Source organism: Gambusia affinis, linkage group LG22, assembly GCF_019740435.1.
Source record: "Gambusia affinis linkage group LG22, SWU_Gaff_1.0, whole genome shotgun sequence".
Lineage (NCBI taxonomy): Eukaryota > Metazoa > Chordata > Actinopteri > Cyprinodontiformes > Poeciliidae > Gambusia > Gambusia affinis.
This window is the reverse complement of record NC_057889.1, coordinates 11,891,436-11,963,030: the sequence shown is the minus strand read 5'-3', so window position 1 is coordinate 11,963,030 and position 71,595 is coordinate 11,891,436. Positions and strand designations below refer to the sequence as shown.

The following is a 71,595-nucleotide window of genomic DNA, read 5'->3' as shown; positions in this document are numbered from 1 at the left end:
CTTAAAGAAAGTCCAGGGAGTCCAGCAGCTCTCCCCCACACCAACTGATGCCTGAGCAGCGCACATCGCACCTAAAAGAGGTTATAGCAGCCAACACATTCTCTCTTTCACTGTGAAGATTGTCATTGCAAAACGTGAAAAACATCCAGAATGTCAGGGAATGTTTGCTAAATCAATAAAATAATGTCAGTAGCCTTTATTGGAGTTTTTCAAGCCATGAAAACCAGGATATTTAAAAAAAAATTAAAAATTGGAGATGCATAAAAAAATTCATTCATTTATTTGTTATGTCATATGCTCCCATGTGTAGGTCTATAAGTTCTGCAAATATATCCCTACCTGCTGTGATTTTCTATGTACAGGCACATTATATATATATATATATATTTAAATACATATTTAAATATATATATTAACTCCAATGACAGCATGATTAAGAGGAAGGATTTCTATTTCTACAAGTGATGTTGTAAGCTGATCTTCTGTGTTTCTCCATGTCTTTGTCCAAACTAGTCTCAAAAGCTGCCATTTAACAACAAAAACAAAGTAAAAAAAAAAAATTACAACTAGCTACGTGCATAAGAGTTTCTAGGAGCGTTTCTCTGGCACACGTTCCTCAGTCACCTGGCTCCACTCTGACTGGGCCACTCTGCTTTTACTTTACAACCACAGACTTGAGTACATGCACACACACACACACACACGCACACACCACACCTCCAAATAAGGAGCGGGAGCAGCCAATCCTTCTCCACTGGTAATAAAAGTTAAATGCAGCCCATGGCTCGAGACATGTCTCCAGGGGTACTTCTGCCATTGTCTCCGTCATCTCAGGTCTGTGTGAGGGGGAGGATAAAGTACTGACATGATAACTGGGTATTCTAACGTAGAGATTGCGTGACAGATGAGAACTGCAGCGTAAAGTGTCTCTAAAGGCCTTTTCATCTAATTTTTCATGAGTTGTTGTTTTTCTTGTTTTCCATTATTCCTAAACAAAGGAAATATAACTTCTCCAGAGTTGTGAATATTTTTTAACATTAAAATTATAAATAATCTTCTCTGTAAATGTTGGAGCTAAAAGTTAAAATAGCATATCTGGAAGCTTCATGAAAATACTAAAAGAGAATCTGCAACATATTTCCACATGCAGCACAAAAGGTGTATTATTAGTCTAAATCTACATACAGACCCTCATATGAACATTTGCTCCACACTGAATTAATTTCATTTGGTTTCTTAACAACAGCATATTACTGTAAAACATTATCATGCACCAGTATTTTCAGTATTTATTTGTCAAGCCGCCCTTATGTAAGCACATACTGCACTCAGAAGACAGACGTTGAGGTGATGTTTGTTGTAGTTCTGCAGTTGTGGGTGTGCTTGGGAAATTTCCATCTTAGCAGTAACAAAAGCTTATGGAGGTTTGATGACCAGTTATCCGAGATCTGTTTGCTCAGCTTTGTGTAAAGTTTGCTTTCTGTGTTTACAAGTTAGCATCGATCTATTTAAAGCCCAAAGCTGATCATGGTTTTCGTCTTTATTTTATCTCCAACAAGATGGGGAAGTCTGAAATTATACATACCCTCATGGGAGATCTCGATTTAAAACTATTGTTATTCAACCAAAAAGATCCAGTAAAGGATGTTTCTTTTCTATTCTAGTCTTCTAAGTTAGATCTCTTAAAAGGTTAAAAAAAAATATTGAGTATATTTTTGGGATTGGTGGAGTATTTACATGCCCAAAAATATTGCATGTCAAAAATTTTGTTTACCCTTGTCAATCACTTATGGAAAAAATATTAATGCTGCAGCAGTCAAACTCCTCTTTCATTGTGCATTTTAACTGTCTTTGAGGTTGGAAGGTTTCCTTTCATTACTGTAGTCTTACAGTCTTGACCTTGCCACTTAAAGAAACACACAAGCAAAAGAAATTTCAAAGCTAAATCTACTTGCAGTATGGATATTCTAATTAGAGTATCCATACTCTACTCAATACTCTATAATATTGCAATATCAATATCACTTGATATTGCAAGTGATATTATGCAATATCACTTGCAAACTAATGTTCCAAATTATCACGCAAGTGATATGGTCAATGCAAATGATGGTCAGCATAATTTTCAAGTCATGAACTATTGCAGTATAAATCAAATTTTACTGAACAAAGCTCCCAATGGGAACAGTATCACACCTTCGGGGACTCTGAAGGGGATGACCAGCTCTCTTTCCTCATGTTTTCGGCTCAAAAAATGACTCCACCACCTCCTTGCTGACATCACAGCCGTGTTGGGACGTGGTGACCATCCACCACCAATCCACTACTTTTCTCTTTCCCATATTGCTTGAAACTTGTGGCCTGCTTAATAATGTGGAACATCGTTCTTAAGTAGATTTTCTTTAATTGAGCTCACCAGACAAACTAATCAACCCAGCTCTCTGAAATTAATTATAGTGATTCAAAGAGCCCTGACACACAATACCATCTATAAATTTAATAACACAACAAAACAAAAAAAATCATCCTTATGACACTTAAATCCAATTTGCATAATAATTTGGAACACGGTGTACTGATACAATCATTTGTTTGGATAATTAAAGACAATTTTCACGTTGCATCATAAAATGGGAGACAGTTGAATTGAAAATATATTCAATCCAAAGCACTGCTTGAGAAACTTCAGAGGACAATACAAAGTTGTTGTACTAATTTAGAAGTTGTTCGGGTTTCTCTTGTTTTACAGGTTTTAGATGAACAATGTTGTAAGATTGTAAAAGTATTTGACTGATCTAATTGCATTTCTTCAAACACAAACCATCTGATGTTAATCAATAACATTCATCCATCCATTTTCTTCACCCTCTGCACGGTAGGTGGGGGCCCTTGGGAAGGTCCCGGTCCGTCACAAGACAAACAGAACAAACATGATTCCTTCAGGCAATTTAAAAGGGGCAACTAGTATTCAACCACTTACAGTAAAATACTTAAATAAGTTTAACATTGAGATAAACTCTGGTTTGCCATTGTTATCTTGAGTCAAGATGAAGCAGTGGTCATATAAATCAAAAATATTGAGAAAAGAAACTGTAATTAAAGACCAAAATGACAGATATGGTAAAAAAAAATTTAAAAAAACGAGTACAAAGAAAAAAACAGCTGAATAATTTTGAATCTGAACCTATTTTAACTACTGCCGTTAGTGTATCTGTTTCAAACATTAAGGCTTACCCACACTAACTTTAATGTTGACAGGAAGTGCTCTAAAAATAGAAAAAAAGGAAGGCCAAATTATCATCTTTTTAGCAGTTGATACTGTGTTTACAAATTAAAACCTTTCATGTCAAACCTATATTCACACAGCCTATAAACAGGAGTTTTGATGTCAGTCACTGAATTTCTACCATTAATCCCCACACTATCTATTATTTAAACTTTTTTTTTTCTTTGTTTGTTGCAACCTTTAGTGGAAACTTTTGTTGATGACAGTCTGCCAGCTGGATGAGAGTCAAACTCTGATGATGATGTTTATTGACTCTGCAGACACGCAGCGATACTTTCAGAAGGCAGTATCAGTTTACACAGTGACATAATGATTTAGTTACACGACACCGTTTGTGATAAATAACACAGTGTTCAACAAAACTGCTACAACACTGTTTAACATTCAGTTTACCCTTAATTGCAGGAAATAAAGTGACGTAACACAACAGGAACACTTATGGCTTGTGTGTGGGTTTGTTTTTGAATGAGAGACATATTGAAGTAGGAAAAACACTGCAGGAATATTCATGAAAATGAACTAAATGAAGAGGTATTGAAGGAGAAAAGGATGAATTGTTTCTCTTGTTGATAATACGCTCACCTAAAGACATATGATGGCTTATCTTTGTGAAGGCCATGAATGTTTGTCGTGACTGTGGCGCCGACTGACTGTGTTATGAAAAATAAATATGACCTTCTGATTCTCATTCTAAACAAAGTGCTTTGCTTTCTGGAACACTAATTGAAAAAAGACTGAAAACTGCATTGCGTAGTTTTTAACGAAAATGTTTCATTCCTCTGAATAAGCCTTTTGAAAATGCTGTCACCATGACATTAGATTGACCTAAAAAAAATCTTTTGTTCCACAGATTATGTCCACTATACAGCAATAATGTAATATTAATGGTTTCAATGCTGTAGTAATTATTCTTTTTTTATTAAGATACTTTTGCATTGAATTTTAGTCAACTTTCAACTGACTAAAGCTCAAACCAGCTATTTTGTGTTTGTTAGATTGAAGAAGTGGCTGAACCTCTTTTTCTGATGAATGTAGATTTCATGCTTTTATGTATGTTTTCTTTACTCAGTAATAAAAAAAAATTATATAGACTTATTACTGATTTTATTGGTCAATATTTCCAATATAATTACCTGATTTCATTCAAAGTGTTAATATTAGAAGTCTAAGAATGCATGCATTTCTGCAACACATATGTCTTATTCACCTCTGGACAGTTATAATGTCCAGAAGAGAGATTATAACTGCAGATTAAGCAAAAACATCTACTCCTTCAGACTGATTACTTTTAGAATAGAATAGAATAGAATAGAAATAACATTTATCGTCCCTCTGTGAGGCAATTCAGATGTACCAGCAGCACATAAGAATAACAACAAAAAAGTGACTAAGAAATTAAATTTTAGTAATGACTTTTTTAGTAATAAGATTTTTTTTTATTGTTAAATAATATTAAGAAGCTTTAGCTCTTCACCTAAGTGAAATGTATTACTCCAATACAATTATGATAAACTATGAGAAATGTGAGGGTTTTCTAAGCATGTCACTGATGCAAAACATGAAATGAGGGAAACGTTAATTCTCCCATTTCATATAGACTTTGAAATCTATCAAATGCTTTTTGAGGGTAATTTACATACTAACTATTAAAACCACTTTAAAAATACATGTCTTAACCCTACCCAAGCTGAAACTGATTTGTAAAGAACAACACTATGTGTTTGTTAAGCTTTCAGGCACTCCCAAGTGTCAGTATTTCCAGCTCTCTAATAACAACTTGAGCCCTCTCTACATCTTCCCTTAAACCCCAGACCATTTCCTTTGCAGTGTTTTCATTTCAGTTATTTATTCCAACCATGAGTTCCTGTAAAAGCTCTGAAACAGTTCAGGTCTCTGCTTTAACAGTGACCTCTTGAATCCATTATGCATGTAAAATGAATCGTAGGACATCCTGGATAAGAGAAGTGAACTCAAGTGTCTGTGGATGAGCCCACTTGTTCCATGGTGCCTGGTCGCTGAATGTGCAGCTAGTGCATTAAAAGTGAAGTTTATCATTAAACAGCCCAGCGATGTTTATCAAATGTTTGAGCTAAAATATGCGCGCTAATTTTAGTTTTGATTACTTTTCTAAGAGTTACAGTGTGCTGTTTACAAGAACAAGCCTGAATAGTGAGACGAGTACAGAGAGGTTAAAAGGTCCAGTGTGTTGTTGTCACCTCTGGCTTAACCCTCTGAGCATGTTCAGATGATCTATTAGCTTGTACTTCTATGTAGTTACAAAGCCGCTCTGCAGCTGGACGGCCGGCGGAGAGGAGCATTGTTTTTATGTTAACACAGGCCGTCCAGCTGAGGTAAAAATAGTTCCCTGCTCTGTTCTCTTACTTGCACAGGCAGCGAAGGTTGAGCCAAAAACAATATTTGAACATGGCAGCAGATGTCCCCCAAACAGGCAACTGCTCGACTCCAGGCTATAGGATGAAAACAATGTTTCTAATATGGATAGATAAGGACACTCAGTAGGAGGCTCTGATTTATAGATGATAATGAACCTTCTTTATTAACCAGGCCTGGTTCAGGCCTGAGTTCATCACAGGATCTCAAATGTTTGGCGCTTTTTTGTGATTTATTGACTCAAAATAAGGTCTCTTATTTATTTTTTCTGAATTTGCTGTTTCTTTGCATTGGTTATCTATACCAAAAAACAGAGTAATAAATTCTTGCCTTCATGGTACAGACAGTTTTATCATTGTTATATTTTCAAGGCGGACATTTTTGTTTTCTTGTCATTTTTACAGTATCAATTCCAGCGTCCAGCTGGAGATCATGGGGGAAATAAACCAAAGACAGACCTGTCAACCAACTCAGATAAGCGAACCACTATCGCAAACATGGAGAAAATCAAAAACGTCACACAAGGTTGATCCACATTGCAGCACAGAGATAGGTTTATCTTTTATAAACAATGGGAAATGTGTTCAGTAAATTAAATGCGTCTTCATGGTTACTCAACACTGCATGGTTACTCAACACTGAGTTATTTTTGCAACCTTTGTGGTTTGGTATACTAATATAGTCTCCTCTGGCTGCTGATCTGTTCAGCTGCTGTCACGAGGGATTTTTTTATTTGGGTGTTATGAGTCTCTGCCCAGGGTGCCAAAGGCTTGAGGACGCTCCAGCTAAGTTTTCTGCAGCTCATATGTCTTCAAATTTCTTTTTTTAATGTCTCGGGATTGGATTTTATGACATCTAGCTCAAAAGCTAAAATTCTCAGACTGGTCATAACCTGAAATGTTATAAATGTCACTGAATTGTTGTGACTATATATCAATACACAGATGCTGGTTTGATGGAAAGATAAGTTGGATTTCTTGCTGACAGTTGAAATGACATGTCATCAGCCTCATTCATTTCCCGAGAGGAAAAGCAAACATTCTGTGCCTTGTTCAAGTCACAACAGAGCTTACTGTGGTTTACACATAAAGTCTATCTTGTGGCTAAGGCACTGCAAACAAGGGTGCAATGGAAGAGAGGTTTCCAGTAGAAAGTAATGAAGTAAGCAAAAATCTAAACATTTTTTTTAACCCTTGTTTTAAAATCTAACCACAAAAACAAATCATGAAATACTTATTTTAATACATGTAAATGGGCTTCCAAAATCAGGACAGTGTAGAGGAGAATTGAAATCCAAATTGACAGATACACATACTGCCTCTACATAGTCAGCAATTACTTTCCTAATTATACATGCTTATTGGTTTCCATTTCTTTTTGCAAGATTATTTAAAAATCTCAGATTATTGTTTCTTAAATTGTGTCAGTTTTGCAAGAGTGTAAGCATAGGGCTTTGTTCCAGCTTGGCTCAGGGGTACAGATGTGGATACTTTTTGGACTCTCCTTTTAGGAGATATTTTTGGGCACGTCCCACTTAAATGAAACCCCACAGAGAGCATCATGCAGTTTATGTCCTGGGAAAGTCCTTGGGATCCCTGTGGAGGAACGTCAGAATGTTGCTGGGGAGGGAGATGTTTCAGTATTTCTTGTATCCAATCCTAAATTATTTGCTACTTTTGGAGATTTTCAAGCATGGTAAAACATGCAATATTCTCATTTAATAATTCAACAACATAAAAGTATATACAAAAGTATCAATATCACATTAGTAGGAATATTCTTTGATCCATGACCTGCTGCATCCATTGGGAAGGACACTGGAACCTTAGGGTTATGGTTTTGGACCACTAATCTAAAACCTTTTCATTGTGATTCTGACTGTGTGTTTTTTCAGTCGTTTTTTCTTAAAACAAGGTGAATCGCCATCTTAGTGACAAGTTTCTTTGTAGCCTCTAAAAATGTTCTTCAAATGCTGCCCTATATTTAGCTCCATCCTTCTTACCATCACCTCAAACCAGATTCTCTCCTGAAGAAATAAACATTCCCACCCCATGATCTTCCTGCCATCGTAATCCATCACAGTGGGTTACAAGATGATCTGCTGTGCCAGTTTTCCACCACAAATAACTCTTTGTGTGTGTACCAAAGAATTGCATATTGGTTTGTTCTGACCAGAGCACCTTCTGGCAATGTGGCTAACCACAAGCTGAACTTTTTGTTACTTCTGAAGGCAATTGGAGGCACAAGAAGTCATTTAGAGGAATCAATATTTTCATTTGCAAAATTAAAAACAGTCTCATTTTTCTTACACTACATAATTAAAAAAACACTTTATGTAGCCTCTCTGACATTAAATGTCAGCTGAAAAGAAAGAAATATCAACAATTTTGTTTGCAATGTAACAAAATGAGGTAAAGTTCAAGGTGTATGAATACTTCTGTAAGAATAAAATCTCACCAAAAGTCTTTAAAGTTATTTCTTTAGCAATTTAAATGCTACCAGATGCTTCTTTCTTAAGTTCATCTGTTACATCTTTAGGCAATGCATTTGGAGACACTCAAACACCCTTCAGGCGTGTTGATTTTCCATCTCAATCAGCAGTATCTATGGGACTGAAACCCGCACCCAGCTTTAGCGACTATCAGACAATGACCCTCACCTCGGGTTTCTCTCTTCCCTTTCTGTTTTTTCCTTCATCCCCTGACAAATGATGACCTAGACCTGGCACACAGATATGGCAGCAATTCAGTCTGACAAGCTGAGAGACAGGAGCGCTACATTTTTTCTGGCAGGCTTGCAATACCTCAAAACCATTGCCAAAACGCAGAGACTGGAGAGTTTTATTACAGCTTTGCAACATTATTTAGTAATTATTGGAGCGAGGAGCTCTAGGAATTCAGTAAAGTGACATATTTACATAAAATAGCTCTTCTTGCAAGTTAATAATGAGCCATTCACTCTGTAATGAAACTATGTATCTTTGAAAAGCAATCAGGCAAGTCAAAGTCTAGCTTGCAGCAGCAGAGATGCAGTTAAAGTGTCCAACTGTTTACTCTGTGATCCTATCTGGTCATTACCTTTACAGTCTTTCAGTGACATCACTGGAGATAACAGAGCCAGAACTTACAATCCTTTGCATGACGTTGACGTTATACAGCAGTGCCAAATGAGACTGACTTTGGTGTTGGCATTTGTGCATGAAACGTGACAACAGTCGCATTTGATTTCACAAAAGCAACAAGCTGAAAAGCACAGATATCCAGTTGCATTCTAAACTCCATTGAAGAGGAAAAAGTGCAAGAAGAGGGACGGAAATGAGGTTCCTGTTGTCACCTGGTGGAGTTATTGTTCTCAGTCTTTGCCTGAGGGCTTTTTATCATATTACAGAAACTAACACGTAGCTGAAGGACGGAGGGGGTGGTGTCGGTATGAGGGGAAAAGGTCACATGAATGAGTCGAACGGAGGTGAGGAAGGAAACTGTGGCAGGTTGGTCATGTGTTGGACTTCCTCAGATAAACTCGGTTTAGCATTTACCTCTGACATTTAAGCAGATGGTATTCGCAATGTGTCATAAAATAAGGAGGACGGAAAGATGCACAACCAGCATTGTGGGTTGCATTTGCTTTAGACTTCTGAGAAAAGGCACAATCCAAACCTATGTCCTAAAACAATGTAACAGATTAATAAACATCCATCCATTTTCTGTCCACCCTTGTCCCTTAGTCGGGTCAGGAGGGTTGCCGGTGCCTATCTCCAGCTACGTTCCGGGCGAGAGGCGGGGTTCACCCTGGACAGGTCGCCAGTCTGTCGCAGGATTAATAAACAATTAGGGATAAACAAGACACTTGTTAGCAGTCTCAGATTGTATGAAAGATCCTTCTTTGCAACATCCTCTCCAGCTGTTTGGTCCTCAGAACAGAAACTAGCCTTCTTCATCAGATTTATTTTATTAGTATTATCAAAGATACTAGAGAAACCACCTATTTGAGTTATTTCTTGATAAGGAATATGTGTTACTATTTGTATCCAGTGAACTGAGCTCATCGCTATTCCATTATAATTACTGGATTGTTAACCTTTCAGTCCTTTAACATGCTTTAACTTAAGAATTAGTTTTCTGTTTATTCAATGTAGCCACAGAAGAATATTGTAGCCCACTGATATTTTTATTTCTTTTATTTATTTGATCATGAGTAGAAATTAGTTCTTGGTTAATGCTGAGGATCCTGAGTAAGGTTAGCCATGTGATAAGTGACTCAGTGCATAAACTGTGTTTTCCTTTGCAAGATGCTTTGGAAATGGCTTGTTTTTATAGAAGTAAAATGTTTTTTTTTTTTAGCTCTTACTGGTTTAGGCTGTGAAAGGCTGGCATGATCTGAGGGAAAAACACACAAATACTCACTTGAATGCCTGCATGTTTTAGGTATTTTGCATCACTGTAGTCAGTGATGCAATGTCCGCTCTGAAGTCCTAGAAAGAAAATTATTTGCAACTAACTTTACTGAGAGGAGGGGAAAGAAAAAAACATTAAAACGCGACTTCCTCAAATAGCTCTTGACGCTAAAACAAAGTCCTGTACAGAAAAAAGTGTGACAATAGATGTCATAATCAGCCAAAATATTGGTTTTTAGTTGAACTGCAAAGAACAGAAGCTGATATTGGACCTACACATCAGTTTCTGCCAGTCAACTTGCAAACATCAACAAGATATGTTTTTATAAATACACATCTTGTGTTTTTCTTGGTCCTAGCTGTTTCTTGTATTTCATTATTACGGTATATGAAGTACTTGTGGCTTCTGGTTTCTCTTTTGTGGTTTCTTGTTGGTGCTCCTGTTACCAGGGCTAAGTGGAAAAAACAAATCTTCTATCAGCACATCTATATTTATTAAGAAAAAGAACTATTCACTTTGGTTTAAGGGTTTAATTGAAAGGCAAACATGAATTATGCATAATGTGTTTCTATTGCAATTTTCTAAAATGTTCAAAGCTAAACATGTCACCTTTGTTTTAGCTTTTGTCAGCAGGCTTTTTATAATAACTATGAATGTTTCAGTTCTCGAGCACCAAAGTATTTCAAACATGTCTGCCATCTAAAGGATATGATGCTATGTCTCATGACTCTTGTGTGAGTTGATGTTCCCTTCAGACACTTTCCCACCGTATTTCAGACACAGAAAACCTCGTGTCAGACACTGACTGCTGCAGATAATGTTGTGGTTTTAAGAGTATGTAAATGGAAATGCTCAGATATTAACCCACGGATACTGAGCATGTTGTTTCATTTTCACATACAGCAAGAAAACAGTCTAGACACTGACTTTGCTCGCATGTTTGCACTCCTGCTCTTAAATGTGCTCAGAGAATAAGGACAGGTCAAATGCTGACGCATTCACTATTATGAAAACCATATTGATAGGAAGATCACAAACTTCATTCTCTTGTATTTAGTTACATCCAAAATGTGAACAAAGTGGGAAAAACTCTGAAGGGGAAAAAACACACAGATTTTAAATGAACTGCTGAGCAACCAGACCAGTGTGTGTTTTTAACAAGTGTGCCATATATTTGTATCCATTCCTTTCACCCAATAGTAAACAGAGCCCACCTGTGTGTAATTTAATCTCAGTATGAATACAGATGTTCTTATATCAGAGACGCAGCCAAGAGGCCTAGGTGGAGGAAAGTGCTGACTTGACAACTATTATAGTCATGCTCTCCACAAATGTGGTCTTTATGGAGGAGTGCCAAGAAGAAGGCAATAGTGAAAAGAAAGCCATAAAAAAAAGACCCATTAAAAGTTTATCACAGCCATACTGGGGAAAGATTAGGTGATACACAAGAAAGCCTACGTGAGTCTTTGGAAATTAACTTTGCACGTCGCTTTGGTTATCACTGCTCCGCCATTCCCACACCAGACTGTCACGCTCAGTGACAGTCTGGTATGCAGAAGCACCTCGGTCAGTCATGCTGCTTCATGACTGAAGCAGCATGTCCGCAGCTTCAGTCTGTAGACATGCTGCTCTTCAGCAGTAACAGGAAAGTCTACAGAGCAGTTTGAAAGAGGAATGGAAGTAAATGCAAGGCAATTATGAAGGAAAAATTGATAGAGGTTGCAAAACCTTTGCAGCTCCAAATGCTGGTCTAACAAATACAATGCAAATCCTCAAAGCAATTGTCAGATTTCTTTAAATTTGACATGGAAACAAAAATAAGAAGAAATCTATAATGACTTATTGTAGGAAAACGCTTCATGACAGTCTGCTTTATTGCTTTGTTCAGTTCAGTTTAGACCTGATTTCACATCAGCTGTATATCACACCAAACACACCATGGAGGAGGTTGTTACACTAAAGCTGCACCGACTGCCACAAGCTGAAATGATGGAGGGCTTCTCCATTGTGCCTCAGGATTTATTTTGTGTGAAGAACATTAAACTTCTGGTTGCTCAGCAGTTCAGCATAAAATCGTCCTCCTTCACCACAGACGTGTACAAAAGGCCAAAAGGGCCTGCGAGTCGAGTGCACACAAACACCAGAGATGTTCTCCAGCTGCTGAAGCTGCTCTGTGTCTGAACAAATCAGTGGTTTGTTTGTTCAATAATAGTTATAGTTTTAGACATTGTGTCAGTGTGATAAATTAATTAGATTTTGTCTTGTCCAAACCACCTTTGGCCATTGGGTGCACAGAGGAACTGATCTCAATCAATAAAACTTTACTGAGACAATGCAAATGAGAGATTATGGAAATATGTAAACTGAGACTTAAAAGTCTAAAACTAGTTTTCAAATTAGTTAAAACTAGAGACTTAAAAGCTGCAAAGTAAAAATCATGGACCAGTATTCCTCATGCAGCCAAACATTAATAGCATCAAAAAACACATGCATGATGGTTATTATCTTTAGTCACCCAAAGATGGTTTTCTGACTAGAAAAATTTATATTTATCACAGGTACCATGTGTTACAGATCAAAATGTTCATCCCCTTCTAAGATGTATGCATTTTGAGGTTTGTTTTAGGTTGACACAAAGGGATGAAAGTTAAGTACGAAAGTTAAGTATCCAAATCCACGGTACTTTTCTCGCCCATCAGGGTCAGCTAGGACTCTCAGCAGGCCGGAACAATGAGAACTCTTGTTTTTAAGAGTGGGAAGTACTTTAAAGGAGAAATAATTTATCTATCATTGGAAACAATAATACAAAATGACTCTATGAAATCACTATTGTTTCTTTTTGCTCATTTTTTTTCCAGTAAGAACTGTATGGAAGTGCATTGAAACCACATAAATCTTTTTCATAGCCTCAGTTATTTATCTTTTGTTTAATTAAAAAATGACACTTGACAATAACTTAGAAGGAAATGTAAAGCAACATGCCATGCAACAAGTCACAAACTATATGACCTTCCTTATTTTTTTTTAATATCCATTTGTTTTGCCTTTTTAAGTTACATTTCAACACTTCTAGGCCACATCAGAAGCTCTTCAACATTTAGAAAACAGAAGTACTGTTGCCTTTATTTCATCATTAGCAACTGGTTTGTCAATCCATGTAGATTGTAATAGAAAATCTTCAGAATATGGAGTGCGAACTGCTTAGTTGTGCGGCTTTTACCTTAAAACTTACAAAGGAGATAGTAGACAAATACTGTACCGTTATGTTCTAAAAAGAAAAATCTCTTTTTTCCTTCTTTTTTGTGGACTTTGTTTCTTACATTACTTTCCTACTACTAACTTTAAAGTTGATTTGAAGAAAAATAAGGATTCTTCTGGATAAAGAGCTATAAGCAGAGGCAGAGACTAAGTTGCCATCAAAAGATGGTCATAATATATGAGAATTTTCCTTGAGCGGTGACCTCCCTGAACAAGTTTTAAGATAAGCCCAGACAGTCACGCAATGAAGGGGACTTTCCAGACAGCTCTTATCTAACTCTGTTACTGTCCTGACACATAAACCCTCACAACATTGTCTTTGACTCTGAAAGTAAACAGAGCAAAGTCCAGTGGGATTCCCTTTCCCTTCTTAGACTCAGTCCCCTATGCGGTGAGCTCACGTTCAGGCTGTATTGACACAAGCCACTTTGTTTGTGTTGGTTTGAATATGCGGGTGACTTTTCCTTTTAAATGCTGTAAATGTCCTCAAAAAAGCAGCAACAAGCCATTTCCAGAAACACAGGGGAAAAATGCTGAGGTTAAATGATGTTCTGATTGTCTTCAAAACAGTGAGGCTTGCACATCAAACGTCATTTGCTCTGTGTGCGTTTAAGACATCAAGTTCTAAGAGAAACCAGCAACTTAGTAAAGCAAATCTCAACTTTAAAGTGCTCGACTTTATTGAAATATTTACAGTAATTACAAAAGGACTGCGGAGACATTAAGCATGGATAGGGCAAAGTTATGTTTGGGTAACATGGTTTTCTCTGGATTTCCTGCAAGTATAAACAGGTTTCCAATTGGACTGTCACCAAATCTGATAATGATCCATTTTATGTCTAAACTTCTCAACTGATGAGATCTAGTCAGCCCATGATTTCGGTGTCAGCTAAAATAAAGAAACATAAACCACTGTTTGACATTAGCTAGCACCAGCTGTGTTTCTCTATTCACAGCAAACTCCCAGCCGGGATTTCTTTCCTCCTTTTCACTGCATTAAGTGAAACCTGAGACGAGGGAACACCGAACAACAAATCCCTTCAGTGCTGTCTGTGTGTATAAAGAAGGCAGGGTGAATTATGGCGGGGAGGGTGCCTCGTTGGCAGAAGCCCTGCTGACTTGTTGGCCGATAGCTTCAAATTCCTGCGGAGGAAGGCGAGGGAGGACGAGAGTTATGAGGGAAGAGCGGCAAGAAGAAAATCATGTGCAGTGAAGATAAGATGTGGCATATTAACACCTTGGGATAGCAAGTTAGTGATGTTTTGCATAGGTGGCTTTACAAGGCATGTAGCAATACACTGAAGCCATCAAGCACTTTTGAGAATCCTAAAGTGCTTGATGGCTTAATATCTTTTCAAAAGAAAGGCTATTTGAACACACTACCAAACTTTTTTCCCAATATGACCCTTGTAGTTACTCTATTAGTTATTATTATTATTAATTTTGAATGTGTCTTAGCTTTCTCCAGCTGAACAGAAACACACTGAAGTTAATATCTTTGAAGAGGAACGATCTAGAGTCAGCACACATTTCAGTTATTACAGCTAGAAACCAGCAATCAGGCCCAACACCTGGATGTTGTGATGGTCTCAGACCTGAACATTCAGAGCCACATGAAGACAATTACAAAGTCGGCCCTCTATCACCTGGAGAACAAATTTCCAGAAAATTGCAAAACAGCCAAAACCCTGAGTTTCTTTTAAATCAAGGCGACTCTAAACCCGCCTGTTTAGAACCGCTTTTAATTACTAGTAATTTGAAAATTGGTCCGGAGAATAGACATGTACTTGCTTGAAGATTTTGATTATGACATTTGACAAACTGTAGTGTTTATTGCTTGCTTCATAATTGGTGACTGTATGATGATTTTATGATGTAAAGCACTTGAGGTGATCACTGAGGTGATCTTTAAAACTTCAGATTATAGTTGCCTGTTCTGTGTTTCCACAGAACAGCCAAGTCAAGTTTCTGCAACAAGGGAGTTCAAAGATCACCTCAAACATTGCATTGCTTATTGGCCTCAGTCACCCCTTTCCATCTTCTGTAAAAATGAACTTTTATCTCACTCCCACATTTCATTTTTATCATTTTAATTACTTGAGTGAGGCTGGCCCAGGGTTTAGTTTATGCAAGAAAAATACTTGCTAGTTGTTAAGCGTCCATCTGCACACTGGGGTTTGATGGATCTAATAACAACTGACAGAAGACAGTCTGAGGGTCCCATTGTGCACATAACTACCTTTAACCTCCTTCCTGGCCTTAGTGACCTTCTGACCCATATGTTGAACTTAGAGGAGTTTGGTAAAATGTACACAACAAAGAAAAACAATAACTCGAAGCACGGCCTTTTTCTAATCTACTGTAAGAAGAGTAAATACCTGGGAAAATAACATATAATGAAACAGATGAGAGGGATTACAAGTTTTAACCGCTTAAAACAACACCAACAAAACAAAGGGGATATCCTGTTTTTCCAGAGCCCCACTCCTCTCAGAATAGCACAGCATGGCAGGGAGGCTCTTATCGCCGTTATCACAGCCTGCATTATGGTGGTCTGTGTGACAAGGAAACATCACACATTGTTTTCCCCCTTCCTTTAATGCCAAAGCCTGAAGCGCTCCGTACTTTTCTGTACTCCTGGTGTCATTCGTATTGTCCAGCTGCACTGTCCACCTTATTAAGACAGAGTATCTCAATCAGCGCCTTGAGCAAATGTTACACAGACCACGCCTGTAACCTTATCTGTATCTGGCATGTGGTGCAGCGGTTGTAATTGTCCAAACGTGTAGAGACACACACTTATCACCCAATCTCATGGTTTCTTTTTTTATCGGTGCAGTGGCATGTGGACAGCATTTGTAGCAGTCACACTATTTTCTGAAGACTCACAGCATTTTGGGTTGCGTCAGCAGTTTTAAAGAAGCTATTAACGACCCCTCCCAAAATAATTTCCCATTTTTGTGGATGCATCTTATCGCTTGCTGACCATCCTAGGCATTTACACTGATCGCAAATTGCTCAGACTCAGTTAAGGCTCTCGGACCGCAAACATGCAAACTTGCACATATGAGACACGTTCACACGTCGGTCACACCCATATCTATGTCGGCCCCACTTTTCACATCCACACTCAGTGACAGTCTGGTATGCAGAAGCACCTCGGGCTCACAGCACACAGCTTTACATGCAGCAGCTGCAGCTCTGACCATGTGTGTGTCGCTGGCACGCCTCGCTCCATAAGTAAACCCACGCTCCGAGTATCTGTGGCATGCCACTCAGCTCAAGCCGGGGCTCTCATGCACTTGTGCAGAGGTCAGAGCTGGATTGACAGGGGGTCAAAAAGTCAGTGGTCCAAACAGCAAGGTCAGAACTTTCAGCTGTAGGAGAGCGCAGGCAGATGGTCTCAGATGGGACTATTTAGCAATTTTATGAGTTCTAAGTGAATGAGCTTTACGAGTTTTAGAGTGGGCTGTAAAGTTTTTTTAAATTCCGTTATGTTTTATTTCACATCTGTGCTGCTTCATAATCCAGCATCAAGTTTAACTGAGAATCTGAAGCCAGCATGGAAACTTTAGAGGAATCAATTCCCAGCTACTAAAACCATGACCCAAAAGGTTTAAAACGCTGTGGTGTTTGTTTTTTTAGTTTTGTTTTGTGTGTTTTTTTTATATTGTTAACATTTTGCTGGAAGCTCACGGATTAATTTCCATCTATCGAATGGCATCATAATTTAAGGAAACTTGTACATCAATTTATCAAAAAATACATAGTTGGTTGGCAGCTCCAACATACAACATATATTCTGCAATGTCTAAAATGACAATATTGTGTTTATTGAGTTTAAATTTCCAAAGCACTCTATATTGCAGCTAATTCACAAGAAGCTCAGTTTATCTTAACTTTTCTGAACCCATAACTCAACCAGTGTCTTATTTATTGCGTGGGTGTGGATGTGGGTGTGCCTGGTACACAAAATAATTTTGTGATCTGGTCAGTGTTTAGTATTTGTATGGTCTGATTATTGATTGGAGGGATTTGTATTTGTCTTGATAGATAAACAAAGAGCTCTCAGATACCTGCAAAGCTGGTTGAATTAACTGGAATTGGTTGGTTGTTTGATTGACTGCATTAGAGGATTGAACATTATCATAGAGATAAAGAACACATTTTAAATATTGCAATATATCGCATCATGCATCCACATTAGACCATAATCCACCCCCAAAGCTGATATTCATCTCCCTGTACTTATTAAATATATGAAGCTGTTTTCATTTAACCAGGACCCAGTCCAAGTAACGAGCAAACTGGTGCTGACAACTTGTACAGCTAGAGCTTGCTGTAAAATTTACTTTAAAGCGATTAAGCTAAAACAAATCAACCTCATCAAATTCTGCTTCAGGATCTGTTCAACTTGTGGCTGACCCTGGAAATTACAGTACAAGGGGACGCAATTGGGACACATGCAGGCAGACAAACTTTAATTTACAATTGAGCCATTTGTCACTTAAAGGTTCGCTAATGTTAATGCAAACAGAGAGGTTCTATCCACTAACTTAATGACTCAAGGTCATTATGTAGGAGGAGCACTGACCCTGTGCAACCTACATAATGAAAGATTTGCACCTGTCCCTGTAAACTGTCAAGGCCAGCTGTCGAGGACTAGCGGTCGTGGGAAAAACTCAGAGAGCATGCTGCTGTGATGTTGTGTTGGGCTGCCTCAGCTGAGTAGAGATGCTTTGCCAGCTGATGGGTAAGAGCTAAATATGAGTCCATCGGATGAGCCAAATGTGCAACGGCTTTATATGTCAAAGATCAGCGAGGGTTATATGCGTCCACATTCCTGGAGGTGATGAAACTGGTTTGAGTGTTTGACGATTTTGAAAGACAGAGGAGGCAGAAGCAAATTTAACGCACCTTTAACTTTTCACATTTTGTTACATGACCACCACAAAGTTTATAGTTGTAAAATCACGTAAAAATGATACGTGGTTTTCACTTCTATTACCAACAAAACCTCAAAGGTGTTGATATACCTTTTGCTCTGATATAATCCAGTGCAACAAGATGCTTTCAGAAGAGTCCACCTGAGTAATTTATTCTCATAAACCCACCTGTTTTGTGGAAGAATAAGAGGTTTATTAGAGAACATTAATTAATGAACAAAACAGCATCATGCAGACTGAGAAACACAGTAGAGAGGTCAGAGATGAAGTTAGGAGGATAAAAGGGTTTAGATGAAAGCATATTTATGTGTTGGAATGGTTTGTTGAAAGTCCAGGCCTTGATCATTTGTGACAATGCTTAAAACATTATTGTCACACACTATCCATTCAGTCTAAATGAGCTTGAGCTATTTTCATTGGTCAATGATTTCAGTATCTAGATGTACAGTTCTGTTAGAGGTATAAGACAAAAGACTTGCAACAAAAAATGCTCCTACAAAATACTGAATTTCTGAACCCTTTTTCAGTTCTTTCCTTTACAGGTCATGTTGTATATTATAATGACACATAATCATATGATTGTTCTTTTTAAATGTAGCTAACATTGGCTGGTACACCACGTCTCACACATTACCCACATTGTCTGAACATGGACACTGGAGGATGCTTATCTGTGGTCAGTCTGAGCGTGACAAACCACCCTTTTCAAAGGAAGTCTTCGTGTCTAAGAAGTGAAATATAATGTTAGGACTGTAGAGATAATTTAAGAGGCTTTCATGCTAACCATCAAGATTCTCTGAATAGGTCTGAACATGAGATCACTCACAGATTGGTTTTGGAGCACATAAGAACCACAAACTTGAATGTTATTTTTCTTATATACACTCACGTGTCATAGACCAACACAAAGTGGAGCATAATTCTGAAGAAGGAGGAAGAAGAATGGCTGCAGGGTTTTCAAAAGATAAATACTTGCCATGGATTGTATTTAAGAGTAGGAAGAGGACTGAATAAAAGTGCTGGCAACACTTTGCAGAATCATTTATGGAAAATATTTCAAAAACCCTGTGTCCTTTTTAATTCCTTTTTGCAATTATTCATTACTTTGTGTTTGTAAATCTCTCCCAAGGGGCAAATATATTTCATGGCATTCTGTTTGTCCAGTTACATGAAGTCAACCTGATATAAATTTTAAACCCTAAAGCATGAGAATGGAAAAGAAAAAGAAGCAAGGGGAAAACATTGGTTAACCATATGTTAACTTAATAAGGCATTGCCTTATTTCACTGTAATCAAGTCTTGTCTGTGTAAAATCCTCCTTTCTGTCTGTTTTGCCAAAACTAGACAAAAAAGAGTTTGGGGTGGGGGGGTACTGAGGGGCAACAATTTAAAACTACTTATACCACTACTTGAAAACATAACCCAGTAAAAAAAAAAAAAAACAAGAGTCTGATAATATTCAAAGGTTATAACTGATGTGGCTTTCTCACTCAGTGGATCTTAATTGGCCTGGTGTGGCGCCAGGACACTATGTGAGAGTAAAGCTGCAGGCGAGTCGGTGCCAGCAGAACGGCCAGGCCGCAGGAGGAAGAAGTATTGTTCTTGGCACGAACCAGCGCGACCAAATCCAAACACCCAGATGGACTCCAGAAGGCTCCAGCAATAATACACGCACCGAAGAAGAATAGAGGTCAGCTCAGGATACACTTACACACACCCCCACTCACACACACACAATAAAACTATTGTTGCTGGCTGTCGACTCCAAAGGCATTTCCCTGCTTGCAGAAGTTTTCTAACTCAACTAAGTGAGGATAATTCAAGGGAATTTGGTGAAAATTTTATTGAGAACACATACAGATGTGATGCCTCAAATCAGATGGCATGTATACTTTAAAGTGCAAAGTGATCAGAGTTTATAAAAGGATGCATGAATGTATTGCACATTTAAATCACATAAGTAGCTTCCTCTTTGCAAGATGGACAAACATAGGTTGTGCTTTATTGGACATGATTTTAAAACATTGCTTATTATAATTTACTTGCAGTACAAATGTCTAGACAAATGTTGTCTGCAAATATACTCATATTTCCGATGTAACCACAAATTAGAAAAAAAAAAAGGGTGCAAACTCAAAACAAATGTGCCACCCACTGAAAATCACACACTTATCCACACTTCACCCTCTAACGTATCTTTCACAGTTGCAAGGAAAAGACACAATGACGACTCTGTCTCGGTCTTCAACATACATGAGCATAAAAGGCATTTACGTTGAGTACGTATGCCAGCACATCTCTCTCGCTCTCTTCTGCTCTGTCAGTGTTTCTCTCAGGAAAACAAAAAAGCCACAGCAGCCATAGCGACAGAGAGCAAAAGAAGACCTGGCCCGGGCCTGTCACCTTTTAGAGAGTCCTGATTGGTCGAGGCCCCGCTGTGTGAGCTTTGTTGCCGTGTGGACGTCGAGGCGGGCGGTTCTCTGAGCATTGACGTGGACGCAGAGCCGTCTCAGCAGTCCTGTCAGGTTGGATTTACACTCTGAGCTGAAGGCTGATTCTTCCACTGTGTGACACATTCTGAGACCAGAAGGAAAGGAAGGCTTATTGTTATAGTTCGTGTTATTTACCTCAGTTACGTTATATATTGTGTTTGATATTATTTTTTAAAAAGTTATCGCAATTTCAGAATGGAAGAAAAGTTAAGGGATCTGTATCTTGGATTCAAAAATCAACAATCCACTAATAACAAGCAGAGCTTCAAAGGGAAATGGTAATTCACCAAGGAGGAGTATTACAATAATCAGGGTCTTTCATCAGTTTTAAAAGAATGAGCTTCCATTTACAATCAAGACTTGAGGAGAAATTAAGTCTCAAAAATGACAGCATGCTTGAAGTAAATTTTCTTGACCACCCAAATCGCCTAAGATTCAATCCGACCTTTCACCCTCCAGTAACTCTTGAAAGAAATATTTGTCTTTGCGGTGTCAGACCGACTGAGTCAAGCATTTACCTTCCAGCTGAAGCTTTGATTACAGAGTAGGGGGAAAACAAAACATGAGGGATATGAGTCATTCACACTTATTGTCTGATTCAAATCTAGATTTTCTTAAGTGCACTCAGATGACCGAGCTCCTGACCAATTCTTGTCAGAATTACAAGAATTACAACAAAACTCCCTGTGAAGCCAGTTGTGATATCCAGCTATGTGGGATATCTGGGATGTCTGGGATGTCTGGGATATCTAGATATCCCAGACATCCCAGGTATCCCAGGTATCCAGCAGAGTGCCTTACAACGGTACTCATTCACTTTTAACCTTTCTGCACTTTCTCACATTAAAAACACAAACTTGAATGTATTCTATAGATATTTTATGTGATTGACCAACACAATTTGCAACACCTGGATATCATTTGTCAGCAATTATTGCTACTGTCCTGCTAGGAGGCAAAACAGTACCAAAAACTCAAGTTTTTAGTTCCTCTTGACAAGTTTTGTCTCAGGATTTCTCTGTATTAGGTCCAACTATTGCCCCAGTTACTTTAACCAACTTCACTAGCCCTGCTTAAGACTTCCTGCAAATGTAGGATACAAATGTAACTTTGTATCTAGGCCTCAAAGTAACATTTTGGTTTCATGTGATCAGAGCACCTTATTCTCCATGTTTTATATCTTACTCTACATTGTGTGATGACTCCTCTCTTTGCCTGCTGAAATATTTGACCTTCTGTCTCTCAGGTGACGTCTGAGTGGTTTGGAGTTAGTTTCCATCTGGAAATATATGGGTCCAATGTTCCCTGTCAATTCAGCTCAATCAGCTGGTGAATGTGTACATGAATGGAAATGACTGAGTTCAATGTAAAGTGTCTTGGAGTGTCCTAATAAAGTGCTACATATGTCTGATGTCATTTCATTTCATTTAAATTTCAACCTGTTTTGTCCTGAAACCCTGCCCTCCCCCATTGCCAATTGCTAGTAGTAAAGTGCAGATAAGACTTAAATCCTTTTAACAATGTAATCCTCTTGTTAATCTTCCAAAAGAAATGCAACCAGTTTTGATTTGAGCATAGTTTTAAAGATATGAATAAGCTGTGAATCTTTGAGATGCCGTGGCCCTCTGGGCTGATTTAATGCTGCTTGAATGTTTTTACACATCCAAACTGTTAGTAAATGACATTGGTTTTCCAATTTGAAGTTACAGTGAACTTCTCTAGGATGTGATATCATCTCCAGACTCAAACTCCAAAGACAAACAGGACACCGCATTGCTTACACCACATAAGCCATTTCTCAATGGGAAATTAGCTGGTTCTTCCCCTGTCCACCAGACTCGTTTTCAGTAACACATCCTGTGTATCCTGGACACTGCCTTCCTACAAAAGCTTGCAGTCTGCCTACATAGTGTTGTAGTTTGGCAATGGCAGCGGAGGAAGTGAACGAAACCATTAGGTCCATTATTGTCCACGCTTCTAAATATTGAACTAATCAGATCATATGAATTGTTTTAATTATGACAGATCCATCAGTGAAATTCTATCAAACAAAATGAAGTATCCATCAAAGTCTCAACCTTGAGATTGTCGATTGCTGAGTGTTGCTGCAAACATCACAGCACCGACCACAGTTCTGTGGCTCACCCACGTTTTCATTTTCATGCCCAGAGTGAGTAACAAACCCCTAATGGAGACGCTCCAAACAGGGGTTGAACCAAACCAGACATTAACCAGTTAAAGACAATGGAGAGGCAGCTACACATCTAAGCACCTGCATAGGGCTGGGTAATATAACAGTTATATTTGATATATTGTCCTTTGTTCCACATGCAATATCCAAAATGAAAATCCTGACGCTATTCCATTATAATTTATTTTGTGACATATATTGTGGCCAAATCCAAACTGTATTCTGATCCTCTTAAGCCATATCGATAGTGGACAGAGACACACTAAATATTATTTTTCCAGGTCTAAGAAGTAAAAACCCAGGTTACAAAAAAATAAAAAATTATTACACTATGCTGCCTTGTAGCAAGACAGTCCTGGGTTTGATTACTGGCTTGGAGTCTCTCTGTGAGGAGGTTGCTCTCCTTGTGCCTGTGTAAACTATCTCCTAGTACTGTCTAAAAACATGACTGGTGATTTCTCTAAATCACCAGTCATGTAGACAGTAACATGTATGTGTCTACATGTTGCTATGTGATGGACTGTCAATCTGTCCAGGTTGTATGCAGGTTCCTGAAAATTGACTGAGGAACATTATATGTTATACAAGGTCCAAAAAGAGGAGCCATATTCTCCGTCCATCCATTCATATTTTTCCTGACAATGTTCATGGGGATGTTGATGAAAATCCCAGTCATCAGTCCATCACTGCTTTCTCTTTGAACTCAGCTTTAGGTAGGAAATGGGCCACATGTGAATCTGCCTCTGGGGCCATTGTTAGTCATCCTGCTCTCATTTATTAGTGCCCTAAGCGCAGTGTTGATAGATGAGGTTAAAATGCAGTGAATAACTTGTGACAGTTGTTTCCTCTGTAGGAAGGAGACACACAATGAATGCTCTGGCTCTGTTGTTCCCAGACTGGGTCCAGATTGTGGCGATGACTTCCTATGAGTCCTCTGACTCACTTTCGTCTGTATCAGAGATTAACAGTGTGTTGATCTAATGGTGAGTGAAGACAAGAAAGGTCATGATGGATTTCTTTTTTTTTTTGTGCTCTTCCTTTAGATGTCATCAAAAATATTGAAGAAAGTCTTCTTGTTCATTGCAAGGTTTCATTAATCCACAGGACAGCATGCAAGGTAGCAGTTATAACAAGGAGGAAAGCATTAATTGCTATTGCAGAGTGGACTTTTTGTCATGTTGCTTTTAAACAATGAAGCAGTGAAGCATCACATGATAGACGCAAAGGTAATTGTGGGTAATGTGTGGAGCTGTTTCATACAGCTGCAGAGTGTGTGCTCCGTAATTAGCAGACAAAGCAGTGACCCTTGGTGGTTGTTGGGCTCCCCCTGAGAACAGCCTCAGGCGTTCCGACTGAACTTTCATCTCACTCCAGCAACACAAAACATACTGGCTTCACAGAAGCATATTCATACTCCAGCCTCATCTGTGGAGAGAAATCAGGTGGGAGAAGAGAAATTAATTTTTAAACATTCACTTTTTCACACCAGTAGTTCTTTGTTAGGTTTTATTGCCTCGGCTATCAGTGCTCTCTCTAAGTAAACTTCAAAATAGATCACAGCAGTGAAAAAGTCATTTAAACAGTTTCGTTTGAGCACTGATAAATTAATATAGGTGGTTGAGGCACAGAAGAACTGGAAGAACCGAACATTGTGAAGATGCTGGGATCCAAGGAAAGTGTAGGACTGAGGACAGAGTAACTTATTTAACATGATACAAGCATGTCTGGGCTAGATTACTGGATTGTTAACTGGCAATCTGGCAACAATTTAGACTCTCGCTTGTCTTCTTATACTAAAAAGGATTAAGGAACTGATGAGAGGAGCAAGTGAGTGTGACAGTCCTGCAGAGGCACAGCAGCTAACATGGATTTGTGCACCAATCACCACTTTCTGGATTTTTAAAAACTTTGACTTGCTGATAATGACCTTGTCAGATTCAGAGTTATCGGGGTTGTGAGTGGTGTAGAGGTAGAGCAGCCACCTCTTATACACAAGCTATTAGTCCTTGACACAGCCTCCAAGGTCCGATTCCCAACTCCGGGACGCCTGCTGAATGATTTCCCACATTCTCCTTCAACTTATTTCCTGTCTGATTCACTGAAAATAAAGATGCACCAGAAAAATCTTTAAAGTAAAGATTCAGAGTTATCTTCCAGAGCTAAGACGTAAGAAGATATATAAACTATTAAAATTAAAATATTTTTTTAGTCTTCCTGCTGTGAGCAGTTATTAATTATTTGCATTTGGAGAAATGGCAACATATGAAAGCTGGGGGATAGAAGTGAATTATAAAGATGATTTTATAAAATGGAGTCATATGCAGCCACATGCAGGGATAGCATTACTAAACAGCACACTCTGGCCTTATCTCTGATATGCAAACATATTCTTTTTCAAATCAAGCTTGTTTCACAGCAGACTCTGACAGCTTAAAAGGGTGAAATAAAACTAATTTGCTGTTCTTCGTTCAGACTTCTGGTTATCTGTTTTCAGCATTGATCTCTTTTTCTGTCTTGCAGCCTGAATAACATACAGATATGTCTTGATATGTAGCAAATACATTCTTCTTTTATTATCTTCTGTCTCTGTGCATTCTCCGAATTGATCTTGAACACTTCACTAATACTGTAGCCTTCTTGGGATGGATTTACTGAATGGAAATGATCAGAGGCGCAGTTGCCTTTCAGCAAGAAGGTCCTGGGTTCGATTCCCAGTACGAGGTCTTTCTGAATGGAGTTTGCATGTTCTCCCTGTGCATGTGTGGGTTCTCTCCGGGTTCTCCGGTTTCCTCCCACAGTCCAAAAATATGACTGTTAGGTAAACTGGTCTCTCTAAATTCTCCCTAGGTGTGAGTGAGTGTGTGTTTGTGTGTAAGGTAATGAAATAACTTATTTTGACGTTTTAGACTGAAGACGTTCCAGGGACATGTCCCTCTGGGCGTTTCTAGAACACAAGCATTGGAAGAAGGAAGAAGGACAGTATTACATACATATTCTATCTGTAAGCCAAAAGGGTAGATAACAAAATAATGTGAACCAACAGAGTCCCTAGCATGTTTTATGACCTTACCAAAACAAATAATATAAACTTCTTGAGAATTTATGTTTGAATTACATCAACAGTTGCAATATTTATACACAATTAATTAAACAGGACATCACAGTGTCCATATTATGTTACATGACTGCACATTGTTTGAATCTAAAACGTGAGATCTGACCAATTAAAGAACGCGTACCACAAGGTCAATTTGAGATTTCACCTAAAATCAATTGGAAATGAAGTTGAATAAAAATATTATTGTTGATCTCTACACCATCAGACTCTGCTCTTCATTACTCACTGCTCTTGTCCTCTCAGCAGCAGCTCAGCGTGAGTCTCCTGTCTGCTTCTTTGTCTGACAGCTTTATTCATGCGGCAACACCAACAGTGAATTTCACTCAAAGGTAATTAAGCCTGAAACCTAAATCCGCTCCCCCATTTGCGGGAAACGAGATACAAAATTATACCTACAAGGTTGCTGGGTCCACAAGGGCAATGAGAGTGTTGAAAGACAAGAGACTGAAAACTTCACCTTCCCAAGTTTGATTTTGCATTTCAGGAGTCGTTCTTGTGTGATTACACTCAAGTGAGACTTGCGTTCAGTCAAAAATCAAGGTTTTCCTTTGTAAACGTTTAGCAGAGAATTTAAATGATATTTTAAGCAGCCCAAACAGCACACAAACACATACTTTCCTCATTGTGACTAGCAGAGAGTCGGAGGAGGAGGAGGTTCAGTGCGGTGCAGGTGTTGAGCGTTGTCAGTGAGGGTGCTGACGGATGACTTGAGAGCACAAGATCGCAGTTTACACCTGGAGGCCATGACCATATAATAAGTATTTGAAACCATCTGTTGTCTGGACAGCTTTCAACAACTACAGCTCACCTCAGATGCATTTTACCTGCAACCGCACAGTTTAAAGATCTAAATCTGTTCAAATTTGGTTGAAGATAAATGATAAAGTTGAGCACCACAGTGACATTAGCGCGTCAGATCAATCGCAAGCCTAACCACATTGCATAGCTTGCTTAGCTTTGAATTTTAAGTGCAGTTTTATTCATTTGTAAGAAATTGACATAGATTGTTTTTGTGATTACATGTTTCAGCTTTTAACCAACATGTCACAGTTTTGAAGTGGATTACGTGAGTTTAAATTAAACATCATTACTCTGACTTAAACATAAAGCACAAAATACATAAAGCATGAAATAGCTGCAGCAATCGAAAGCGCATAATTTTAATTATCACTTTAAAAATCAAGCAATGCATAATTTTCAACAAAATCCTTCCATGAAGACTTCCTTAATTTATCTTTGAAAATCAAATAAATTTTAATGTGTGGTAATAGAAGTGTGACAGAAATAACTGCAGAGTCAAAAAGCTTCCAGCCCATCACTTCTCTAAACAGACCTTTAGAGAACAGGAACTTTTAGACAGACTCCAAAATTAATGATGATTATTTTGTTCAGGAATTGAAAGTCTTAAAGTTCCTTAAGGTTTTACACCTTAAGGAAATAAAGCTACATGAAGCCCAACAATTTTATAGAGTATATATTTGTATGTTTTAGGTCTTTAAACATTATTGTGTCAACTAGAAAACAATACATAAATGCATTTCTGAAGAAAAGAGAACACAGACATATGACTGTCTGTGTTCTCTTTTCTTCAGAAAACTGAAGTTATTATTTTTGGACCATTAAAGGAACGATCTAGAGCAGGGGTGGGCACTCCTGGTCCTCGAGGGCCGGTGTCCTGCAACTCTTAGACGTCTCCCTGGTCCAACACACCTGAATCCAACAGCTGAATCACCAGTCAAGTTCTCCAGAGTCCTGCTAATGACCTCATTATTTGACTCAGGTGTTTTGAAGTAGAACCAGAATCAGATCTTCTGATTCTGGGTCTGCTCTGCATCCCCAGAACTCGTTCCGGAACCGGAACGAGGAGAGGCAGCATTCAACTTGATTGATTGATTGATCTTCTATGACAGTGAGGCAGCGTGTGGTGGTTAAATTGTAACCTCATATTGTATCTGGTATGTTGGTGTTATATTAGTTTAGGTACATTGGAGTAAACGTGTTTATTGGTTTAGAGTTTCCTTTTTGTTGTTGGAGGTAATCAGAATTTGTGACGTTTTATTAAGTTATCATCTGCATGTTTAGACATTTCTTGTGGTGTCCCTCAGGGGCATATGCTGGGGCCAAACATTTTCATAAAATATATTAATGTATTAGTTGACAACTTCATAAATAGAGGTCCATGCTACCCTCTTACTAATACCAACCCAGGAAATAAAAAGTGTTGCCATGTAAAAACTGCTAATGATGCCACATGCACAGTTATGTTAACTATTTATGTAAACTATTATGCACCACTGCAACTATCAGATGTGGTAAGCAGTCTCTTAGAAATCTTCACAGCATGGCATAACTAAAAAAAAGCTCACAAGCAGCAACTTGAGTTCAAAAACATTGCGATGAATTTTCTCCCTCTGACGGACTCGCATTGGAACAGTGAAACGGTCTTTGAAATAATTTCAAAAATGAATTTAATCTGAGTATTGGCAGAAAGCCAAGATTTTGTTCATGAGGATGAAAAGGAGAATCAGTTTTTACGATGAAACACTGCATGCATTTTAGGCCAACACCAATCAATGTTTATCTACACTTTTATTTCTGTTTTATTCATTAAATGATTGAATACCACCTTTCAGGCACTGACTATAAATACTAACCTCCTTTTCTGCTTTTGCTAAAGAATTATTCCTATTATTAATGCTTTGATATTCAGCCACTTTACAACCTCTTAGAAGTTTATTATTCTGCCTGATCATATATTAGTGAGCACTAAATGAAATGCTCCAACGCCCACATGGTGACTTCTCCTGCAGCAGGAAGTATTCATTTTGACAGATTGTGGGTGTAATGTTTCTCACTGCTAGTGACTAACTGACTACTACACTAAGACAGAGTGCACCTCGTACTTTTGGTGTCTGAAAAGCTTTCCATTCACTCTGATAACAACGTGCTGCTGTTTCTATGTTAAGCAAAAAAATTTGAGATAGTAAATGCTTGTTGTTGTAAAAAGTACAATTTTATTCTCTTCCGGACGCTATCTGAACGTATAAAAAGGGATAACATGTCCGTTTTATGTAAACTGTTCTAATAAAATAAGAAAGAATTACTACTTCATTGTTCAATTAAAATCTAACACTTTTTTATTTATTTAAAATATATCAATAACATAAATGAAACAAAATCGTGTTTTGGAGCACACTGACAAAGTGGTGTCGCTGTCTAGGTGAAGATAAAATTGGATTGCCTGGGCCGTGATTCCTGTGATGTTTCTCCACCGGATTGTGTTCAGTCACCATGGTAACTGTGGTGGGTGGTTCTTCACTACATCTGTCACTGCATCAGGTTTTAATACAAACGTCCATCACAGTTATGTTGGTACACAAGGTAGAACCACTACTTTGCGATTTTAAAAGAAAGGAGATTAGCTGCTAGCTTGCTAGTATGCCATCGCAATGAAGACAGTCAAAAGATTTGCTTTCATCTGCTGTACGACTCACATGTCAAGCCAGATATTTGTCTGGCATGAACACATTAAAATGCTGCAATTTAATATTCCCTTTTTGAAGTTGTGTTTCTTTTGGGAGCTTCTTTGAACAATGGAGCTTTTTTCAAAAAATTTGAACAAACTGATACTGAAAAATCTTACACCGATTCACTTTGCTTTTATCTGAACGTACAAAAAAATTACGCCAGATGTTTGGTCAGTACTAATGCAAGAGTTTTAGGTTGCTTAAAATTTGTCTCCTGCTCTGAACTGTCAAAGAGTTGCAGGATGCCACTAAAACACAGATTTCTTTATTCGTAAATGTAGTGTTTAACTTCACATTACCACCTAATGGTGGAGAAAGCTTCACCATTTCCTCAAGAAAGCTTCACCATTTCCTTGTACTTGGCTGCAGCTTTACTTTCAGTCTTCTCATTATGCTCTTTGCCAGAGGGCAAAAGCATTTTGAAAATAGGACATCCTCACCTTGATCCATGTTCTTAGGAGCCTGTTTTGATTGCTGTCTGCATTTAATCCACAAAATCCACATATCCTTTCAACATGGGTGCCACTTCAGAGCCCGCTCTTAAAACCAGATCCTGTGAAGAGCCCAACCAAACACTGCCAGTCTGTGTGGGAGGTTGGTGTGTGAGAGAAAATAGAAAGTAACAAATACAAAGACAAAACATCCCGTCCTTAAACTTGATGCTGCTCTCTTAAGGAGAATTTAATAACCCAACAAGATGGATCCTCGCAGCTCCACTCACACAGCAGAATTCATAATACAGTCAGAATGTGCAAAAACTGTGTAGTTTGTATTATTCTCCAAAATCCACAGTCACATTCAAAAACTTGCCCTGACCTGCATTCCCACGCAGCACAAAGGGGGCACATGTGCAACCGTTTCCAGCTGTGTGAATCTGGCTCATCATGTTGAAACTGAGCCTCCAGGTGATTAAACCAGCTCTTAAAAGGTTTTCACTTGCCACACTAATCAGAAAAAGCTTCAGGAAGAGCATTTATGAATAAAAAGCAGGATTCACTCAAAATATCTTGGAACATTCATATGTAATTTTTGCCTTCTGGTCACACACTTCACTGGAAGCAGCCATGAAGTAAAAGTAATCAGACCCCTTGACATTTTTTACACTTTGTCACATTGCAAACAAAAACTACAATGTATTTACAAGAAGCTTCAGATTTTTGGTGATAGGCAAACATAAAGTAAGAAATTATACATCTTCTTTTCATTCTTTGCTGATTAAAATCTGAAAAGTGTGATGTGCATTTGTGAGGATTTTCTTGTAGATAACACTGCAGGTCTCCAACGGTATGGCTTTACCAGCTTTGTACCTAAACATTACCATCAGTTTATGGTGATGGGTTTTTGCGTAATACTTTAATGTAAGTCAGATTGGATGGATGACCTTTGTGAAGACTTTTTCAGGATGCTAGTTTTAGGTCTGGGCCAGATGAACGTGTTTTTATGCAGAGGTGCAGCTTCTATTTTGACTCTGCCTGTATGTTCTGAGTGTCCTGTTTGAAGGCGAACCTCCACCTCAGTCTCAAGTTTGATTCAGTTTCTAGCATATTTTAATCCAGCACTGCCCTGTATTTAGCTGCATCTATCATCACATTAACTCAGACCTGCTACCCTGTTCTTGCTCATAGAAAACCTCACCACAGTATGATGCTGCCACCACTTTTCATGCCAGATATTGTGTTCTGTATAATGGTCAATGTTAGATTTCTGTCACACACAGCCTTTCCATATAGAGTAAAAGTTACATTCTAGTCTCATCTGAGCAGAGCGCTTCTTCTTCTTCTTCATTTCTTTTCTATGTTCCCTGAATGGTGTAACTCTTTTCTTTCAACCATCGCTTTATTCCTCCCAGGTCCCCTTAAGACCAGATTTGTAGTGCATCCCTAATTGTGGTTGTGTGTACTGACTCTGCAGCTCCTCTAGTTACTATGCATGTGACTGTTTCTAGTATTGCTCTCTTTGGGTAGCCTGTCACAGTAAGCAGCCCAACATGTCTCCGTAGGTTTGCAGTTCTCTAGTTTTGGATGGTGGACTGAACATTAAGATGTTCAAAGTTTGGGACATGTTCTGTTTTGTAACCTAATTTTACTCTAAATTTCCCCACAATTCTGTCCCCATCCTATTTGATGTGTTGCACTGTGTTCTTTGTCTTTACTGTTCACTAATGTCTACTGAGATTGTATTGCACTCAGCTAGGTCACTACCTATTTGCAAAATTACAAAAAAAAAAAGGTCATAATAAACATCCAAATTGAATCAAGGAAACTTAATCATTTTTTAATTCTATTCCATTATGACAAAATTACTACAAACTTTCAGAAGATGCCGTCTTGTGCGTTATGCGCACCTTGAAAAACATTATTTATGAGAATGATGAGTTATTTACTCCCATGTTGAAAAGCATGGGCCGTTATTCTACAAAATGCATGCATAATACCTTGTTTAAATATGGGTGAACTGCGTCAAAGCCGAGTGACAAGGCTTCCTTAGTAGAGCTATTCCAGGAATATATCTGGTTTCAGATTTACAAGCAAACTCAGGTTTGCAAATATTTTGCACCCGCAAACTGCTCTGTGCATGTATCCCTGTCTATTTTAGTTTGCATCAAACTGATAACATCACTGAGATTGTCACTGGTTGTGTGCAGACACTTCACTGCAGCATGCCCATTCATGTGAGTGTCACCTTCTTGGGGGAAGCCAATGTAGGGTTTCTAGACAATGACAGAGTAGTTGTCGTGAATCGTTCTTTCTCTTTTTGCTGTTGTTGGCTTGTTTGTTGGTTGTTGGCTTTTTTTTAAAGATTTCCACCACAACCTTCTAACTCTTCTCTTACCCTGTCTTGTGTTGATGCACAATCTCTTCACTGCAAAAAAACAAAACAAAACAAAACAAAACAAAACAAAAAAACATCAAGACTTTTTCTGGTTTTCTGAAGAAAATTAGAGCAGAGCGTAACATCTGGCTCTGGGACAGGATGAAGTTTTTTGTGGTGTCAGGACTGTCGTCATCAACGTGCATGTGGTTGAAGAGTGTGCAGAAGTTGATCAGTTGATTCACGAAGCAACTCTCCTGCTTTAAAGTGTTTCAGAGGAAAAGGAAATACAGTTACCGCTCAGTGATGTTTGTGTGAGAGGGTAGGGTGATGCCAGCCGCAGATTGGTCAACTTGTGGTAACAAGCTTTCAGAAGCTTCAAAGCAGCTACATTTGGAATTAAGGTAGATGTTCTCGGAAGTGTTTTTCACACAACTCCTTTATCTTATGTTGTTTTAGTGGTCCATGAGCAAAACTTACTTGTGAAGTTTTTTTTTCTTTGTGTTGCACATAACATCCTGACAAACAAAGCATTTTGCTGATAAAAAACATAAGATTTAAGGAGCTGAGATTCAACAGAATGCCACTGGAAATTAAGCAACTAGTCACACTGTTCTTCAACTACAATGTTGAAGAACATTGTAGTTGAATGTTCTACATGCATCTACATCTGTGCTGTGTACAGATGTAGATGCAGCTACATCTGTACACAGCACATCGTGTGAACTTTACCTCACAAAAATATTTATACCTCATGAACATTTTGCCTTGTTACAGCCACAAATTTTAGTATTTTATTAAAATGTTATGTGATGCTTTGTGAAAATGTGGAATAACGTGATCAGGTAGCCTAAATGCAAAACAGTACAAAATAGAAGACTAACACTGTACCACAGTGGTGGCAGTATTGTGCTGTGGGGATGTTTTTCTTCATCTCCTTAGATTTTGTGTGGTGCATAACTAAACATGTGTCTGTGCTATAAATAACCTGCCTTGGCTTGCATTGCACTCAAGAGGGGCATTGGCAAGGAACCTGAAAGGAGCAGATTGGAAAGTGAGTGGAACTAAATATTGGGTAAGTCTGGAAGAAAACTTGTTAGCGGTAAAGAAAGAATTGAGACTGGAGCGGAGGTTCACCTTGATGTAAAACAGCAACCCTAAACATACAGTTAGTGCTCCACTGAAATGGTTTGAAAATCAATTCCTAGACCTAAATCCAACTGAGAATCTTTACACTAATGTTCAGAGATACTCTCCATCCAATATGCCTGAGCTTGAGCATGTTTTGTAGTAATAGACTAAAGTGCCAACTCCTAAATTTGAAAAGCAGACATAGACATTCCCTGGAATTGCAGCAAAATTTGGTAAATTAATTTAAAGCACTTTTTTTCTCCAGATCTTTAGTCGGAAAAAGATATTACTTTCCATTGGCTCTGCTATTTTGCACTACCTAGTGTGTGTCTGTTGCATAGAAACAAAGTAAAACACATCATGTTTGTGTTCGTAAAGAGAAGATGTGGAAATGGTTAAGGAGCATGATTGTGTTTGTATACATTAGAGAAACCAGCTTATTAAAACACTGAAGAAAACACATCAGACCTAACCTTGTGTAACACAGTACAGGGGATGTTTCAACAGCTCTGATGGATGATGTTTTGGAGCTATTGTTCCATAGGTCAGTGCGGAGGTCTAGCTTCTCTTGTGATCCTGTTAAGTTGTGAAAAAGAACAGCAATGAAATAGATCACCTTTGTGCCCCGAGCTGGGTTTGTTTCAGGCATTCTCTGAGGGTTTCATACAAGACCATTCAAGGCTCTGTGTCTCTGAAAGGCTGCCTACTTTACGCCTCCTCCTTAACCTTGAACATCAGTGCAGAACTACAGGGGCAGGGGTGTGCTTGACCACTGAGGTGAGCATTGAGCCACATGATGTGTGAATTATTACTTAATACAACCATATTTTTGATTCTGTGGTTGTAATATCTGAAAATTTGGTAATAAAGAAAAACATGGCACCACACAAAGTCCATAATTTGAGCTGTGCACGCAGACAATATTCGTTCAGCGCTGATATAAACACTGTAAAAAGAGACTAAGCACACAAGTACCACAGAGAACGTGTTAGACATTCGTCTAGACTGTAGGCAAGATCCTTCCCGTCATTGTTAGTTGGCATTGAGGGGTTGCAAAACAGGAAATAATTGCTGCGTAAAACACATACACACACAGCAATGAAAATTAGAAAGTAATACATGCGTAGAAAAGAAAAGTATGCTGACCCAAAATAAATAAATGAGATTATAATTAACGACCTGCAGTAATTTGTTTAAACAAAGCATCAGCAACTGGTAATATCTTGTTTCACCACAGGAAGATGTGATTCTTATTCTTATCAGAGCTGAGCACATTGTTCAAGTTGTCTTATTTTATTGACAAAGACCTTCTGTGTCGTCGTTGTAGACGATCTAACTACTGTAAATAGCAATTTTCTGAATTCAGAAAGAAAATGTCCTGAGCAGTCTCTTGCGCCATCTAGTGGTTTCTCGGATGATTTTCTTGGTTTTGTTACAGTGTTTGATTTTTACTCTTGCCGAAACAAATCAGTTTTCTACTGACTTGTTTTTTGTTTGTTTGTTTCTTTTATTTGATTAAGTTTAATTGTATTTGAATTAATCTTTGGTTTTCATTTGTTTATTTCATGTATTTTATTCAGTCCCAGCAGCTGTAAGTTTTTATAACCATACAACTCACAACAAACTGCTGTAACTTGAACATTCTTGCTGGCACAGTTTTTGTAGTTCTTGTTTAATAAAATAAAATGTAACTTGTAAATTAGACCTTCCTGTAAAGTCATATTTTTAACATTTCTTACCTTGGCGTGCTTATACATGTTCCCGCTTACTTTCTTGCTGCTGTGACAATAAAACCTATATATTCTCATTGGGACAGTGGGGCGATGAAAGACATTTCTAAAAAACTAACAATAATAGAAGAAAATAAAATAAAATAATACCTATCTTTTCTTAAGTTCAAATCATAAAAATTGAGCAAAATTGAGGTTCGATTAAACTCGTGTCTTCTCGGTTCCTGTTGGTGATCACGTGATTCTACGTCACAACTGTCCCTGGCTGTTTCGTGTTAGAGGTGTTATTAAAACAGTTCCCTCTTTTTGAAATATTGTTTGCTTGAATAAACAAGCAGGCATGGAGATCGGAACTGAAATAAGCAAGAAAATAAGAGTGAGTAGGTGTGGGTACTGCGTTTGAACAGTCCGCCGTGTTTATAGAAATAAAACCGAGCCGCTGCTAGCTCTTTAGCTTGTTAGCTTCAACGTGTCTAGAAATCAATTTTTTGCGCAGTGTTGGTTATATGGCCCTTTGGTTGAAATTCAGTATAGTATTTTTGAGTTGTTTCTTTTGCTTTGCTTTTTTGTAAATCTCTGACTGTTTTTCTAAAGTTTTACCATTTGAAAATTGAATCAGGGTAGCTAATATGCTATTCATACTTTACGTTGCTAACGCTATTTGATCTGTGGGTTTGTTTTCTTTCAGGCTGCTATAAAAAGCAAGCTTCAGGAGCTCGGTGCTTATATTGGTGAGCTCATTAAACAAGCATAATGCATGGGACACACGCTGTTGATATTTGGAACATTTCCTTTATGTTCATTTTTCTTCTGCAGATGAAGAGCTTCCTGACTATATTATGGTGATGGTGGCAAACAAGAAAACCTCCCAGCAGATGACTGAAGATCTCTCCCTGTTCCTGGGAAACAACACAATTAAGTTTACCACTTGGTATGATCACAATGAGGTTCTTGCTTTCAGAGTTCACTCTGTGTTTCTTTCTATCATAACATTAAATTATCTTCTCTAGGCTCCATGGTGTCCTGGAGAAACTACGATCGGTCGCCGGAGGTGAGAAACTTGTGCTGAAGTAGTCGTTTTTTCTGTATTTTGTTAACCATCATCTGATGTTTTATCGCTTGTCTGATTCTTTGTTGTTTTTTTTTTGTTTGTTTGTTTTAGAGCCACCGTCTCTAAGGCATTTGCAGTCTGACTCTGTTATCGTGTATGGGGCGCCATCTATTGATGAAAATGGCAGAGCAGAAGGCTTGAAGCTGCTGGCAGTGTCCAGCCCGCGGAGCGATAGGATGGAAGTTCCTGTGTCTAGTTCTGCTTACGACAGCAGGTACCTGGAATGCTTTGAGATACATAGTTTGTCCACAAATAGTTTTTCTAAGTAACATAATACTGATGCTTGTTTGTTATCAGGAAAGGGTTGCTGGGGAAAGGTTTCTCACGACATGCCTCCACTATTAAGCCTCACACTGAGCTGCTCCCCTCGGAAGCCGTTATCGATATCAAACCTGAGATGGACGATGATCTAATTGCGGAGGAACCTGTAGAAATGGGGAACGGTCGCACCCGCAGTGCTGGTCGACCGACCGTTGAGATCTACAGACCTGGTCAGAGCAAGTTTACTTCTTTGAGCTCTTTGGAGATGTGTCGGCCCCCCGAGGGATCCTCAAGCATGAGGCAGCAGGACGGCAGAAGCAGCAAAGCATCCAGAACTGGTCTGAGCAAGGTACAGAGAGGTGTTTTTTTTAATCACAATGCTTTTCAAAAGAGGTTTCAATTCTTTATGTTTTGCTTCAAATGTGTTAGAATTTCTTGTTTATTTTTAATTTCTTCAGATTATTGACATATTTTAATAGGTTTTAGCTTTTAAGTTTCTTTTTCAGTTTTTTTTTTTTTTACCAATGTTTGACTCATTTTTTGTGCTTGACCATATTTATTCTCTCTTAAGTAAGTTTACACTGACTGATAAGTAACCCAAGAATGACAAATGCCAAAGGATGAGCTTGCGATGTCTTGCACAACACACAATTTTATAAATTTCCTTCGTACTTGGTTCTTGCTTTCTGTAAAAATGTTTTATTTACCGTTGTTTACCGTTAATCTAACATTAAAGTGGTTCTTGAAGGGCTATTTGCTAAGAAGTTTGGCTCCAAAGAAAGATGTTTGTGTTCACAATGAAGTCTTTCTGGATTCTTTAACCTCTTCTGAAGTATATGACATTCAGATACTGTTGATCTTCTTACTGTTGATCTTCTTCTGTCGCTGTTGTTGGCCTTCAATATTGTTTGGACTTGACATGTTTTTCTTCAAACATTTCAGAAACAAACTGCTCTATATGCAGATATATTTTATTATTTTTGAATCAGCCTGTTTGTGCTACAGTGGAGATGTTTTTGTTTTTTTGTCTCCAATAATGATTTGAGATGTTTTCAAGAACTGAGTTTTGTTCAATGCTAACTTGGTCAAGAAAACTGCTATAATGTCTTAACAATATGTCACTTAAATCACACATTTCCTTAATATTTGTGTATTAAGATGTAGCTATGCAGTCTTCAATAAACTCTTTCTCTTTCTGACACAGCCATAATGTGGAGACGTTAGCTTTAATTGCAGGTTAACATTAGCATATCTACTTCTAGTAGGATATGACATGCTAAAAAGCTTCTAACATAATCTTGGAAAATACAAAATTTGATTTCACTATTTTCTGGATAAGTACCAAAGTATAATCTAAAAGTTTAGATATATGCTCATCTGTAGCCTTGGTTTTCTTCCAATTAAACATCTGAAATTCCCAAAATAGTTGGAATCAACGCCTTCATTTACCACTAGTTTTTTTTTTGTTGAACATTTTTGACAAAATAGTCTTTTTTTTTTTAAACTACTGAACCTCTTGATCCAGGGTCTGTGATTCTGGTCCTTAAGGACCACTGTTCCAATTAATCATTGCTGGACCAAATAAGAAGGATTAAACTAGATATACGTTTCCAAACGTGTGGGGTTTTTTTTCTTCTCTTGCGACACGTTACAATTATGATGCACGTCACTTTAAACTGTCTCGATAAAAACCCCAGAAAAATATTTGAACAATCTCAGGCTGTTGTATCATTTGTGCCTAATTGTACTTTTCTTAGACTCAACTAAGAAAAGTTGGGTCTGACAACAATAAATGACCCGATTTTCGCATTTAAGTTCTTAATTTTTATATTTATCGTAAAATAACTGTAAAGAAATCACGGATGAAACCTTCATTTCTTTCTTTTGTTTTGCCTGTGGTGTTCAGCTGCTGTCTGACCAGCATTTAGTTGTGTCCTTAATAATGCCGACATTCCTCCTTTGTACAGCAAGAAGAGATGTCCCGAAAAAGAAAAGCTCCCGTCGCAAGTTCTGTTGTTCGAGTGAACCGAGCCGATGATGAAGACAGCGATGATGCAGACGACGACGACGACGATGACGCGAGTTTCGGCAGCCGAAGCCTCTCCAGTAGAGTCTCCCTTCCCTCCAAACCAGAACGAAAGTCAGTCTTGCTATCTCTTAATGACATTTAAAAATTTTTACCTCTTTATTTTAGGAAGGAAAAAAACACAACTAAGCATTGTGTTTTGTTAAATCTTCTAAAACGTCTCAGCATGTCTGTGTGTGAAGCTTCAGTCATCTGCATTCTTTACTGGATTGTAACTTTTTTTTTTTTTTTTTTTTGGTGGGTGTTTTACTGTTTCAGACCCACTCTCCCACCAGCCAAGCAAGCCAACAGGAATCTCATACTGAAGGCCATCTCCGAGGCTCAGGACTCGATCACCAAAACTACGTCCTATCCCCCGAGTATGTTCCCGTCAGCCACGCAGTGCAAAAGGAAACGCACTGTACCAGCATTCCATTAACATTAGCTATACAAACTAGTCACTAACTATTTGCAACATTGTTAAGAATGTTGGGGGTTGTTGCAGTCTAAATATTTCTTACTTCAAAGCAACAATTTCAAATCTAAATCTTTGCTCCCCTATACGAACCTCCCCCGGCAGTTCCGCAGAGACAGACTGTTCCTGTGGCGCCTCGTACGCGCTTGGCCAGCAGCGAAGAGATGACCGCCGCCCTCCAACTGATGCAAAACCTGCACAGCCTGGCGCCGAGGGTGGAGGCATACGCTGCTGCCGACCGGCCCTCCTCCAGAACGACAAGTATGCAGAAACCTAACAGCTGCTCCTCTGTGTCATTGACTCAAGTAATTTATGTTGTTTCGTTCTTCTAACTCTAGCAAGATCATTAGCTTCACGTCTTCAGTTGGACGGCAGTGACGCAAGACAGCAGAGTGAATATGGTAGGTGATGTTAGCCTCTGTTTGATTTGTTTAAGCTGTTAGAGAAGACTTAACATTCAACTCTTTTGTCTACAGCTCTCAGACCAAACATATATAATGCAATGAATGTACTTTTTAGTCATGCTGATAAAAATATTTTATTAAAACACTTATGGTAGTGTGGATGAAAATACACTAACTTACAAAGAATAAGCTGTTGCGAAATCATGATTTTAGCAAACGTGTAAGTGCTTCAATGCTTCAAACTTTCTAAGAAGTTTTAAATACAGTGGGAGCAATAGATCAAATGTAAACCCACCCCCGGAGTTTATTTCCATGTTTGTTTTTGAACCAGGCACCGAAGCCCCTGCTGGCCGTGAGCCGAAGACCTCCGACACGCGCTCCTTCATAATGAGTCGGCCGGTCATAGAGGAAGCGTCCGCCCGAAGTCAGCAACAAGTCCAGCCCCCAGCTTTGCCCCGCACCGTCCAAGCCAGGTATGCACAGAGCACAAACTCATTATGAGATGAAAAAACCTAAAAAAAAAAAAAAAAAAAGTTCAAGAATTGTGAGTATTTTTATAAGGCATTAAATGTTTCTGGTTAACGTGTATATTTTTGCTCTCTCTGATGACTCCGCTTACTTTCTGTGGTCACACTTACAGAGAGGGAGTTGACACCTCGAGTCCAAAGTTCATCGTGACATTAGACGGCGTACCGAGCCCGCTGGGTAACCTTACGGATGGAGACATGGAGCTGGATGATGTGAGACCGCTCTCAAAGGTTACAGAGGCAGCCGGCCACGTCTACAGAGAGCCTAAAGTCAGCGTCCTGGACAGGTTGCAGGGAGTGGTCACATCATCAGAAGGTGTGGGGTCTCTGCAGTTATTTTATTTATTGCTCTTGTGGGTAAAACCCAATTTTGACACATGTAACACTTTCTTTCCTTCCTTTATTTACAGACGGGAGGATGGACGTGGACCTGGCGGCCGAAGACGACGTTCCGATGAAGAAGCAGAAAGTTATGGAGCGCTGCAAGTTCTGGCCCGTCTGCAAAAGTGGAGATGAGTGTATGTACCATCACCCGACGGCACAGTGCAAGTGAGTGACTTTAATAGAAAAAGGTTAAATAATAAGGCGTTGGAGGTACATTGAGGGCTAATTGAATGTTGTGTTGTTGGTATTTTTTCAGGACATTTCCAAATTGCAAGTTTGGGGATAAATGCCTGTTTGTGCATCCTAACTGTAAATATGACGCTCGCTGCACAAAGCCAGACTGTCCCTTCACTCACGTCAGCCGCAGAGGCACTGCTGCTCCTCCACTCAGACCAGGTTCGTTTTCATTAGTTAAACAAATGACGGCCATAACTTAGCGTTAAGACATTTTTTGTTTGAACATGTAACAGCCAGTGAGATTCCAATAAGATCTGATCTTTAAGTTAGACTCAGATTGGACTGTTGTAATTAAAATACAACATTCAAATTCAGGTTACAATTTAAGGCTACTTGAAAAAAAGTTATTCCAGGAAACCAAGCCAGCTGCATCCAGTAATCCTGTATCATGAGCAACTGTGTGACAGTAGAGCAGAGGAACTTTTCTCTAGAACCTCCACCAGAACCGACTGTGGTGGAGATGACAGAAGATCTGGTCCAGGCATATTTTTAATGGGAAAGAGTGTGCATGGTTCAATTGGATTGGCTTCAACTGGGTACTAAATTCTTGAGAGTGTTAACCTTTAGGATTTGTAAACTATCTTAAAGTTTAACCAAATCTGATTTCTGATATCAAAAAGAATAAAAGCCACAGCTGTTGGTGCATAAGTATAAAAACATGTGCCTTTTTTTGTCCTAATAACTTACTGTTACTTATTGTTTGTAACTTGCTTTTACAGTTGTGCAGCAAAGTTCGAGTGCGACTGTGTGTCGCTTCTTCCCAGAATGCAAGAAGGTGGATTGTCCATTTTATCATCCAAAGGTAGCAGCGCAGCATAGAGACCATTAACCACATTGTCAACTTTTTTTGCGTTCAAACTGAGCAGCTCTAACTTGTTTCTGTTCCACTGCAGCCCTGTCGTTTTGCCACTCAGTGCAAACGAGCGGGATGTACTTTCTACCATCCAACTACAGCTGTGCCTCCGAGACACGCCCTGAAGTGGACTAAAGACAGAGCAGGTGAACCATGGAGGAACGTCTCAAAATATTTTTTCGCATAAACTAGAAAGTTTTTAGCCTTTGACATACGGATTCTCCTCAACCAAAGTAATGAGATTAATCTCATTTTGCACATATCTCTGGTTTTCACCTAAAACAGTTAATCCTATTTTGATGAGTTTAAGTAATGTTGCCATGTCTTTAATTATTATGGAGTTAATTTTATGTAAATTTGCTGCATGCACTAAAAATATATTTTTTTCTTTTCCAGCTAATTAAGCCCAGAGAGTCTGATGGTCAACTATCAAGCTGTGGAAGATGATGTTCTTCTTCTTGTGTTTCTGGAACATCCTTAGTAAATGTAACTGTTGATTATGTTCTTTTATTGTATTGTTTTGACTGATTTTTATGAAATGTTTTGTAAGATGAAAAGCGAGTTTCTGAACATGTGCTCCAGATATTAAAGACTCAACAATGTTTCTATTTATTTCATGTTGTCATTTCTTGTTTTTTCTTTTTTTTAACACACAGCTTTATAGGCTCAATATTAACCTCTTTATGAATCAAGTGAGGAAAGAGACTTTCTTTTAGAATTTGATCTCTTCCTGAGAACAAAATTATTTACATCAGCTGCTGACATGAGATTAAAGTTTATAAATGTGCTCTTCTGCTGAAACACAACTAGTCAAATATGACTTGGTTTAAATACTAAAAACTCCTCATATTCTGTGAAATTTTAGTTTTACTAATCTAAAAAAACAAACAAAAAAAACCTGCCGTTCAGAACCAAATGTATTTTTCTGCATCTAGATGTCAAAATAAAAGGAATGATTATTGTACTGACAAAACTAGCATTCTTTGATTATTGTCTTATTTTTTTGAGACTCTAAACTGTAGAGTGTCTGGAAAATAATATTTTTGGATCATGTGGCGTGGGGGCCGAAAACAGTGTAGTGTCGTTTAAAAAAGGATTCTAACGCTTAAGAGGAAAATGTTTCATCCGTTTTTCTGTGGCAAAAAAAGATTAAGCAAATTTAAAAACATGTCAGCAAGAACACAAAAGTCATCTTTTAGCAGCTTCTAAACCAAAGCTGAAGGACTAAAACTGACATGATTAAAGGTGTAAATGGACCATTATTTAAGTATGCTAAATAATTTAAAACAATCACTTGTTTTATAATTTAAGTGACCATCAGATCACAACTTAAAATATGATTTAAACACAAGATAAATTATACATACATTTTTCCATTATAGATATATATTTTTAACTTAACTTCAATGTAAAAACAGTTTTCCAACTGTTTTTATTTCCATGTACTAATTTTACAGGTTTCTGTTTCCTGTTTTCTTGCCCTTATGCATTTTTGCCACATCATCATAAAAGGTGTGAAAGAAAATCCACCAATTACCATAACATCTGGATCCCCATATCTGTTTAATTTATTTATTTTATTCTTTTCGAAGATTAAGTAGAAGGAATTGGATTGTATTCCTTTTACTGCTGGGTCCTATAAAATGTACAACCAAGAGGGAAATGAGTGCAAAATTTCAGTCCTCCATATAATAAATAAATAAACTTTAAAAAGGGACATTACGTATATTTTAAAGTCGAACTGTAATTTTCATTTACTGGTCAGAGCAGCTTCTTGTCGCCAGGTGAGGTGGCTCTCACCTGTAATCCAAGCTACATGGAGGCTGAGGCTGGAGGATTGCTTGAGCTCAGGAGCTCTGAGCTGCAGTGGACTATGTCGAACGGGGGTCCACACTAAGTTCAGTATAGATATGGTGTTCCTGGGGGAGTCTTGGAGCACCAGGTCTCCTAAGGAGGGGTGAACCGGCCCAGGTCGGGAACGGAGCAGGTCAAATCCCCCGTACTGCTCAGTAGTGGGATCGCCCCTGTGAATAGATACTACAGTTCAGCCTGAGTGACACAGTGAGACCCAGTCTTTTTATACTGGTCAACACACTAGTTTCTCACCAACATCGGTATTTTAGCATCACACAGCTGCTTCAACACTCCTTCCAGTTATTGTTTCATCAAAAACCTCCAAAAAGCAGCTGAGATTTGTGCTCAACACCGCCTCCTTCTGGAGAGCAGCGGACACTACATCAACCTTGTGCAACTTAAAAACTTCACACCTTCTGGAAAATTCAACTGATAAAATCGTCTCAGTAAAATAACCAGCAAGCAGATATGTTATCATTCATTTGTCACACATTAATATAAGTTAGTTAAAGTTCAGGACTCGTTGTAGCTTTTCTCCAGCCCAAATATGATTCTAAACACAAGGGTGTGGTACCTGCTGTCATCCAGAAGGAGGCGGTGCTGGACAAGTGATGGATATAGCAGCTTCTTGTCGCCGGGTGAGGTGGCTCTCACCTGTAATCCAAGCTACATGGAGGCTGAGGCTGGAGGATTGCTTGAGCTCAGGAGCTCTGAGCTGCAGTGGACTATGTTGAACGGGGGTCCACACTAAGTTCAGTATAGATATGGTGTTCCTGGGGGAGTCTTGGAGCACCAGGTCTCCTAAGGAGGGGTGAACCGGCCCAGGTCGGGAACGGAGCAGGTCAAATCCCCCGTACTGCTCAGTAGTGGGAACGCCCCTGTGAATAGATACTACAGTTCAGCCTGAGTGACACAGTGAGACCCAGTCTTTTTATACTGGTCAACACACTAGTTTCTCACCAACATCGGTATTTTAGCATCACACAGCTGCTTCAACACTCCTTCCAGTTATTGTTTCATCAAAAACCTCCAAAAAGCAGCTGAGATTTGTGCTCAACACCGCCTCCTTCTGGAGAGCAGCGGACACTACATCAACCTTATGCAACTTAAAAACTTCACACCTTCTGGAATATTCAACTGATAAAATCGTCTCAGTAAAATAACCAGCAAGCAGATATGTTATCATTCATTTGTCACACATTAATATAAGTTAGTTAAAGTTCAGGACTCGTTGTAGCTTTTCTCCAGCCCAAATATGATTCTAAACACAAGGGTGTGGTACCTGCTGTCATCCAGAAGGAGGCGGTGCTGGACAAGTGATGGATAAAGCAGCTTCTTGTCGCCGGATGAGGTGGCTCTCACCTGTAATCCAAGCTACCTGGAGGCTGAGGCTGGAGGATTGCTTGAGCTCAGGAGCTCTGAGCTGCAGTGGACTATGTTGAACGGGGGTCCACACTAAGTTCAGTATAGATATGGTGTTCCTGGGGGAGTCTTGGAGCACCAGGTCTCCTAAGGAGGGGTGAACCGGCCCAGGTCGGGAACGGAGCAGGTCAAATCCCCCGTACTGCTCAGTAGTGGGATCGCCCCTGTGAATAGATACTACAGTTCAGCCTGAGTGACACAGTGAGACCCAGTCTTTTTATACTGGTCAACACACTAGTTTCTCACCAACATCGGTATTTTAGCATCACACAGCTGCTTCAACACTCCTTCCAGTTATTGTTTCATCAAAACCTCCAAAAAGCAGCTGAGATTTGTGCTCAACACCGCCTCCTTCTGGAGAGCAGCGGACACTACATCAACCTTGTGCAACTTAAAAACTTCACACCTTCTGGAAAATTCAACTGATAAAATCGTCTCAGTAAAATAACCAGCAAGCAGATATGTTATCATTCATTTGTCGCACATTAATATAAGTTAGTTAAAGTTCAGGACTCGTTGTAGCTTTTCTCCAGCCCAAATATGATTCTAAACACAAGGGTGTGGTACCTGCTGTCATCCAGAAGGAGGCGGTGCTGGACAAGTGATGGATAAAGCAGCTTCTTGTCGCCGGATGAGGTGGCTCTCACCTGTAATCCAAGCTACCTGGAGGCTGAGGCTGGAGGATTGCTTGAGCTCAGGAGCTCTGAGCTGCAGTGGACTATGTTGAACGGGGGTCCACACTAAGTTCAGTATAGATATGGTGTTCCTGGGGGAGTCTTGGAGCACCAGGTCTCCTAAGGAGGGGTGAACCGGCCCAGGTCGGGAACGGAGCAGGTCAAATCCCCCGTACTGCTCAGTAGTGGGATCGCCCCTGTGAATAGATACTACAGTTCAGCCTGAGTGACACAGTGAGACCCAGTCTTTTTATACTGGTCAACACACTAGTTTCTCACCAACATCGGTATTTTAGCATCACACAGCTGCTTCAACACTCCTTCCAGTTATTGTTTCATCAAAAACCTCCAAAAGCAGCTGAGATTTGTGCTCAACACCGCCTCCTTCTGGAGAGCAGCGGACACTACATCAACCTTGTGCAACTTAAAAACTTCACACCTTCTGGAAAATTCAACTGATAAAATCGTCTCAGTAAAATAACCAGCAAGCAGATATGTTATCATTCATTTGTCGCACATTAATATAAGTTAGTTAAAGTTCAGGACTCGTAGCTTTTCTCCAGCCCAAATATGATTCTAAACACAAGGGTGTGGTACCTGCTGTCATCCATAAGGAGGCGGTGCTGGACAAGTGATGGATAAAGCAGCTTCTTGTCGCCGGATGAGGTGGCTCTCACCTGTAATCCAAGCTACCTGGAGGCTGAGGCTGGAGGATTGCTTGAGCTCAGGAGCTCTGAGCTGCAGTGGACTATGTTGACGGGGTCCACACGTCAGTATAGATATGGTGTTCCTGGGGAGTCTTGGAGCACCAGGTCTCCTAAGGAGGGGTGAACCGGCCCAGGTCGGGAACGGAGCAGGTCAAATCCCCGTACTGCTCAGTAGTGGGATCGCCTGTGAATAGATACTACTGTTCAGCCTGAGTGACACAGTGAGACCCAGTCTTTTTATACTGGTCAACACACTGGTTTCTCACCAACATCGGTATTTTAGCATCACACAGCTGCTTCAACACTCCTTCCAGTTATTGTTTCATCAAAAACCTCCAAAAAGCAGCTGAGATTTGTGCTCAACACCGCCTCCTTCTGGAGAGCAGCGGACACTACATCAACCTTGTGCAACTTAAAAACTTCACACCTTCTGGAAAATTCAACTGATAAAATCGTCTCAGTAAAATAACCAGCAAGCAGATATGTTATCATTCATTTGTCGCACATTAATATAAGTTAGTTAAAGTTCAGGACTCGTTGTAGCTTTTCTCCAGCCCAAATATGATTCTAAACACAAGGGTGTGGTACCTGCTGTCATCCAGAAGGAGGCGGTGCTGGACAAGTGATGGATAAAGCAGCTTCTTGTCGCCGGATGAGGTGGCTCTCACCTGTAATCCAAGCTACCTGGAGGCTGAGGCTGGAGGATTGCTTGAGCTCAGGAGCTCTGAGCTGCAGTGGACTATGTTGAACGGGGGTCCACACTACGTTCAGTATAGATATGGTGTTCCTGGGGGAGTCTTGGAGCACCAGGTCTCCTAAGGAGGGGTGAACCGGCCCAGGTCGGGAACGGAGCAGGTCAAATCCCCCGTACTGCTCAGTAGTGGGATCGCCCCTGTGAATAGATACTACAGTTCAGCCTGAGTGACACAGTGAGACCCAGTCTTTTTATACTGGTCAACACACTAGTTTCTCACCAACATCGGTATTTTAGCATCACACAGCTGCTTCAACACTCCTTCCAGTTATTGTTTCATCAAAAACCTCCAAAAAGCAGCTGAGATTTGTGCTCAACACCGCCTCCTTCTGGAGAGCAGCGGACACTACATCAACCTTGTGCAACTTAAAAACTTCACACCTTCTGGAAAATTCAACTGATAAAATCGTCTCAGTAAAATAACCAGCAAGCAGATATGTTATCATTCATTTGTCGCACATTAATATAAGTTAGTTAAAGTTCAGGACTCGTTGTAGCTTTTCTCCAGCCCAAATATGATTCTAAACACAAGGGTGTGGTACCTGCTGTCATCCAGAAGGAGGCGGTGCTGGACAAGTGATGGATAAAGCAGCTTCTTGTCGCCGGATGAGGTGGCTCTCACCTGTAATCCAAGCTACCTGGAGGCTGAGGCTGGAGGATTGCTTGAGCTCAGGAGCTCTGAGCTGCAGTGGACTATGTTGAACGGGGGTCCACACTACGTTCAGTATAGATATGGTGTTCCTGGGGGAGTCTTGGAGCACCAGGTCTCCTAAGGAGGGGTGAACCGGCCCAGGTCGGGAACGGAGCAGGTCAAATCCCCCGTACTGCTCAGTAGTGGGATCGCCCCTGTGAATAGATACTACAGTTCAGCCTGAGTGACACAGTGAGACCCAGTCTTTTTATACTGGTCAACACACTGGTTTCTCACCAACATCGGTATTTTAGCATCACACAGCTGCTTCAACACTCCTTCCAGTTATTGTTTCATCAAAAACCTCCAAAAAGCAGCTGAGATTTGTGCTCAACACCGCCTCCTTCTGGAGAGCAGCGGACACTACATCAACCTTGTGCAACTTAAAAACTTCACACCTTCTGGAAAATTCAACTGATAAAATCGTCTCAGTAAAATAACCAGCAAGCAGATATGTTATCATTCATTTGCACATTAATATAAGTTAGTTAAAGTTCAGGACTTGTAGCTTTTCTCCAGCCCAAATATGATTCTAAACACAAGGGTGTGGTACCTGCTGTCATCCAGAAGGAGGCGGTGCTGGACAAGTGATGGATAAAGCAGCTTCTGGATGAGGTGGCTCTCACCTGTAATCCAAGCTACCTGGAGGCTGAGGCTGGAGGATTGCTTGAGCTCAGGAGCTCTGAGCTGCAGTGGACTATGTTGAACGGGGTCCACACTACGTTCAGTATAGATATGGTGTTCCTGGGGAGTCTTGGAGCACCAGGTCTCCTAAGGAGGGTGAACCGGCCCAGGTCGGAACGGAGCAGGTCAAATCCCGTACTGCTCAGTAGTGGGATCGCCCTGTGAATAGATACTACAGTTCAGCCTGAGTGACACAGTGAGACCCAGTCTTTTTATACTGGTCAACACACTAGTTTCTCACCAACATCGGTATTTTAGCATCACACAGCTGCTTCAACACTCCTTCCAGTTATTGTTTCATCAAAAACCTCCAAAAAGCAGCTGAGATTTGTGCTCAACACCGCCTCCTTCTGGAGAGCAGCGGACACTACATCAACCTTGTGCAACTTAAAAACTTCACACCTTCTGGAAAATTCAACTGATAAAATCGTCTCAGTAAAATAACCAGCAAGCAGATATGTTATCATTCATTTGTCGCACATTAATATAAGTTAGTTAAAGTTCAGGACTTGTAGCTTTTCTCCAGCCCAAATATGATTCTAAACACAAGGGTGTGGTACCTGCTGTCATCCAGAAGGAGGCGGTGCTGGACAAGTGATGGATAAAGCAGCTTCTTGTCGCCGGATGAGGTGGCTCTCACCTGTAATCCAAGCTACCTGGAGGCTGAGGCTGGAGGATTGCTTGAGCTCAGGAGCTCTGAGCTGCAGTGGACTATGTTGAACGGGGGTCCACACTACGTTCAGTATAGATATGGTGTTCCTGGGGGAGTCTTGGAGCACCAGGTCTCCTAAGGAGGGGTGAACCGGCCCAGGTCGGGAACGGAGCAGGTCAAATCCCCCGTACTGCTCAGTAGTGGGATCGCCCCTGTGAATAGATACTACAGTTCAGCCTGAGTGACACAGTGAGACCCAGTCTTTTTATACTGGTCAACACACTAGTTTCTCACCAACATCGGTATTTTAGCATCACACAGCTGCTTCAACACTCCTTCCAGTTATTGTTTCATCAAAAACCTCCAAAAAGCAGCTGAGATTTGTGCTCAACACCGCCTCCTTCTGGAGAGCAGCGGACACTACATCAACCTTGTGCAACTTAAAAACTTCACACCTTCTGGAAAATTCAACTGATAAAATCGTCTCAGTAAAATAACCAGCAAGCAGATATGTTATCATTCATTTGTCACACATTAATATAAGTTAGTTAAAGTTCAGGACTTGTAGCTTTTCTCCAGCCCAAATATGATTCTAAACACAAGGGTGTGGTACCTGCTGTCATCCAGAAGGAGGCGGTGCTGGACAAGTGATGGATAAAGCAGCTTCTTGTCGCCGGATGAGGTGGCTCTCACCTGTAATCCAAGCTACCTGGAGGCTGAGGCTGGAGGATTGCTTGAGCTCAGGAGCTCTGAGCTGCAGTGGACTATGTTGAACGGGGGTCCACACTAAGTTCAGTATAGATATGGTGTTCCTGGGGGAGTCTTGGAGCACCAGGTCTCCTAAGGAGGGGTGAACCGGCCCAGGTCGGGAACGGAGCAGGTCAAATCCCCCGTACTGCTCAGTAGTGGGATCGCCCCTGTGAATAGATACTACAGTTCAGCCTGAGTGACACAGTGAGACCCAGTCTTTTTATACTGGTCAACACACTGGTTTCTCACCAACATCGGTATTTTAGCATCACACAGCTGCTTCAACACTCCTTCCAGTTATTGTTTCATCAAAAACCTCCAAAAAGCAGCTGAGATTTGTGCTCAACACCGCCTCCTTCTGGAGAGCAGCGGACACTACATCAACCTTGTGCAACTTAAAAACTTCACACCTTCTGGAAAATTCAACTGATAAAATCGTCTCAGTAAAATAACCAGCAAGCAGATATGTTATCATTCATTTGTCACACATTAATATAAGTTAGTTAAAGTTCAGGACTCGTTGTAGCTTTTCTCCAGCCCAAATATGATTCTAAACACAAGGGTGTGGTACCTGCTGTCATCCAGAAGGAGGCGGTGCTGGACAAGTGATGGATAAAGCAGCTTCTTGTCGCCGGATGAGGTGGCTCTCACCTGTAATCCAAGCTACCTGGAGGCTGAGGCTGGAGGATTGATTGAGCTCAGGAGCTCTGAGCGGCAGTGGACTATGTTGAACGGGGGTCCACACTAAGTTCAGTATAGATATGGTGTTCCTGGGGGAGTCTTGGAGCACCAGGTCTCCTAAGGAGGGGTGAACCGGCCCAGGTCGGGAACGGAGCAGGTCAAATCCCCCGTACTGCTCAGTAGTGGGATCGCCCCTGTGAATAGATGCTACAGTTCAGCCTGAGTGACACAGTGAGACCCAGTCTTTTTATACTGGTCAACACACTAGTTTCTCACCAACATCGGTATTTTAGCATCACACAGCTGCTTGAACACTTACTCAAGTTTCTTGTTTCATCAAAAAACAGCTCGAACTCTTCTCCAACACCGCCTCCTTCTGGAGGACACTACATCAGACACTACATCAAGATAGTGGAACCTCAAGTCTCCCTCTCTGTGATTAACCAATTTTTACGTTTCAAAATACTAATTTTAAAGCAAAACAAGTCACAAAGAGATTGTTAGAGCAATGTACTGTGGTGGGCAGGCAGTGAGGTAATCCAACATACACTGGGATATGTGATGGTCCACTCCATGCAGGTTCACCTTGCCTGTAAAATGTCCAAGCCTGTAAAATGTCCCCACTCTCATGAAAATCCATTAGATAAAAATATTCTTCTTCTGCTTCTTTTAATTTTTTCTGTCTAGTCACTTTATCTTTGGCATTTATTTTCTCACTACACTTTTATTGTATTACATTAAACTGTTCATATTTAAAAAGAGCTTCAACTCTGTAGTTTATGCTAAAGAATTGAGTTTTACACCAAGTAATGTACAGCCAGCCCACATCATGTTTGCAAACAAAAAAAACAAAACTGATAAAAAAACAACCTCTTTTTCACTGTTTTCCATTTTGCTGCTGTCTGCTAAGTTACCGAACACCTGACTCTCAGTGCTACCTCGTCAGATTTTCCTACCGTAGCACGGATAAATAGCTAAGTCTATCTGTCAGTGCTACCCGTCCAAAACTCCGACCGCCATGTTTACAGACAACTATAGTGGGTTGAGTTAATGTTAAATATATTGGATAACATTATTTGAGTGACGGGACTGAAGTGGAAGCTTAGGAGTTATGCTTAGCATAGCATTGGAACAATTTATATACATGCATGATATATATATATTCATCCATTTTCTGTTCACCCTTGTCCCTAATGGGGTCAGGAGGGTTGCTGGTGCCAATGTCCAGCTACGTTATGGGCGCCAGTGTGTCACAGGGCAACACAATTTATATATATATACTTTACTTTATATACTACTTTAGCCTTTTCTTTTTTTCATTAAGATAAGTAATAGACACAAAACAGTTTAAGTTAAATTTATTTCATAGCAATACAATTTAAAGCTCGTGATCCTCTGGGTGGTACAGTTCACTCATCAGTCGGTAGATGTATGATGGTGCGTGACCTCCAATGTTAGAGATGAACAGTGTGATGAGTTCTGGAGGAACGTAGTCAAACACCGGGCAGTGCACGTTGACCTTAGAGAGGATCTCACCTGAAACGTACACAATTAGCATGTTAACATTATATTCTACCAAAGATAAATGCTTAACTTGTAAAGTAAATTGGTGAGGGTGTACCTTCAGTGAAAGGGAGGACTTCATGTGGGGAGACAAATTTATGGAAAGTGTCCTCCTCGTTTGGGAACTAAGGAGAGAAAATATTTCTTTTATTATTTGTGTTTGAAAGATTTTTTTTTTTATTAGATGTTTGTTAACTAGTGTTGTCCTACCTGAGGCGATAGCTTGAACATGGGGGCACAGACAATTAGAGGTGTCGAGTGATGCTTGGCTGCTAAGGCGAGAGTGTGTGTCCCGTTCACAGCCCTCAAACCGCCGTTGGCTAGAACAGTCTGAGTTCCGATGATGACCTGCCAACCAGATCGTCAAAAAAAAGTTAAATTACACGGCCTGATCAAACCCTTAATATAGAGTGAGTCTTCTATGAAGATAAATACCTTATTGACCCGAGACATGACAGCAAATATTGCAGCGTCTGCAATCACCGTTGTTTCAATGCCAGCTTTGGATAAGTTGGTGGCCATTTCATGTCCCTGTTGAAAAGTGAAGGCTTTTCTTGAGAGTTCTTTTAGGTAAACCGTTGCTTTTCAAGCTCTTTTCCATGTACTTCATATACCTGACAGAAGGGGGCACATTCTGCAACGATGACATGAAACTTGCGTTTGCGTGCAGCGTCCCTCAGGAAAGCCTCCACTGTGCGGGAGCGCCCGATGGTCATAATGACCTCGTTGGAGTGGATGTGCTCCAGCGCCTGCATGGAGATATTATCTGTTGTTCCTTCTGCAAAAGGAAGAAAAAAAAATCAAAACAAAAAAGCTCTTTAAACTTGCAGACAAAAAAAATCATATTTTCTCCAGTTTCCTTGTTCCACTTTTCCCAAAGTGAAATTCAAGCATTTTCAAGCATTTCCAAGGTAAGTTTTGAAACTTTTACAGCACCACACTTTGGAGATAAAAACAATACATTATTGTATGATTATAACTTATTAATGTTAATCATTTTTGTGGTAGTATTCTACATTCTACAACAAGGACAAGGCAAAGAATTTCATTAGCTTTGTTTAATGTATAAAATATAAGAGGATCAATAAGTTACTGACTTATTAGGAATAATAGTTGTTACATTTAAACAATCCAAATAAATACTGTTTAAAGTAAATTACATTCCTAATCAACATAAATGCTTATAAACAGTATACAAAGAAAGTCACAAAAAATCTATAAAAAAATGTTTTTGCTATGTTTTCTAGTATTTAGCAAATAGAAATACGTTTGGGAATTCTAACTGACTTGAAACAAAATAAGTTTAGTCTGATTTAACTTTAGACAGTGAAAATATTTTTTTAAATTTTTTTATTAGGTCTATGAAAATATTTCAACTGTGAACAACGCTTTCCTACTGCAGGTTTTTAATCAAATGTTATATTGTACTTTATTACAAAAGACTGAATATCAAGCACTTTCAAGGACTTGATACAGAAATCAAGCACTTTCCAAATCCTGAAAACACCAAACTGAAATGGGAAAATTTTCAAGGATTCCAAGCACCCATACAAACCCGGATACAAATACAGACCCCTTCACCCTGCTGCCACTAAAAAAAACAACTGCATAAATACTGTGCAGTTCTGTGAAGACCGCAGAGATTTTTAAGGAACACCAGTGAGTAAGCAGCACTGTGGGTTTCAGCTGTGGGTAGTTCAGCTCTGTAAAACCAGCTCCACCATCTTACCCAGCTCAGTGAGAAGCTCGTTGATGGCCTCAATGACATTTGCTTTGAGGGGAGCAAAATGCTGCCTGAAGTTCTCCTCGCTGAGTCCTCCAGAGGTCAGCAGCTTGTGGAGGGACTCCTGCTGGTCTGCCTCTTCGCTGCTTCCTCGAGACCTGATGAGAAAATCTCAAAACAGTTTGACACCAGGGCATAGTTTTTTTAGTGGCTCTAGGGTGCCAAGCATATTTTGAAGTCGAACCTTTTTGCTAAAGTAGCACGTGGACTCTGATTCAAACCCTTTCATTACACTCAGCAGAATGAACATTGAGGAACAGTGCATCCATAAAAGGAAACACAAAGACAAAGTCGAGGCAAATCAGACTAAGCCATGCGAAAATTTTATTATTAGATTGTTAAAAATATTACATTTAAAAAAAAGTCGAGACTAACGTGGAAAGTCATCTTATGATTCAGAATTTTCTACAACTGCTTTTATCAGATGTTTCTCATATTCTACTAGGCTTTATCCAACATTGTTTAGTTATTTGCATGACAAGGTTTCAACCCACCATCAGCTCCCCTGGCTGCCAAACAAGCCCCACTCTTTATCTCATCTGTCCAAAAGAAATTATTCCAGAAATAGTGGTTACTTTAGATCCAATCTTGTTGCCATTTTCTCTTTAGAAAGAAGATACTTTCTCCTGGCAAGTTCTATTTATTTGTTATAACTTTTTCCAATTATTGTCTTAATATTTAAACTTTACATGGTCTGAAATGCAGGTATTGGGGTTTTTGCTAATACTCTAAGTACTAAATTTGGAATGATGGTTATTAATGTTTAAGCAAGTTTTAGTTCCTATTTTTCTTTTCTCTTTAATCCTACTTAAGCGGTTAGTGGTACTTAGTTTGTCCACAAGCTTTCCATTTTGACTTTGACAAAATATTCACTATATTAAATTAAGAATTTGACTAAATATCTAGAAAATCTAGTAGAACTTGATGAACAAACGATCATATGCTCTGATTCATAAAATCTTAGAATTGAGGATTTATTTTTCTTTTATCATTACTATATATGGAAAAATACTCATTTCACAGTGATGTTATAAGTTGAGATATTTGATGTGCTACAAATAGCGTGTTTTCCTTAATGTTGTCTTTTTGTCTTGCCTTCCCAGGGAATGGATTAGGAACATATCTGACTCCACAGCTGTCTGTCCTCACCTGGCATACTCCTCTCTGATGATCTTCAGGACCCTCCTGATCATGTTACCCACTGTGGTCTCTGACGGCTGGGCGGCCGTCATTCTCCTCCCTTCTTTCCGTATTATTTCCATCAGATCACCTAAAGGCAGCAATCAACAAAAAACGTTTTTATATAAGTAGAAGTTGTTTCTATATTGTTGCGTTAATTACACCTCCATCCTAAATTGCCCCTTTTCATTTTGCTATTACAGCATTGTAAAGAAATTATTACTTATTAGTTTTTTAACTAGAGTATTTATAAAAAAATATAGCTAAAATGTCGCTAAATTTAGCAAACGTACACCCATAAGAAACCATGATGTAACTCCCCCAATTTCAATGATTGCACAGATGTTACAACAGATGTCTGGCATGTTCACAAATAATAACAAACTACACACACACACTACAACAACAACAATAGAACCAATTTCACAGTAATTTAGTCCTCTGCATTATTATTACCAGAGGTTGTCAAAATAAATTAAGTGAGGATAAGAACCTGCGCTACTCCACCGAGCCTGAGCTGTAATCTTGCGAAGCAGTGCGGTCGTTTCTCGGGCAGTCTCCGCTGAGCCCCGCAGAGGTCCTGCCCCGCTACCCCCGCGCTTCAGGTCGGACAGAAAGGCTTCAACCCGCTCAGTCAGGTCGGTTTCTTTGTCGGGGCCCGGCATTTTTGTTTTCCAAATCAACGAACCGTCAAAAAAGAAGACGGCAAATTTCTACTGTTAAATGTTGACCGGGAAGTACTCGTAGAGAACATCCGGTGTTGTAGCGAAAAAAGCGCTCCGTCTGTTTCCCTTTATTACAGTGCTTGTTTTCACCAACCGACTAAAGCAAATATTGTTTGTTTCCCACTATAGTGAGCTTTATTTTGATATTTGCACATTCTGCTATTATAGACCAGCTGAGCAACAGTCTCAAGGTGGCATGCTTTCTTCAATGGCTGCCATTAAATAACCCGTATGCCCTGTTTAAAAGTAAGTACATAAATATATTCTTAATAGTAGTAAAATCTCAAAGTCTACTGGCAATTTTGTTTCATTTTCACATATTTATTGGAAATGAAATGAGTTGCAAAATTAACAGACTGTTCTTTTCACAGCAGGGGGCGCTGTTTTGGGTACAACACCGAGTGGCGAAGAGAAACTGATAGGTGGGCTACCTTCAAGGAACTGTGTCCTCCCAGGAGCAATAGAGGTCGTTATCTAAAGTGATTTTTCCATCCATCCATCCATTTTCTTACACCCTTCTCCCTAGTGGGGTCGGGAGTCCATTTTGACTTTGACAAAATATTCACTATATTAAATTAAGAATTTGACAAAATTCTTAATTTAATATAAGAATTTTGTCAAATTCTTCAGCATCCTTCCTGGCACGAGCACCGGGAGGGATGCTGGTGCCTATTTAAAGCTCTTAAGTGATTTTTAAATAACTTTACTGATGTTATTCATGCACCAATTAAACAGTTTTTTTCTCTCCCAATTCAGTTTTATTCCAGAAAAACTCATATTTAGATATTCATATTTCCTTTTTTATTTGACATTTATTTATACAGGTGGTCTCATTGGGATTCAAGACCTCATTTACAAGAGACCTTTTCTGATCCAAACAAAAAGAAAACTCAGACGGTTTAATTTCCAAACCGAAATTAAACACATGCAACTAACTAGCTAACACCACAGCAGCCGCTCAAGTGTATTTTAGGCTTATAAAAGTGATCAAATAATAGTAGTAAGCATGTTTTTAGATTTTGAATATCTAAAAGAAAAATAATGACAAAAAAGTATAATGTATGGCTGACAGGACTAAGGTGCTCAGGTAAGTAATAAGCAGGATGTACCTTCTCTAAATTGCCACAGTTATAGCCTTTACACACATGATCTTTAATGACAATCAACACTAATATGGGATTATCCTCCTGTCTGCAGCTATAACACCTTCAATGTTTCTGGAACAAAACAGGACATGTCTGAAAAATCTGCAGATTGGGCTAGAAGAACATTTGTAAAATGATCCATCTGTGCTGTAATTAATTAAAAAGTTCTATTAGGTCGAGGTCCGTGCAGACAAGAAAAACATCCTTGAGATCAAATTACTCATTAACAAACTTCAAATTAAATTATCAAAAATATTTTCTCAGCACTCTGAATCCCCACACTTCAACTGAAGTAGAAAGCCTAACCTCTGAAATACAAACCCACACTATGATCCTCCCTCCACTAAATTTTACTCTTGGCACAATAATAAGAGGCGGGTAATGTCCTCCTGGCAGCTGTGGCCTCCATCTACCAACTTAAAAGTTTGCTTCTTGAAGGAAACATGTTTTAAGAATACCTGCAAGTGTTCATTTGGTCTAGGTTTTATTGGTGTAGGTTTTATTAGTCATTTTATTGGTTGAAATTTGGCTCAAATATATATATATAAACCCTAAACCACTTTCTGAAACAAAACTTTATTTTTTCCCCCTCAAAAATATAGATTCAACTACAAAATAACTCATGTAAATCCATCCAATATTTTATTGAATAAAAGCCCAACACAAATTTACAAAATTTACCAGTCAACATAAAAATTGACTGCGCTCCATGCGCATGTTCATTGTTAAAAATGTACCAGGACAGCCCTCAACATTTTCTGTCAAAAGAAAAAAAAAAAAAAAAAAAACACTAGTATCTGAAACCACCCATATTCAAATATTTGAATGAAAATAGGAACACTGGATGGATCAGCAGGTTCTGGTACAGGGAGGTGATGTGCTGTAACTTGGAGTTGCTAGTTTAAAGCAAAAGGGTGCACGTTTGGGTAATTGTTCAATTCTTGTCACAGTCACCAACAACTGCATTTTGACAAGAAAGATTGCATAAATACATTGAAGAGGGGAAAGAGGAATTGCTTGAATTTAAGAATATTGGTTCCTCGATACTTTTAATGGATGTTCAAAAACAAAAGAATACCTGAACATGCAAAAATTTTAAGAGAATTTATAATTGAGAACATTAATCTGAAAACTCGACTCCCACCCACCTTGCAAAATAAAAAGATACGAGTAGAAGCAACTAGGTGGTAATTACAATATGAAAACAAACTAAATTTAGCTACCGAACATATATGTAGTTTAAGTGACAACACAGAAGTTCAGTGGTTCCAATTGTCTTAATGGAACACACCATGTTTCTTAAAGCCTTCACTTAATAAAAAGATGTTTAGTTTATGTGGCCTTGTAAATAATGTGTACATTAACAAAAGGGCAGACATTCACTTGTGGCACATCCACTCAAACAGAGCTCAGAAATAAAAAGAAACCAACTTTTCAAAGGGTTGAGGAAAAAAAAAAAAATCCATCTTATTCATGAAGCTGTAACATTCAAACCAGTGTAGAAAGAAATGTCTCTCTCCCATGTTTGACAAAGCATTTCTCCCTACAGGGTTTTCATGTTTCCAACAAGTAGATAAATCTTATTTTCCTGGAAAGATGGATCCTCTCAGAGCTTTGAAAACTAGATGTTGAGCCCCCTAAACCCCGCTTGTTTTGTTGAAGCTAGTCCAAGGAGGGTGGATGCTGGGATGTGTTTGCTGACTGGGAGGCAGCGTCCCTCGAGGGAAGAAGCCGGATGAGTCGATCTACTCGATCAGCTTCTTTGCCTTGAAGAAGCGCCGCAGGTAGAAGACCTGCCATGTGGCCAGGCCGATGAGACAACACATGGAGAATATACTGAAGTACAACACGCGTGTGTTTGTAGACTCTGTGGAGAAATTAAAAACGCTAGTATTATTGGACAGTAAGAAATTCTTGCTATCCCTGCAATGAATTAAAAACCATCTAGTTTTTAGATTAGGCATCAGCAGCCTTTTCAGTTCAAAGAGCAATTCCTGCCCAATAAGAGAACATTTGTTTAAAGGCATAAAACTTTCTTAAACTTTGCCAAAAAGGGATTTAGTTTCACAAATATACACTGCGTTAAACTTAGTTTTACTGTGAAAATTGATTAATTGTATTTCTATTTTTAGATTTTTTTTTAAAAAAGTTTACTTTTAAGAATTCTCTCCTCTCAATCCTTTTCATTCTTTTGAAAACTGTAAAAAAGCAGTCAGTCAACTTCAAAACAACTAAATCACAAACTGTAATTATGAAGTAGCTGACTTAAAAAAACGAATAGGCTCAATCTGCTAGAAAAGGTCTATGACGAGAAGTTTTAAAACCTTCCTTTATTAGAAACATTGTACATAAATAAGCATGTTCATTTTACATATTATGCAATTATGCAAAAGTATGAATCTGTGTAAGTACTGTGTTGGCGTACCATTGGTATCCCGCATTTCCTCTTCTCTCTTCTTCATGTAAGCAAAGTCATTGACGATGGACTCAGACAGATCTTCCAGTCGCCTGAGCTCAACCTCCAGAGGCTTCAGTTTTTCCACCTTTGCAATCTGGAGGGACAAGAACATAGAGAAACAGAAAGCTTATAAAACTTCGAAATAAAATGTTGGCATTCCAAAATAAAGTGGAACACAAAACATTTGAAATTGTTGAAGGCTCAGCCCAGCAGGTGTCACTCTTGAGCTAAAAATCACAAATGGAACAAATATTTGCCAGGTTTTCCCTTTCACTTAGATTTGAACACCAACATTATTGAAACAGTGCCTGAAAAGGGAGATTTTGATCATGAACAAAACAGCAGTTCTGAAAGGTTTAGAAAATTAAAGACTAATATTCAAATTTCAAACAAAAAAAACCTACACTAATTATAAAACTAACTCAAGTAAGATCTGTTAATAGATGTAAATTATATATACTTTCAACTTAATTTGATGAAGTTCTGAGCCTTCTCTTCCTGTTGGAAACATCTAAAATATTCACAATAAAGACACGGTAATAATTATTGCTGAATCTCACTTGGGAATATGATAAGAACGTCTCGATTCCTTCGAAGCAAGGCAATGAATTGAGGAGTGGCACAAAACCTTTATTTGGACTATATATGGACTTTCCTTCCCTTCCCATTCATCTGAGGGATTACTGAGCACAATTTGATGCCAGACAACACTAACCCTGGATGGTTTAAAGTAAAACCCTTAAAATTCAGATATCAAAACTTGAGGAATCAAAGATTCTAATCTTGGGATCCCCTACTTATATCAACTATATGCTTCATGACAGATTACAACCTTTATTCTACCAGTTTCTTTCTGTAAATGATTGAGACAGCTGTTATAACAGATTTATCAGAGTAGAGATCAGGGGGAACGTTGACCGGAAATGTTTATGGAAAACCATACTTTTACATGCAGATATTATCATAAGTCAACAAATCTCGCAAAACATTCTAGGAATGCCCCCACACTCTGTGCTGATACACACGTGGGTTATCATGAAACATTAAATATTTGTTGCTTTGGAGAAAGGAACAGCTCATTCAGACACTCAGCTCGGTGTACAAAAATTCCCAACGTTGTGTTCAAACATTACAATGACCTACATCAGAACACTCCGTGCTCGGATGAGTGATGGGCACTGAAGCTACTGTTGGGGGCAAAGTTTGAGAAAAATCTTAATAAAGTTCCTGAGTTATAAAAGGGCAAAATGGTCACGTAGCGTTTCCATTTCCGGAAGACTTGATCTAAGTAACATGAAAAGATCAAAAGCTTATCAGATCTGGCAGGGCAAACATTTTATTCACCTGACTGAAGATATAAAATTAACCATGTTCATTTCTAAAAGAATGAACATGGTAAAGCCCTTTTTCCCCACCTTAATGAGCTAAATTAGTCAAACAGCCTTTGAAATCAATGAAATCCTGCGCAGTCAGAAAGCAAGAGTTGATAATCAGGAGGAAACAGGAAAAAAAGTTTCACAGCACAGATTGTGCCTGCTAAACAGACAGCATTGTGTAACAACATTTTTTTTCTCTTTCAAGTACACCCTCCTGACACACGGAACAGGTTGCAAATTTATTCAAGTATTATGTAAGTTAATACATGCGTAACGCCAGCTCCGCCCTTTCTCCAACAGACAGGAATGCCCTCTTCAAGTTCAACTGTGAATATCCACCGACGCGCCGTTCCGCTGAACAGTATGTAATGTTTGCACAACATGTGTGGGCAGAGAAAGGCGATTCTCAGCCACGAGCAATGTGTTTTTTTCCTTTTTGAATCCATTAAGAATCACCTGACGCAGACGGATCCTAAAACAGCAGATTCACACTTTTATGTAAAGTCCATATTCAGTATTTTTGGCATCGCACAATTTTAATTGTTATATTTTTTTGCTGTTTCTTAAAAATGCTATTTTCACAATGTTGACAAAAGACACCCACGCTACTGTTTGAACAAAGAAAGCAAACTAACTTTTACACTCCTTTCAAAATGCCTCCGTCTTTCTATTAATTTTTAACTCAACTAGTTTGATTAAATGAGAGTTGAACACAGCATTAAAATCTTAGTAGAAATATTCACACTGGCATATTTCAAACATATTTGGGAGTAAAAATCCCAGCTGTAAGAGTACCGGAAGCGTATGCAAGACACTTTATCTACAATTTGGATCGTGTTTATTTGACATCAGGAAGCACAGATTTCAGTCTCCTGACACTTTACCTCTTCGTAGTTTTTGGCCTCGACACCATGCTTCATGTCCAGATTGACCAGCTGGTCAGGCACTCTTCCTGTTCCTGTGGATTTTCACAGAATTGAAATTAAACATTGTGATAGCTTATTTTGCAAAGGACAATTAACGTTCTGTAACAGTAAACTAAAAAAAAAAAGTTTGATTTATCAGAACGTTTGAGAATTTAAATATGTCAAAAATGTCTCCAGATTATTACAAATAATATGAGATTCACAATATAACACAGTATTTTGATTAGATTCCTCTGATAACTTTAATTGCTTTACGATTTTGCTTACCCATGGGTGATTTGCTTTCAAAGCAAACCTCAAACATGTCATAGTCCTCTGTGGTGAAGGCAAACTTTCCTTTTGTTGCATCTTCCTTCGAGTAAAGAGTGTGGCTGGAAGAGTCAGTGATCTACAAAGTTACAACGACATACATTTAGACATATTCTGGCAGAACATAGCCTACAATTTTGTAGTAGTTTGAAAAATCCTTTTCAAATTATTTTCTATAAAAAAAATAACTATGGTGGTTATATGTGCATGTATATATAAATTTACCTGATTTAATATTGTAAATATAAATGTCACCATATTCATGTTTATATTGCATACATTTTCTACATTGTTTGCACTGTTGTCACTGACTTTAATCTCACTGTACCTGCGTACAGTGGCAAAGAAATTCTAAATCTAAATTTTTAATTTGATAAAAGATTGCAGTTTAACAGAACTGCGTGAATCTTTTAGGTTGTCTAACAACGTTCAGAACGCTCAACAATTTATTATGTATTTTGCAGCCTTCAACTTTCCCTTAGTGTTTTTAACATCCTCTGTAACATCCTCCGGTAATAGAATAAAATTCATCACATTCTGCAGATTCTGACTTTAACGAGTATTTAAGACTTTTTCAACTTTGGAAGCAACCAGCTGTTAACTTTGTTGCAGTCACATTTTTGATGTGTCAGCCTGCTGCCCCTTCGATTGTGGACTTGAATGGGTCATACCATAATGTGACACTTGAAATGGTTTGCAAACCACCATCTGGCACACCAAATGCATGACTGTGAGCATAAATTGTAATAAATAAAAAACGCATTCTGTTTAAACATATTCATTAACAACATGAAGAAACAGTCAAATAAAAAAATGTGGAGAAAGTTGTTCAGAATCAAAGCAGAAAATTAAGGATTATTCCAATTTATGTATTAAAGCTAAAAGACAAATATATCTTTTATTAAATTCATAAAGTACCTCCCAGAATATCCCATTTGCGTTTGTGTTTCCAGACTGACAAAAAAAACAACTTTTTGTTTTCAGCTATGATAAAAATAGATGGGAAAATAAAATAGACTTGTGGATATCATCAGTGATTTTTAGTTTTACAGCATACAAACCCGAAACTTGACAGCAGTTAACTTTGAAAATATATTTTTAGATTTTAGAAAACATAAAAAGTATGCAGATGCCATTATGGGCCATCCATATAAATAAAAAAAAACTTCCTCAGGCCTGGTTCATGAGAATATTACATACAAACTAAATCTGACGTGTATGTGTCTGAGCAGTCTGTAAGAGTGACGTGTAACAGCTACACCGCAGAGACTATGACGGGTACATAAATATTGTACATATAACTAAATAATACAGAGCAAACACTGACGATGGGATTTACGGCTGGCAGAGTAATCAGAGTTTATACAACAAGCAAATTAAACCAAAACCAATAAGTGAAAAAACATTGACAGAGCATTAGCTAGCTAGCTAGCTGACTGTAAAACCAGGAAGACGAGTTTTTTCGGGCCTACCTTAGCAGCAATGCTAACAACAGTTGTCACCGACTAAAGTCCTTCAACCCTTGAAACTAAACTTATAAGAATAAACTAGCCCCTTGTCTCACAGCTACGTCTATTTGCTACTGATATATAATAATTAAAGCCATTTTGGTTTAATGTAAACTGTGTTTTGGCGTCAACGGCCCCCGGTATGTGCTCACCTTCAGGTTAGTTTTTGTGTTCGCCTGCTCGCTGATTTCATACTCCCCCGTAACCAGGACGTCTTTATGGATCTCCTCTCGTAAGCATTTTCTAGAGTTGACCGGTAAAAAGAAAGAAATTGAAACGACGGATTCAATAAGAACCGGTAGCAGCAGTAACGCAGCAAATCGAGCCATGGCTACCATGAACCGACCGACCAACCAGCCCGTGCCAACCAACCAGCTTTACACCGAGCTCCGGCTCCCACAGGCGGACTCGCTGAGCGCAGCAGCGCCCCCCGCTGACTTGGAGGAAGAACTGCTATATAATGTTTTTAGATACAGTCTTAGGTAAGAAGGAGACTCGGTCTTTATCCCAGAGATTAACATATATTGGTACTAAATGTACCTTAAAATAAAAGTGAAAGAGCTTGTGAAGTTGGTAAGAGAGTCTCACTCATGTCCTGCATTTTTTTTAGCCCTTTATTAAATCTAAGGGCTCCACTCTTTGCACCACATTCAGTCATTTACCCATTCATACACAGATGGTGTTAGAGAAGAAGAGAGAGAGAAAAAATGTGTGTTACACTTACAGAGATAAAAACTATGTACAGTGCGAGCTATGAGAAGAAAAATAATCTTAAGTTATGACGAAACATTTGAAGAATGATCATGGAAGATTTCCACTTCAAACAGGCTCAATTTCTGTGGCAACACACAGGTATTATTACTGGAACCATTCTGAAGTAGGTTGAATTCTCTCAAAAATTACATCTATCAATCTGGAAAGGGTTACATAGCCATTTGTAAGACTTTGGATCTTTGAATCCCTGTCAGAGCCGTTTTAAACAATGGAACATGTTGAACAGTGGTGAACCTTCGTAGGAGTTTCCAGGCTACTGAAACTACTCCAAAATGCACCATAGTACGTCAAAGACCTTAACTGCAATGAGTGTTCATATTTAATAGTGAGAAAGAGACTGAGCAAGAATTGCACCCACTGATGAATTAGTGTTTGCCAAAAAACAGGAGTTGAAACGGTAGCAAGTGTATATGAACCACTTGTGTTTTTCATTATCTCTGTTGTTTAACTTTTTTATTGCTGTTTATCTTAGAAAATTTAACAAGCCTGATATTCAGTGTTAAATGGCTGATGCCAAAACGTTTTCTTACAACTACAACAGGAAGTGTTACACCACAAATTCAGAACCACTTAAAACCGGAACGGTAGGAATAACATGTTCGGATTGCTTTAGTCCACATCTGTCTTCACACCTCATGTTCTTTATTTTGCAATCAAATTCCACTTTTGCTAACCTGTTGCATGGGTTCGAAATCATCTGAACTTCCTGTTTCCATGGCATTCCACTTATACAAACCCATTCAATGAATTAGAATATTATTGAAAAGCCTGTTTATTGTAGAAACGTAATCACTAAATGGAACCGATTTAATAGATTAATTACACACAGATGGATAGTGCCTATCCTTTATTTCTGTTATGATTTCTCACAACTAACATCAGAATATTGCATCAAACCAATAATACATATTATCTATTCATTTATCCATCCATCCATCCATCCATCCGTCCATCCATTTTCTGTATACCGTTGTTCCTAGTCAGTCGGTCAGGGTGCACAGGGCAAGTAAAACACATTATTTCTAAAAAATAAATAACTGGGTTTTTTTTTAGGAAAGATATGTTTAATAATTGCTTAAAGATTACATTTTCAAAAGGTACTTTTAATCTGAGAATCAAGACTCATTAGGACGTATATTGTAATCTGTTGAATCACTCTACATACAGACATTGGGTGCTTCGCTCTTGAAGAAAGACTGTTGTCTCTGAACACACCCTGTAATGCAGCATTTCCCAACTACGGTCCTCAAGACACTCTGTCCTGCAAGTCTTACATGCCTCAATGTTTTGACACAATGCAAATTGGTTGCGATCACCAAACCGCTGCAGAGCTTACACATCCATTATATGGATCGGAGCACAAAATCATCTGAAAACATTTATTACACATATACATATTTATCAATTTTGTGTAAAGATGAGCAAGAATAACTTTTTTTTTCTAAGCCATAGCAACACTACTGACTTGTTGGTCAGTCGTGACTAAATAAGCATATATAAGATACTTTACTTACCGTTAATCAAATAATTAATAAGAAGATCTCAGTGTCCATAATAAAGCTTGTAATTCTGGAGTACAATTATTATTAGTTATTATAGAATTTTCTTGAAAATCGTTATTTAAAATGTAAATATCTTTGGTTCCTTGACTGCAACTATTTACAAAATCAAATTTAGAAAATCTTGCTCTCTGTCCTTTTTCACAAAGATCATGCATAAGACAAGACAAAGAGCTTAAATGTGTCTAGTTGTATGTAATTATACTGAGTAGTGTTTTGATTTTTGTTTTAAAAATTACAATTTCCTGGTACTATATTACTAAATTTCATTTACAGATTACAACAATCAAATACTGCAAATTTAGTGGTGAAGCTGTGTAATTAGATTCTCCTCTTTTTTTATAGGATTTTTACCATTGACCTTAAAACATAAATCACAATTAATTGTGTGCGCTGCTGACTAAATTGTACGTCAGTGATCAGACTGCATCGTCACTGCCTGCAGTTTGTAACAGTGTGTTGTGATGCTCACATGCCTGAACACTCTCAAGGTGTTGCAATCCAATATCAGGTTCAAGCAGGTTACTGGAGAGCTGCAGAAAATGGTGAAAATAGTTACTTCAGATCTATGACCCATTTGATTCCTCCTAGTAAGATTTACTGTAATTACCAGTTAAAAGATGAAGCATTTCTACAGAATGATCGGATGGAGCAACACGACAACATGTACTGGAAGCTATTGTTTTAAAAATTTCTTATACGCCTGTGGGATTCCTCTGAGGAAACAATAATTTCCAGCAAAATTCTAGTGCAAGCCTTACATAAACCACAGAGCATTCTCAGTCTGGGCTTCCCAGCGTGTCTGAATGGCCATTTCCTGAGACTAATATTGAGTGGCAGTGTGTGGGAAGACTTGTGCAAACACATCATTTCGAGGCAGCGAGAACCACAGTCAATTGATCAACGGCTTTGATTTATTCTCCTGAATAACAGCAACGTTAAGATGATATCTCTTACTTTGTGTCAGAAACACTCAAAATTATGTTAATGATCACACAATAGTTTTATTGCAACATGTTTTTTTTTATTGCATAATATGTATTCCAGCCTGAAGAAATGGAGGCATCGTAAGCAGCGTTTGCTGGGATATTTTGAAAATCCCAAAACCCATTATTTTTCTGTCAGCAGCTCAGGGATTATACAATTGTGCACCCTATAGCTGTCCAGTTTCCAGGGAAACATCCTCGTTACTGATCCCATGAGACGCGACGAGGACATGCTGCCGAGAGGGGAGTCTGGCACTATAGGTGAACAGTAATTATTGGGTAGAGAAATCCCTCCAGTATTGCTGCTTAATGCGTCAAATAACCTCTAAGAATAGCACACAGCACACACTTCACTGGGCTATGGGGATTTTAGACTGGAAATACAATTCATAAAATATTTAAAATTTAGAGCAACTGGCTGTCATCATGCTCCAAGAACAATTTCAAATTTCTCAAATTGCAATCAAAAGCAGTGCGCTTTGTAATGAATCTGAGCTTACTGTTATCTACACAAATCTGAAAAATGTGATAAGAATTTGTATTCACACCTACAGACAACATTTTGGCATCTGATCTTTACAAAATAGCTATAACGTGTTAAAATGAAGCTGTCAGTGTTTGTTTGACTTGATTCTTTGCATCTTCATATTTTCAAATAACGTAATGATTTGTTAAATGCTCAGAGTTTAGGGTGTTGTTTTGTAATAATAAAGATTAAATAAAGATTCTCCACAACCTTTTACCTGAGCTTTTTTTTTTCTGCTGTCTTCTTCGTTCTTCATGCTGCTGTTTGTTCGCTAATGTCCTGTAACTAACCTCTAAAACCTTTACAGAACAGCAGTATGTGTACTAAGATTAAATCACATATATTCCCTAATTTGAGGAATTTGATGGGGGAGAATTAGAGATGCACATCTACTTTGCTGATTTTCATTCATAAAATGTTTTGGAAATCGGGTTGGACCTCCTCTTCGCAGTTATGACATTGTGCAAACCAATGCAACTTTTGTATTGGTTTGTCACATAAAATCCCAATAAATGACATCGAAGATTATGATTGTAAGTTGATGAAATATGAAAACCCTTTTTGCTGAATTTCAAGCGGAAAAAGTTTGAACATATTTATTGCGGTTTACGTGTGCATTTTGTTTACGTGAGACGGAACTTCTATGATTTATTCACCTTTTTATTGCCCTCTTGGCTTTGTGTCATGATTGCATGTCAGTTGGACTACTTCCTTAAAAGTGCATTCCTTCTGACGCAAGTTAGCACACACCCTTAAACCAGCTGCTGTCACTGCACGTACAAATAAAACGCAGACAAATTGTTTGAATTCAAGTCTAGAGCAAATCAGAAAATGAATTAGTCACGCACTACCTCAGGTGACCCGGTGGAATATGCTGCCTTGCAAGAGCGTTCAATGAAACTCTTTCACGTTTTGTTCTAACAGCAGACTTCACTGTGCTTTATTATGATGATATGTGGTGAACAGTACGAAAGGTTAATTGTGATGTGGACAAAAAAAAATGATGGAAGGTTTTGAGAGTGGTTTCAGCCCCATAATGTTGAGATGTTTTTCAGCAGGTTAGTGTTGGTGGGAAAATAGATGGAGTTAACAAAACACACTTTTGGCAAGGGACTTTATGTCCACTGCATCAGATCAACTTGTCCTGGTAAGGAATTTCAGCATGTCTCATATGAAGATTGATTACTCTCTACAAGAGCTGACTGAAGTAAAAAATGCAGGGCTGGATACCAATCACAAGTCTGATACATTCACATTTTTAGACGGCATTCTGACATGTTTCTGAAAAATGAAGTTACTTGGAGGCTGATCCTTCTTAATACAAAGCCAAGCCTAAATGAGCTTTTGTCATCTTGGCACGTAGGCGAACTCAGCTGTTTCATCATCACCACTCTCACAGAGGCAGGGATCTCTGTCTGTCTCCCTCCCTGCTATCCTCATATATACATCATTTTTCCTCCTCCAGCCTTGCCTTGGTGCGTATTGCTTTCCTCCTCTCCCTTTCTCTGTTATGCACTGCCTGGATCCTCCCCTGGGCTGAAGCACCGACGCAGGTTGGCGTCACAGTGGTCTAATTTTACTGCTGTTGATGCTGATGTTAAAAGAAGCAAAAGGCACCTGCTATTTCTGCTGCGACCCCCATATCCCCCTGCCTGGCAGAAGGGATATTAATAGAGTTATGTGGCACTGCATGGTCGCACATAGAGCCGAGGAAAAGGAGGTGCTGTTTCAATGTAAAAGACTACAGATTCAGCCAGAATTGGGCTGTTATGCAAGAGCACAAGGCTAGTGAAACAGGAAGTTCTGTCAAAACACAGGTTTACTAAAAGCTTTCTTAAAAGTGTTCTCCATGCATAAAGAAAAAGTTTTGCTTTGCAAATTTTAGACTCCTTCTCAGGTTATGCTAGGATCCGGCTTCAAGGTATGCATGATAAGAGAACAGCATGCTTTGTATCTTGGATTGTGTTGCACAAAAAGGGTGTGACCGCACTACAGACACGGTTCAAACGTCAGAGTTAGTTTCTTATTGTACGACAGTAGTTTTCCCTAACACACACACACACACACACACACACACGCACACACCCACCCACACGCACACACACACACACACACACAAGCACCTTCACGCACTACGCATTTCCTGAGAGAGCTCCATTGGGCAATCCCTCACTGAAACATTTTGTACATACGGATGTAAAGAAGAGAAGAGCAACGAGATAAAATTACAAGTAGGGATGAGAAAAGTTGGATGACAAACTTCTCGAGAAACAATGTTGCACAAAATAATTATTTTTCAAAACTGCAAACGAGGAAATAAATGTTCAGTCATTTGTTTCCCATCAGAAAACAGGAAGGATTAATTTGCATTTATATTCACGTAAGTTCAATATGTGTTTCAATGAGGTGCATGTGCCTGATTAAAAGTACCGTTTAAAAACAACCTTTAAGCTGGTATTAAACAAGCTTTTCATTAAGCCCACATTGTTTAAAAATGTATTGTTTGGGTATATTTTATTCTTAAATGTCAGGTTTTCATCAACTAAAAGTGGAAAATCAACATAATTTACAGAAAAAAATGGATCAGAAACATAGATCTGTATGTATGTAGTTTAAGTTGTTGAACTGAATTACTAAAAAATAAAAACTTTTCATTGAAATTCAGATCTAGTCTGTAGATCTAATTTCTAATGCTCCAATTCATTTACTAACACAATTGTGATTAATTATGCTTTTGTATACTTCATGAATTAAAAACTTATAGAGATCAATAGAGGGTTTTTTTCTATTTGTATAGCATACTTCAGCAACAAGGCAGCTCAAAGTGCCTTACATGATAGAAATATGTCACAAAAAATAAGCAAACAAACAAAAAGAAAGCATTACAGTGAACAAGAAAAGGGAAGCAACAACAGCCTGTAATCCAGAACTAAATAGGATTAATCTATTTTCCAGTTATTATTAAGTAAAGCCTGGATTTCAAGGAATTCAAAACTTAAATTAGAGGAGCAAACTAAATGCTGCTGCTCCATGTTCGGTTCTGGTTCTGGGGATGATTAGTGAACCAGACCTGATGGTACAACGACAGCAGATCTTTAATGTATTTTGGTGCTAAGCCATTCAGTTATCTATGAACTAACAAAAGTATTTTAAAGTCTATTCTTTGAGCCACATCGGAGCCAGTGCAAGAACTTTAATACTGGGATGATGTGTTATGTCTTCCTAGTTTTAGTGAGAATGCAAGCAGCAGCGTTCTGGATCAGTTGAAGCTGTCCGACTTACTTTTCAGGCAGAGCTGAACAATGTCTCCTTGTGAAGACACTGCCGCAGTAATCAATTCAACTAAAGACTAATGCACGGATGAGTTTCTCATGAACTATCAGTTCTTTAATCCTATAAATGTTCTTCAGGTAATAGAAGGCTGGCTTCGTAATTGTCTTTATGTATCTGCAGGTTCAGGTCTGAGACGATCCCTACAATTCTAAGTATGTTCATATAATTAACAGTGAAATCTTGAACACAGAAACCATGAAGGGCCTTCCAAAAGTATTCCTCCCTATTTAAGCTTTTCACTTATTGACAAGTGAAACTCGTCACACTTCATTGTGTTTTATCTGGATTTTTATGTGACAAAATCAAATAAATATAATATCATAATTGTGAAGTGGAAGGAAAACTAAATGTTTCTTTCAACACAGGAAGCACTGAATACACAGGATGGTGGCTAATAGTTGATGAGAACATTGATGGGTACAGGGCATTCCTTGGAAACTGGGACATTCCACTTACAGCAAGACAACCACTCCAAGCCAAGGATTCAGCCATAGGTAGCATACTGCAACATGATGTTACACAAAGATGAAGCCAGAGCTAAAATGGCTTGAGAACTTACAGCGTTTTGCACACACGCCCCCTTACACACACACAAATATGCTTTCAACTACACTACGTAACATAAGTTGTCAATAAAAATTAATCAAGTAGTTGTAAAAAATATCTAATAAAAAAAACTTTTAAAATGTTTTTTAAAAGGTGCTGTGCTGTAACTCGCCTTGTGCATCATGTTCAAACTGGTTTCACATGTAGCCTAAATCATTTCCAAGTACAAATTTTCTTCCTGTTTTATATTTCTACGGTTTTTTGCGCATTTGGATTTTTCATCACAACACCAGCAAGTAAAACCAGCATACGTTGTGGTTTGAACGTTTCTTTCAGATCCTCTTGCAATCTCTAAGCTTACTGTCTCTCAAAGAGATGTGAGAAACAACGCAGCCTCGATTGCGGTAGGAGTGCAGTAATTTTCCCCTTTCCAGTGGA

General features: G+C 38.8%; 3 protein-coding genes and 2 long non-coding RNA genes across 6 annotated transcripts; 1 reads left to right on the top strand and 4 right to left on the bottom strand.

Moving 5' to 3' along the window:
• Positions 1 to 20,767: 20,767 nt before the first annotated feature.
• LOC122825533 lies at positions 20,768 to 35,377 on the bottom strand. Its single transcript, XR_006369660.1, has 3 exons — positions 35,285 to 35,377; positions 34,019 to 34,121; positions 20,768 to 20,852 (listed from the first exon to the last, which is right to left on the bottom strand). It is a non-coding gene; the product is annotated as an uncharacterized LOC122825533 (long non-coding RNA).
• A 116-nt stretch (positions 35,378 to 35,493) lies between these two features.
• On the top strand, positions 35,494 to 42,204 carry zc3h14 (zinc finger CCCH-type containing 14). The gene is made up of 17 exons (XM_044106969.1): positions 35,494 to 35,651; positions 35,964 to 36,006; positions 36,092 to 36,206; positions 36,286 to 36,326; positions 36,438 to 36,600; positions 36,684 to 36,996; positions 38,615 to 38,787; positions 38,992 to 39,092; positions 39,293 to 39,448; positions 39,526 to 39,588; positions 39,923 to 40,064; positions 40,232 to 40,434; positions 40,529 to 40,667; positions 40,759 to 40,898; positions 41,459 to 41,541; positions 41,633 to 41,738; positions 41,989 to 42,204. The coding sequence occupies exons 1-17, from the start codon at positions 35,616 to 35,618 to the stop codon at positions 41,994 to 41,996; spliced, it is 2,025 nt and encodes a 674-aa protein (XP_043962904.1). The 5' UTR covers positions 35,494 to 35,615; the 3' UTR covers positions 41,997 to 42,204.
• Positions 42,205 to 43,391: 1,187 nt separating this feature from the next.
• LOC122825531 lies at positions 43,392 to 45,832 on the bottom strand. 2 transcript variants are annotated; one of them, XR_006369658.1, is made up of 3 exons: positions 45,436 to 45,832; positions 44,021 to 45,032; positions 43,392 to 43,616 (listed from the first exon to the last, which is right to left on the bottom strand). It is a non-coding gene; the product is annotated as an uncharacterized LOC122825531 (long non-coding RNA). The 2 variants fall into 2 exon arrangements; XR_006369659.1 differs by having other exon boundaries at positions 45,516 to 45,832.
• A 5,971-nt stretch (positions 45,833 to 51,803) lies between these two features.
• On the bottom strand, positions 51,804 to 55,748 carry eif2b2 (eukaryotic translation initiation factor 2B, subunit 2 beta). The gene is made up of 8 exons (XM_044106967.1): positions 55,480 to 55,748; positions 54,957 to 55,077; positions 53,754 to 53,905; positions 52,639 to 52,802; positions 52,460 to 52,555; positions 52,235 to 52,372; positions 52,083 to 52,149; positions 51,804 to 51,997 (listed from the first exon to the last, which is right to left on the bottom strand). Exons 1-8 carry the CDS (start codon positions 55,649 to 55,651, stop codon positions 51,840 to 51,842), a joined length of 1,068 nt encoding a protein of 355 aa, XP_043962902.1. The 5' UTR covers positions 55,652 to 55,748; the 3' UTR covers positions 51,804 to 51,839.
• Positions 55,749 to 57,476: 1,728 nt separating this feature from the next.
• On the bottom strand, positions 57,477 to 63,860 carry tmed10 (transmembrane p24 trafficking protein 10). The gene is made up of 5 exons (XM_044106968.1): positions 63,586 to 63,860; positions 61,884 to 62,004; positions 61,575 to 61,648; positions 59,282 to 59,408; positions 57,477 to 58,723 (listed from the first exon to the last, which is right to left on the bottom strand). Exons 1-5 carry the CDS (start codon positions 63,769 to 63,771, stop codon positions 58,602 to 58,604), a joined length of 630 nt encoding a protein of 209 aa, XP_043962903.1. The 5' UTR covers positions 63,772 to 63,860; the 3' UTR covers positions 57,477 to 58,601.
• Positions 63,861 to 71,595: the final 7,735 nt, after the last annotated feature.

Bases quoted from the DNA above. Each gene is read 5' to 3' on its own strand.
- eif2b2 (XM_044106967.1), bottom strand. From the start codon at position 55,651: ATGCCGGGCCCCGACAAAGAAACCGACCTGACTGAGCGGGTTGAAGCC. The intron at 52,556-52,638 runs GTATATGAAGTA...ACTTTTCAACAG, and splicing joins AATGTGCCCCCTTCTGTCAG to GGACATGAAATGGCCACCAA. The intron at 52,373-52,459 runs GTATTTATCTTC...TCTGGTTGGCAG, and splicing joins TCATGTCTCGGGTCAATAAG to GTCATCATCGGAACTCAGAC.
- zc3h14 (XM_044106969.1), top strand. From the start codon at position 35,616: ATGGAGATCGGAACTGAAATAAGCAAGAAAATAAGA. The intron at 39,449-39,525 runs GTATGCAGAAAC...TTCTAACTCTAG, and splicing joins GCCCTCCTCCAGAACGACAA to CAAGATCATTAGCTTCACGT. The intron at 41,542-41,632 runs GTAGCAGCGCAG...GTTCCACTGCAG, and splicing joins GTCCATTTTATCATCCAAAG to CCCTGTCGTTTTGCCACTCA.
- tmed10 (XM_044106968.1), bottom strand. From the start codon at position 63,771: ATGGTAGCCATGGCTCGATTTGCTGCGTTACTGCTGCTACCGGTTCTT. The intron at 61,649-61,883 runs GTAAGCAAAATC...GAAAATCCACAG, and splicing joins TGAAAGCAAATCACCCATGG to GAACAGGAAGAGTGCCTGAC. The intron at 59,409-61,574 runs GTAAAGTGTCAG...TTGTCCCTCCAG, and splicing joins AGGCCAAAAACTACGAAGAG to ATTGCAAAGGTGGAAAAACT.